We start from the raw sequence: 60948 nt of genomic DNA on the forward strand, positions 1-60948 counted from the left end.
TATTGTATTTTGATAAAAAAAAATGTTAATGTATCCAACATTTTTTTTTTTGTTTGGTAGGGCATGTAGTGTAGTATATAAGCAGCTGACACATGGTATTGAGGGCAGTAATAAATTTATCTTCAAACCTTAAACATCTACTTTATTTACCTAGTCCCGTCCTTACACGTTATTACTTTTCGCTGCCGCTCTCTGTTCCCTTGTATGTGAGGAGCGTGTACTACAATATTCTTCGTTACTGTATGTTAAATAACATCAAAAAACATATTTGCAAATTATAATTCTTATGATTTTGATGACACATGTATTTGAAGAAAAAATAGTGTAAATATATATTTGTTAATTTAAAAGACAAAATAAAACCATGTATATAAAGATATAATCTCTGCAAATAAAAAAAAAATTATTATTGGTACACATTTAAGAGAAAAAGTAATATAATAATATAGATTTAAGAGTTAGTATAGTATTTTTTTATTAAATTACTATTGAAAGAGTTAATGCACGAATTTATAATGTAATAAGATTAATTTATTTCTTATTACCACATGTTCATTACGTATTATATACATATTTATATGAAGGCATCTAATTTTCTTGTTCTGGGCCGTATCACACAAGTTGAGCGAGGATACCACTTCACGCCACTACGGTTTTACACGGTTTTACGGTACGACCGTTTTTTCAAGCACCGGGTGCCGGGACTGTGGTAGGATCGTGATGACACTTTCATCGTTTCTGCCAATCAGGATCGGCTCTCTTTAGGACCCTCTGACGCTTTTTAATGGACCATACGGTGTTATAGAAAAATATATATTTTTGCCCTCCACACCTATTTCCTGCGAGCAATCGAGTTGTTGATTTATCGACTTCCTTTCCGGCTTCGCAAACCATGATTTTTCTTACCACCTTTATCGATAGACATCTCCATCGTCTGCTGGTGTCCCAGACCGCTTCACAAATGTATCTTAATATACCTATATTATCATGCATATTTATAAACCAAATTCTGTATTATACTAATTATTATTATTAAAATAACACAAAGCAATTCTTTATTAAATTAAGTTATAAGAGAAATCAAAAGTTCTTATATAGAACAATTATAAAAAATATAAAGTTATAATTAACTATCTTCGCGAATCATGAGATTTCAGATTTTTCATTTTTCAGAATTCAGAATTTTTGCAATATACTAATACTCGTACAAGCAGTTTCGTAAAACATACGCCGCACATGTATAGATCTATAAAGCAATATCTATATTAATGTGAAATTATGAATTAGGTATACACGGTAGCATATAAGTACGATAACATATTTTAGGAATAGGTCATAGTAAGCACTAAAGCATACTAAGCCTTTTTAAGTAATAAAAATGACAACAAAATATAGCAGATGAGAAAATACCCAATGTATTTATAGTCTCTGTCGTAAATCGTAACTCGTAAACGCATCTATATAATTATAATAATATCGATTGTTTAATATCAATAATGTACTCTGACATCGATTTATGTTTGATTTGACAGCTGTCTAAAGTTTTGAACTAATTAACCTGTCTCAACATAAACTGGGTTATAGTTGTTTTTCGTCTTGGAAAATTCAAAATTAATAATAATTGTCCTAATTTCTAAGTATTAGTAATAAATACGGTAATTGATGATGAAGTTAACTTTCGAATTTCCTAACGTCTGTGTGCGTACACATACGTTAGTCGTCGTTTCGGTTTCAGTAGTCGGAGTTTGTTTTATAATGTCAAAGTATATAACAAAAAGTTTATTTAAAAAAATCATGGCCTGCGTTTAAGTATTTTTAAATTGTAATATATTGTTTTTTTATTTTGCTATGGATGTGTTAAATTCAAAAAGTGTAGTTCTTTAGTGCATTGTCCGATTTATTATATCTTGCATATAACGAAAGTTTGTATTAAGGATATTGTTACATTTATTTTTAAATGTAGTTTTTTAATAATTACTATATTAAGTATAACTCTAAAAACTATATAATGCGAAACTTCTTATCACAAAGAATCTTCTGCTTCTGGAGTATGAGTAAACTTTGAAGGTAAAATAAAACAAATTCTAAAATTAAAAATGTTTATTAGTGAGTATAAGCGTGTACGCGGCACAGCTGACTAGCGGTTCCCAAATTACATATCACATGATTCCATTCTTCATAAACACTTTCAATATAAAGCCAATTAATTTTTTATAATATAAAAACATAAATAAACAATGTTCTCTGTTACGTACAATACTAATTGTGTTTTAATACTTTATACATAAAATGGACTAAAATTTAAATAAAACATGAATATCTTTGAGGAGCAACTTTCTTGGTATTCAAAAAGTATTGTGCGAACATAAGTCTACTTATTCTATGTCTATATACTTTTTAAATACCTACAATAAGACAATTATTTACAATATATTTGTATATAAGAATCATTGACTAGAAACCGTGTCTGGAAATAAATATATAATAAATCCAATAATAATTTTTAATAAGTAGAGGAACATGAAACTCGCAACAATGCTTGGAATGGACAGTTTCCATCTTTGGTAACACATTTGAACATAATTGTGAATCATGATTTTAACTCTATTTCAATTGAATCATTGGTTTTCCTGAAGTAAATTTATTTTCACTTTGGATACCAACAATATTTTAAAAGTTTTATGTTTAAATAGTTTATCATAGTAAATCAAAGACAAGGGAGCGACCGGCGCCGGTCCCGGCTCTGGACTGCGGCTACAACTACGAGCTATCTAATATCACTTGCTTCAATCGTACTCGCCGAATGAAGCCAAAAAATAAAATTTACTAAAAACAACAATGGTAAAATATACTCATACAAAACAAATGACAACCTAAATTGACTAAACAGACCGAAATTTCGGATAGAAAACTTGTCGGACAAAAAATACATAATAGTCGGGTGTCCTAGAGATATTTCAACGGTAACACGTGTCTACGGAATCAATAAATTCGTTTAAAGGCGAGTCTGCCGGAAATTAACATAATTGAGATCATTGTCATGTTCTGTCGCGCACTGGAATTTGTGACGATCTGATGACCCTAAGGTAAGTTTAATTACAATGGAGCTATTTACACGTGCGTGTTCTGGTAGGACTATTTATATTAGATACAATATAACACAAGTGAGCGAAGCATGGTAACGAGCCCCGTGGGCGCTCTCGGACTGTATCTAGTACTGCAGTACTGTAGTAGCACACAGTGTGTCGCGTCGCTGACTGACCTGCAGTGTATCGAAGCGTAATAAGCGATTTCACACTCTTTATAAATGTTGCCGTACAAAAGTATCGAAACAACATAATTCAGACTCGTCGTCTTCGACTGCAACACTAACAATCGCCGAAGTTAATCTGGGGTAGGACGTTCCCGTAGGTTCGGACGCCGCCTTGTGAATTATTTATTGGCAAGATACTTGATTTTTGGTTCCTTCCGCCACGGGCGGAGACTCACACGATTAGCTCGCGTTAAAAATCGTTAACTTATAACAATGCAACGTTTCATTATATTTAGTGGACAAAGACCGGACCGGGCGGGCGTCTACCGCACGCCGGCCGTGCCGAGACGCTGATGCGCGGAGGGAGCGCGCGTGCGCCCGGACAGGCGCCGGCCCTCCGCCGCCGATTCCTTCTTAGAGACCACGTCCATGCCCTGCAAGTTATCCGAGAAACGAGACGTTAGACAGAACACGCCGAACCGCTCAGTTTGATTCAGGAAAATATCGAACTCCTGTACCTTGAGTGCGGCGACGGGCGCGCGCGCGGCGGGCGCGGCGGGCGGCGCGGGTGGCGGCGCGGGCGGCACGTAGCGCCGCGCGGTGGGGGGCAGCGGCAGGGGGCGCAGGTCCAGCAGGTTGTGCGCGCGCCGCCGCGGCTCGCTGCTGGCCAGCGCCAGCGCGCACGTGGGGCGTCGCGACCCGCTCGCCACGGGCCGCTCGGTCAGGGGCTCGGCGCCGCTGCAAACCGAACGAGCGCAGTGAGTACTCAAGCGGGGGGAGGGCCGCGCCGGCGCGGGCGGGGAGGCGGTACCTGTGCTCGGGCAGCTCCCAGGCGTCGGCGTCGTCGTTGTAGCGCAGGCGCAGCACGGTGGAGCGGCCGGCCTCGGGCACGAAGCTGTCGGCCACGAGCAGGCGGCGGCGCAGCTCGGCGATGAGCGCGGCCTGCAGCGCCTCGTGCTCGCGGCGCTCGGCGTCGTGCGCCTCGCGCTGCTCCACGGCCTCCTCGCGCAGGCACGCGTACTTCGACAGGCACTTCTTTAATCTGTAACCGGACGCGCGTTCAGGGTCGTCGGAGACGTCATTAAATTGACCGCGCGATAGATAACAGGGAGTATGTGTAGGATATAAATAGAGATAATGAGAAGGACAATAAATGCGTTGCGCGGATCTGAATTAAGTCGGATAAAGGCGAATTTGAGGCAATTAAGTTCAACGTAAAATTAATTTTAACCTTTGCGTTTTATGATCCACCTCCTGCTGGAGTGTGGTGAACGTATTAGTAACTATGGCCGTCGTCTCCTCCTCGAGGTCTATCTTCTGCTGCATCTCGACCTCCCGCTTCTTCCTCTCCGCTATCTCCATGTTCCTCTGCTCCAGTATAATCTGCGTCTCATTGAGGTCGTTGATCAGATCCTTGCCTCCGCCGCCTTGAACCAATCTCTCTTCGAGGGCTTTTATTTGATGTTCAATTTCCTCGGTTTTCGTTTTCTCCTGCTCTATTGTCGATTCCGCCAAGATGTGTTCGTTTTCGATACTCGCCGTCTCTTCTTCCGCTGCAGAACAAAAACTCGTTAGAAGAAACGGTCCGGTAAGTAACGCGGGGCGCGGTGGTGGTGTCGGGCGGTACTCACGCTCGTGCGGCTTCGTGCGCGCTCGGGGCGCCCGCTTGCGGCGCTCCAGCGCGCGTCGCCGCTCGATGAGGGCGCGCAGTCGCTCGATCTCCGCCTGGTACTCGCGCAGCTTGGCGTCCTTCGGGTCCTCGTTGCGCACCGGCTTGTTCTTTATCGCTGTGATTGAGTTACATACTTTGACTCGCGTGCTATCAATGGTACTTAGGATCTGGATTCTAATTTTTCGATTAAAATAAACAAGGGGAAGTGAAGAAGGTAAAAGTCTAGTAGGTTCTGGTTCATACCCTTCGCTCGATGGGCATACCGCAGGGTCGTAATCGTTTCGTCGTAGTTGTAGGAGGCGGGGCCGATGTTCGCAATCATGATCGTCTTGCTGTTACCGCCCAGCGAGTCTTGCAATATTCGAGTTAACTTCGAATCTCTGGAAATATATATATTTTTCATTGGAATTGTATTTCGGACTCAAAAAGTCTGGAAATAATATTATTCGTCTATTTAGTGTTTTGTAGAGCGTCACCTGTAGGGCACGTGCGGGCTGTTCTCTGCGAGCGCGGAGATGACGTTGCCGAGCGAGGAGAGCGCCTGGTTGATGCGCGCCGCCTCCCGCAGGCGCTCGCCGCCCGCGCCCGTCTTGCGCTGGCGCTCGCTGCCGGCCAGGTCCACCAGGTTCAGCTTGCCTACTCTGACAACAGATACATGACGCAAGTTAAATATACATATCATTTAAATATAACAATAAAACGACATGAGCATTGAACGAAATTTATTACAAGAATAAATTTATTTTCGTTTCATTTTATTAGCAATAATAGGAATGCACTTGTGGACATATTTAGAAGACGTCTGAAAATATGTATATGTTAGTGTATGTAATTAAAAAAGGAAAATTGTACACACGTTTTAAACAGTTTCAGTTTTTTTTCTCTGCTACGTAAGAATCCAATTATTGCATATCGAAAAAAGGTACATTTTTATGTTTTTGAGTTAAAACATATTGTCGTCGTGCTATTCCAGCAAAAAGTAACAACGCCGAGGGACAACATTTATTGTGAACCTTGAGCTAAGAAATATAAAAACTAATCTTCAGGAAGTGCGATAAAATATGTAAAAATATTGCCGAAAAACAGTAGTTTGTTAAGTATTACCACCCGCTCACATCGAAACTGGAATGCATGCAGAACACTATTCTACGCTGATGAATTATTCTGCTTTTGTCTTCATCATGGAAGACGAAACGACAAAGTATGAAGACGTGTTTAGTGAAGAGTGAAGAAAGATGTGTTTAGTGTATTACTGTAGAAAAGAGTCCTAAGGTGGCGCGTTAGAGGAGGCAAATAGAGGCAGCAGGAGCTACAATATTTAGAGATATTAAAATTAATGTGGTGTTTACGAAACGCCTTCTATTTGCAAATGTATATGTCAGAATCAATCTTGAATTTATTATATTTTCAACCATCGATGAGCTACTCAGCCATTTACCGGCATATAGAGTCGGTTGGCGTGGTTGGTAGATACTTGCCTTCCACGCCGAAGGTTGTGGGTTCGATTCCCACCTAGGACAGACATTTTTGTGCATGAACATATCTGTTTGTCCTTGCTCTAGGTGTAATTATCTATATAAGTATGTATTTATAAAAGAAAAGTAGTATATGTAGTATATCAGTTGTCTGGTTTCCATAGCACAAGCTTTGTACAAGCTTAATTTGGGATCAGATGGCCGTGTTTGAAAAATGTCCCAGGATATTATATTATTATTATTTACATTTCTCAGCAATCATCTCTCTCTACAGTCTACACATCCTTCAGTACCCGGAAGTGAAAATCGAGGTTGAGACATGATAGCCCCGCGAACTATTTATTATACGTACTTCCTACATATAATATGTAAATAAAATTTAATTTATGCATATAAAAAACTAGCATTTTATCATTGTCATTTTAACATTTTATTTCAAATACAGATATTGAGTTATTTGAACTTCAGATAAAAATACTATAATAAATGCGCAAGTCATTTTTTTAAATAGAATATAGTATTTCTTACACCATCGCCGGTTCACCAGGCGCCAACAATGGGAGCTGAGACGGTATATCCCCTTCTTTTTTTGTGGCTGTAATTACCCACCCTAGCTCATTCACCGCTTAAATTCAGGAGTGGGTGGTATCGAACTAGACACACCTACACAAAGTTCAACACCAAGAACTAATACTAATGTTCTAACATTTACAGATACTTTATTTATCTATAGATAGATTTTTCAGTAAATTAAAAGGACGATTTGTGAAGTTATTTTACGTTAAATTAAAAATGATACCCACATACGCAATTTTATAATAACATGTGAGTGCATTCGCACCTGGTACTCGCGCCATTCGGAGCAGAACGCTATATATTTGTTAACAACATATTAACAAAAACATACCTCTCATTAGAGTGGAACAATTGTTCCATACACAAACTGTGTTCCGGAATTCGTATTTTGTTTTAAATATAGGAACAATATTCGTTGATATAGTATATATGGTTTCCTATTGCACAATAATGACAAAATCACTACGCGAAATTGGTTGTGCAGCTCCGAAAAGTAAATTCTGTAAAGAATTAAATTTTCAAAAGTATTTAAATTTAGATCTAGATTTTAACAATATAATACGTACCCACATAGTTTGATTTTTATACAAAAAATAAAATTATATCCTACAAATCGTTAAGCATTAAAGATATGTCATGCGCATAGTGATACAGTAAATAAATAAAAAATCGACTAGAAACATTTGTAACTAACTCGAAACGAAAACAATATCCCACCAACAATATAAATGTGAAATGAGAGCCAAGTTCAATATATATGCTTGGTTGTTGACTGCAAAGACAAAAGAAGTGATATCTAAATGGGTGCCAAGTTCAATGATCAGTCCTAAAATTTATTTATAACAACATAAAATATCATTTCTTCTTATAACTTAGGATAATATATTGAAGCCTAAGGTCTGACTAGGCGAGTTATTACATTACAAGCACTATAAATAAGTGTTTCTAACAGATTCAATTAATTGAAAAATTATAATAAAATGATAAAAATTTACAAGTTCCTGATTAATTCCTTTTGTATTTACCCCACTACTTATCTGGATGCCAATTTGAACTTTCTACGTCATCTGGAACTGGGTTAGAGTTTTGATCTATACATCAGTCAGTGATAAAAATGGCGATTTTTGTACGTTAATATCTAAATAACCATTTGAGATGTGTTCATGAAATTTGGAGCACATATCTCGCAAGTCTCAATATATGAGCCAAATTTGACATATGTATGTGAAATAGTTTTTGAGTTATGAGGGGGTCAAAAATGCTCGCCAGTTCTGTTAGCTTGTACTTGACTTGACACGCTACTGCGTGTCTAGATTTTAATTACTTTAAAGAAAAGTTTATGTACCATAGATATGCCCTGCTCAACGCGTTGCTTAAAATATAAATAGTTATTTAGATAAATCGCTTGGTTTCCTTTACATTTTGTTTATTTTACACTAGCTGACCCGTGCCCACTTCGTTGGGCGGTAAATATTTTTTCTTGTGATCGATTGGCCGAACATTAATAAAATTGTCGCGCGTATTTAATATTTTAAATTATCTCTTAAACTATGCAACAAAAAACATGCTGAAAAAAAACCGAATTATATCTACAAAAATTTCCTTGGTGATAAAACAATGTATTTTTAAATAAATTGACGTGTTGTATATGAATCAGTCGGATAATAAGATATTTTTTAATACCAGAGCTGACACAAGGGACCGGCTAAAAATCTACAGAATCCTTGTACCAAGCTGTGGCCAGTGTATAATACTATGGGCTAAGGCTTACGCTCGTCTAGAAGATGGTTATGAACTATTGGCTTAACCTGTATTCTAATGTTCCTGTAATGGTATTCACATTATGGTATCCATATTCAAATGTAAAATACCGCCCGTGCCTGTATTTCCTACGGATCGATGACGTTTGTTTTATTGTGTCGTAGGTATAATTTATTAATGGCGACTTCGTCATTGTATTGATCGAACGCCTATTATTTCATAATCCAGGGCCATCACAGCTCTTGTATATGGTCGATGTTAAAACAAAACAACGGTCGACGTTGTCAAAATGTTGTCCTTGTTCTTATTTTTGTAAGCTATGAATATTTAAATTGAATTTATTAACTAATAAATCCAAATATAAGTTAAATATAAAGCTACCTCCGGTAAGGATGTTACCAGGATTCTATAGAGAAGAATCGAAAAAACACTTTGTAATTACTGCTACAGGGTTATTCACAAATGACATTAAATCAACTATGTACTTATATACAATAATAATAAATTTATATATCTTGTATAGAAATCCACTATTTATTATAGATAAAGGTAAATGCTATTCAGCACCTTCGCGAATTGACTATACCAATGTTTTCCGGAATACCTTCAAACAGATTCCAATACGTGGCTTTCGACTTTTAATTCTACGACTATTTAAACTTGGTAGTAAAATGTCTTAGGTAAAATAACAATATGTTCGGTGTTTTCAACTCGGACTAGTTAACTCTAGAAGCCACTAAGTTAGACAATCAAAGCGATGTTCTTTTATACGTGCTGAATCACATCACTGTTTATCCACAAATCAGAATATCCCTTTTTATCTAACAAAATGTGACGATTTAGACATAACATCCATTCTCAACAGTGACTACTCAATACGAAGTATATATCCCGTGTATGTGTAGAGATATAGTACCTAAAGCACAAGTATACGCGCAACTGCACAGGTGCATTCTCAATTTCCTCACTCTTATCATTCGGCGGAGCAGCAATCCCACACGATTTGAAATATTTCAGGTGCAAGACCAACGGCTCCACGTCCGAGCCACACATTACAACACTGCCAACTTCCAAACTCCGTGTAGCTAAGAAGAATGTCCTTTGATTGGCGCGATCCGGGATTGGAACCCAGTATTCATTCATTTTATTCGATGGGTGTTCAAGAAAACATATAACTCTGTATTTTTTCGCTTCGCTTTCTTCATTGAACGAGTTTTGATAGCATATGTAATGTATGCATATGCATAAATAAATACAATTGCATTATTTTTTTATATGCAATCTAATATTTCTTTAATTATATTTAATTATTAATAAGGAATCATTTCTCACTTTCGCATTTATAATATTAGTTATGATTTAAAATACCTAATTAACCTTAAAGTGCATGAAGTTTTATTTTACTAGCTTAAGCACTGATTGTAACATATTATTAGTTAGTAACATTTATATTAAGTTTATTAAATTAACGTACGTTATAAGACGTAGTTTAAACATCTTTACGACGTAGTATTACGTTATGTTATAAGGAAATGTATTAATTTCTTCTTTTTCTAAACTAGGTATAATAATAACAAGTACCTACTTATTAACATGCCATACGGATACTCTCAGTTCCATTAGAAGAATGCTATGAATAATTTTATTTATTTGAGATAGTTATATTATTCTATTTACTACAAATACATTACTTAAGATATAATACAAATGTCGATTCAACCCGGAAACTTCCGCAAATTATTTATTAGAGCCGTGTTAAAAAAAAATTCCTATATCATATACGTATGTTTATTTATTTATCAGTGTGGCAAACTTAACACCTTCATTCAAAGTGGCCTTAAGGCGCGTGTAAGCCAAGTTTAAAATGTGTAATTTGTATATATCATTAAATAAAACAGTGAAGGCTAAAATGTATATTCAACAACAAAAGCGTTGTGGTACATGTACTTTAACTGTTTTATAACTAAAAGCGAATACGCTACAAAATATTTATTCGTATGATTTGAAGCACTAAGATATCATCAATGTGCACGATGATAATGATAATTAATTATGGTCTCGTAGCGCCTACTTTGTATGGCCCCCAATCCCTGGGATCGAATCCTAGCTTGTGGTGTTTCTATCCAGAATTTCTCAGTATCAGTTCAGAGATAAAAAGTCAGTAAGGTTTTCATCGCGTGCCTCAGAATGGAGGACGACCCATTAGTTCTGCGCCTTGTCTCATCCGGTCATGTCGAATTGACGTTCCATCAAGCTGTAAGTGTGCAACCTAAGCCTGCGAATATATTCCTGCACTATAATATCTACTGCGCTGTTGCTTTTCGAGATTGGCGACTCCCTGTCACGAAATTATTGACTTCTAATTGCTTGACATTATCACTTTAGAAGTTCATGATGACGTTGCAAGCTGCAAGGATTAAATTTATTGTCTTTGTTAATATTTATGAAAATATGCATACATTTAAACCTGTTATTGTTTACGCCACGCGTTTATTTTACGCCTCAGCTACCTTTTAACAAACAGTATTTATGAACTTTCGATTATAATTTAACAAGGCTTATTAAAATTCAGCGTTACCGCGTACTAGAAGAATAACTTTACTAATATTTACTAATATATTTTCTGTTGTTTTGGTTTGGTTTCAAACACTAACAAGAATTGGCGGTAGAACATGTTATTATTATCGTTTATTCTTTTACGATTTGGAGGATGAGTGAGCCAGTGGAGCTAGACGTACATTGGATATAATATCAAGTTTGGTGGCGCATTCACGTTGTAAGGGATGGTTGACATTTCTTATAGTGATAATGTCCGGTGGGCGGTGGTGTCATCTGGAGACCTTTTTACAATTCTTCCTATATATTTTAAATAAATAATATTTTAATCTATATCTCACTAGTATATGATGAAATTTAATTCTAGTTGACATTTCTAATATTCGTAAGACTATAATTTTTTTTTTTTCGATATAACTAAAGTTTTATAATATATCAATTAATATTTATTTATGAGGCTACTGAATTGTCAGACATAATATCCTTTATATTTTACGGACCATTAGTATAATATAACAATAAATTTAACGAAACGTGAGTCAGTACGGATCAGGTGCAGCGAAGCCGGGAAGTGTTAGTTATGTCACAGCACGGGTAACGTAGTGGGTGCGAACTCGCACGCGCGCGCTGACGGTCATTGAAGCTTCAAGTCCCACGCAATTTATATACAAGCCCATGAAACTCATCGCTTTCGTTCACGTGGTGCGGTGTGCGGACTCGCCCTTGTCTATTGCAAAGGTCGCTTGAGTACATACGCAGTATCTGTAAGACGAAGAGACGTTCGAAATTCTGATTCTGATACCTACTGCGTTAATTATTTTTTTGAAGTACATATTTAGAAGTTTACATCATCGCCAGTACTTCGCTTTATTAGTACGGCGATATTTTGTTATATGTGCATAAGGGATCTTATTTCCATTTAAATCACAGAAAAAAATTAACTATCTAAGACACTGAAAAATAATAATGGTTTAATTTAATTACCGCAAAGAAAGCGTTATGTAGGTATATCATTATTATTATGAATACATTGAAATTTTAACTTACATTAATAATAATTAAGCAATTCCGATCCTACAAATTATTTTATAAAATCAATTCTATCTATGTTATAATAGGTAAGATTTTTATATCTTTCGTATCGAATATATAATAAAAACTGAATAAGGAGGCATTACGTAATTGTATATAATTAGGTGAAACCTACATCATAAATCTCATCTATATCGGTATTTGTTAACAAGCTTCCTGACTTTGACTGCCTCGTTGGTCTAGTTGCTAGATGTAAGAGTTGCTGTCCGCAGACCCGGAGGTCCTGGGTTCAAATCCCTGGTAGGGCCAATAAAAAGTTATTTTTTCTAGCAAAAATTTCCAATAACAGCCCGGAGTCTGGAAGTGTGTACACTCCCGTGCCTTGGAAAGCACGTAAAGCCGTTGGTCCTACGCCTGAACTCTTTCCCCTCGTGTCAGATTGCCGTCCTAGAGAGTGCACTGTGTTTGCGCACACACTTGTGCACTATAATATGTCCTGCGCAGTTGGCCAATCTCTCTTGAGATTGGCCGCAGTGGCCGAAATCGGTCTGAAGAACTATTATTATTATTTGTTAAAAAAAACTTTATATACATTTATGTATTAAATAACAATTCATTACATCATTCGTAAATAAAGAACAAAAATATCGCGAAACAAATAAATAATCACACCTTTCTATCGATTCAATAATTGTTCTTATCTGACGACCTTAAGATAACTACGCCGTATAAGTAGGGACCCTGCGATAGTACGAATAGTATCGCAAATAATAATTGTTATCAAAGGCTTACGGTAGTAAATGTTAATAATATCGATGGATGGTACAATATCACAGGATTAGTGCGCATAACAAGTCGATAAAAATATGACATTGAAAATTCTAAAATTGATTCAAATTCTTTGACAAAGAGACGAGAATTTAAAGCAATAGTAGTAATAAAATGTTCATAATGAATCAAGAATAATACAAACTTTCTTCGTTCGTATTTATTTTGTTTGTGCGACGTGAATCCGGCGCTCTGCCGCGCGTTGCGCACCGCTCGGCAATGCATACAAATATGCGAATACATATATAGCTTTTTAATTTATTTTATTGCTGTTCGAAAATATCAAGACTATTTAAATAATATAAATGAGATTTAAATCTTATCAAAGTTCGATTGAAAATATTCTAGAAATATGTTCCTTTGAAGCACTGCGGCTGAATAGTAAAAGGCTTCATGAAAAACGTCAGCCTTCACGCTCGACCGACCTTCCTGATTGCACCTGAAAAACCGCGCCAAAGACTTTCCAAGCCACGGATCATTGGCCCTCGCCCAGTGCCAACACAACAACCCATACTGACACACTGACACAGATATTGCACACACACGCGACCTTAAAATACCGTATAAAACTGCACTAACAAAATACCTTAAAGCTGCGCGACCTCGAACCCTTTTGACAAAATAAATAAAAAATTCTAAAGCGAGCGCAAAATGTTTGACGTTGTAAGAGCAAATAATGTTCTTATGGGTTATTTGCATCTTTGCTTAAGCAATGCTTATTCGATATTTGTTCTAAAGTAAAGGCAATAATTAACAACAAAGTACCTACAAGTTCTGTTTAATGAACGTTTATTTACTTTATTTAGTTTATTTTTTATTACGATTCGCTATAGCCATCTAATGTGTACATCACGTTATAATATTACTTGCTTATATATTAATAATCTTGATTTCGTACCGTAGATCTCGACGTAGATGCGGTACACTTAATGCCATAAGCAAACGAAATGTACAGGTAATTACATAATTGTTGTCTTTTAAGAGAGTAGAAAGAATCCAATATTGAAACCGTAACAAACGAGTCGCAGCGTCGTCGTCGGCAGCGTCTGATTGTCAGTTGGAAGGTCGACCGAACGATTGACCGAGCTCTATTTACCTGTTCAACCTGCAAAAAGTTTCGGAAGGTTTTGTCCTCTCGATCAAACTAGGGTGTATTTTTCAACATATTTATAACATATTTTTTCATTTAGATTGATGTTGGATTTATTATAAGATTTATATCAGAATACTAAGTTTCCTGCTAATATATTATCATATAAGCTCTTCATTGTAATAACAAACATTGCCAACACAGTACACAAGTGTATATATTTACTAAATAGGGATCCGCTAAGTAAGGGTAAATAATAATTAATAATATATAAATGAACATTCTTCGATAATGAAAGAAGAATTATACAACAAGCAAAACACAAGGAACCTTAATTATATCTATGAATGCATCTCAGATATAATATCTCAAGCCGACAGAGCGACGAGAGCCGTGCGCAGGGAATTACTACCAGTGAGTTACGAGTATGTTATTTCAGACGTAGGCTGAAGTAGACGTCCACGAACAGGTTATAGGGTTAAAGGGGTCAAGGGCAAGATAAGTTATAATATTTCTTATTATATTCTTTACTCAGGTCAAGTACCCACGTACTTTAACTTGACTTTACAGCAGACTCAGTATAGTGTTACATCAATCTGAAAAACATCGTTCAGCACCTGGCGAACGTTCGAATCCATACATCCCATAGAGTGAGACCGGCTATAAATTTATTAATTCATTAAATCAGAGCAGTCGTGTTTTTGAAGGAATTCATTAAATTTTTTAGCAACTTCCACTACGTTAGAGCATAAAATATTTTTTACTAAAAGTAAACATTACTTTGTTGTTTTACGACAAATACATTTTAATTTTGACGATATTTGATCTGCGTCGCACATAAAAAAAATAAAAAAAAAAACAATTTATGTTCAATACGTTGAACTATTAATAATCTTGTCACTTCTTAATGTTCAATGACTAACGCAAAGAGCGCGGGATGATTTAATTTAAAGTACAAGCTTCGCAAAGATTACTAAAACAAAAACGCCCCACGCCCAACTATGCACATGCGAATAACATTTACTCGTAGATACTTGAAATGTTTCAAATCAAAACGACAGCTAGAACTAGATTAAAACTGATTTCCTATATTTGTTTACGTACATACGTCATCGTCATAAAATATGTGTTATTGACAATATGTGTTATTCACAAACTAAATGGACAGCCATTGTTTATTTTCACTCGACATTGATTTATATCAACAATTATAGTACTTATTATGGTGGTGCCTGTACTTTACCCGGTCCAGAAGTCATCATCATCGAACCAGCTGTCCGTCCAAGGATTCATTTCAATGTTCGAATAGCAACAAATACACGTGAAACATAACACAACTAACACAACTGTCACAATGTAGATACGTTCCTCAAGAGCGAAGGTCGCTGCAGTATTGGCGAGTCCCGAAGGCGCCGAGGCTGCGTCACCACTCGAGGGAGTACGCCCACCGCCTCTTAGCTCAACTAGCATCGCAGACGATGACTCTACCTTATTATAAATTTAATGAACGAATTCAATTACATGGAATCGTTGAATTCATGCAGATAAAACAATATGCTGCGGAGTCTTTTTGCGGAGTCAAATCTACGAAGAGGATACATATTAGGTGGACCGATGAGTGCGAGAGCGAGACACGTAATCAATTGCGCAAGCCATCTAGGGTACATGGTTTCTGAGTAAAGATCGTGGATTCGTGAAACTACTAATCTTGAAAGTGATGCATTTTAGACGCGTTACACTCTGTCTTCTCCCTCTTAAAAAATATCATTATATACAAAACTACGAGAATTATGTAAACTGTTGCTAATAGTAAATATTTATAGAAAATTATTGTTCTTTACCTCAAAATGTTGCAATAATTGCGATTATTGTTAAAAACGAAATGAAGAGAGTATGAAAAAATATCAGTTAAAAATATAACTAATATATAACATTATAAATAAGAAAGTTTGTGTGGGTTGATAATATTGTTACTATCACGCTCGAACGACTGCCCGGCTTCTAATCAAAATGCTTTAACAAAATGGAAACAAGACAAATTAAAGAAAAAAACAAATATAATCAATTCATCTAAATAACTTTAAAAAAAGAAACTTCAAATTGTATTAATACTTAAAATTACTTAATACAAATAATCTTTCCTAAATTATAAAACTACAACCTACGACTGGAAGAGGCTAAAAAGTGCGTTATCTAAGAGAGTCCTGCGATATCGACGTTTTTTTTTTTAATTTATTAATAACCTAAAATTACCTTAACCCTAGTTATATAGTTGAAAAATTAACTCTCTTTGCTTTAATTTAATTATTGAAATCGAGTATCCTCGTTCGGTACCGAAACAAAAATGTAGCGTCTCCACGACTCGCTGCATATTATAAAACAAAGTCTCACCGCCGCGACTGTTATGTGTTTCTGTACGCAATAAACTCAAAAAACACTGAACAGATTTTCGTACGGTTTCCACCAATTGATAGTAATTTATAAGGAAGTTTTAGGTGTATACTTAGTAAAAGATTTTGTGTTAATTGGCCGAAATATGGCGATGATTGTTAAAGATTGTCCTTATAACTGTCATTATAAACGTTCCATGTAGACCCTTATCGTCCCGTGCGAGCACGGATATATCTGTGCATGTGACTTCACACTCAGAACATTTGACATATATTTTTTAATTGGTTGGCGTTTATTGGCCTCGTTCGATCTAATAAGTATGTCGTCACATAGCTATGACGCGGGTTCTAAGTCGAAGAATACCTTATTTGTCCAAACATGATACGTACTTTAGGAGCCTCAAGGGAACGGGTGATATCGGCTGCTGAAGTCATAACATAAATAATAGTACTTCAAATAATTTTATTCCGCCATTTAATTTAATTTAAGTTATATTTTCTTATATATGCAGTCTGGCATTTGGGATACCCTATGGTTGATGGTCACCGCCATCCATAGATATTGGTGCTGTAAGAAACATTAACCATCCCTTACATCGTCAAGCAACCTTGGGAATTAAGATGTTATATACTTTGTAACTCCAGGCAGTTACACTGGCTCACTCGCCTTTTAAACTGGAACACAAGACTAAGTCTTGGTTTTTGATTGTAGAATATGTGATGAGGGGGTGGAATCCACGTATATCTATAAGTTACTACTGCTTCTAGAGGAATAAGGCAGTTTTTTCGGTCTGTTAAATAAGACGGCTCCGAGTTTTAAGCGAAAGATACTTTTTACACCATATAAGATACTTCCTTGCGTCTCACGTGATAAAATAACACACGCACACATACGTATATATATAATGAGTTAAATTAACTTTTACTTATTTTATTTAAACATTATGTTGCATAATGCAAAGCACATACAACTAAGCCTGTTGCTGCAAGCTGAAAAGCATCCTATTGAAAAGATATTATTGCAAGAGGCTCTCCTTTAGAAGACGCATGAGCTAATTTAAATGATAAAAGACAAGGGACATTGAACTCTTCGCGCACGCAGCACCAGTGATACGTTAAACATCATAACAATCTGATTGGTATGAACCGATATTTTATGAGAATGAAAATCCTTTTATCTACTGCTTTTAGGCGTAGTGCTTGAGTTTACATAATAGTGATATTAATGGTAGAATATGAGCTCGCCCAATATATTATAATTTCTATAGAAAAGGTTTTTCTGAGATGGATAGAAAGAGTTACGATTATAAAGTCTACAGTTATTTCATAACAATACCAAAGGATCAATTATTTATTGATTGATTTTCTGACCAATTAAAGGTATAATATTAGATATCGCCCGAACACGAGGTCATGCTGCCTTTGTGTTGTGAAAAAACGTATTAGGTTTAAAAATTTAAACCAAAAAAAGCCACGATAATAGTCGGTCATAATGATTGTTTCCGTTGCGTTGAGTGTTAGTTCTATTTATATGATATTTTAGTAAAAAGGACAAAGATACTTTCATTATTCAACATGAGTAACGAGTAAAACAAAGAGTCAGTGGCGGCAACGGTCGAGTGAGTAACATCGACGCGACGCGCGTCGCGGCGGCAATTACTTAGCCGGTAACGCACACGGGCTCGGCGGCCTGCGCTCTGCATTCAGCCATTTCATCGAAATTAGTAGAACCTTCTCGCTTGAACAATAGACAAAACGATCTTCTATGTAAATATGCGACTTTGCAACCGCCTCCTATACTTATTGACTGGGAAGCGGTAAAACTAATAATAATAATTAAATAATTATATCATTCACGGAGACATCAAATTTATTAGCGAGTTGAACGATTCCATGAATACATTGCTTACAACGGACCTTACGGCGCTAATGTTATATTTAATTTTGAATCGTTATATAGTTTAATAAGTTTGTAGCCATTGAAATTGATCATAAAATCGGTTTTAAAGACGACAGAGCCGGTAGAGGCGACTCACCGAATACGGTTGGTGGTGCGATGCGCCGTCTCGACGGTGACGAGGAAGACGGCGTGGCTGCGCGAGGAGTGCTCGTTCATGTCGGTGCGTCCGGAGGCGCGGTTGCGGTTGCCGGCGCGCATCGTCCGCACCATCTCCGCCGCGGACTTGCACACCACCGACGTCATCTCGGGGATGTAGAAACCATTCAACTCCTGCGTGTCAATATTTACAGCGTTACTATTGTATTTCTTCGTATCGCTAACGTATCGCTGACGTCTAACGAAGCGTTATCGATACTTTTCAATTAATGTGGCAGGAGGTTAAATATTATCTCCGTCATATTAATCTAGACAAAGTGCTTTAAGATATTATATAATATTGATTTTAATGCTTAACGACAAATACATAGTAATATAATAGTATTGTTTGTAACGATTCTAATGCATCATATTTATGGCCAATATAATCAGCAATGATTATTCGCAGGCTCGTTCGAGACGTTGCATCCGACTAGTTAATTATAACATCACGTTGCAGTCTTACATTTGTTTACCTACTTGTCGACCTATTATTAGAATAAATGTTTATTTATAAACGAACTACACGGAAAGTTTTTCTTTAGACAACCAACCAAGAAAATGTTGCTTTATATAATTTCTTTTTATTTCCTACGTTTAAAGGACCTTCAAGGACCCACAAAACTACCAGTAGATTGAGGCCTCGGTCGTGTCCACCTACGTCTTTATTATGTCAACATACAGCGACTTGTAACTTTACTACATAGTACTTACTTCAAATAATAAAACGACCGGACGTGTAATGATTTGTGCTACAACGTGTTACCTTGATCTTAAGCATTGCTTTGTCTTCATTCGTACACAGGTATAAAACTAAGCAATGTCCGACCTCATAAAATAGTTATTCTAGATAAAATTGCGTAAACAACCGCAACTGTAAAATTGATGTAACGTGTTGTATTAATTTTTACACAATCGCTCGGCCTGCGCGCATCCGCGACAACACACGCGTTCACAAGGCTACCTGCGTTGGCCCAAACATTACTTCATTGTACTCCGTCATTATCAGCAGTACGAACCACTTGATATAAATAATATCTCAGTACATAAATCAGTTCAATGTACGAGTGACGCATTACCGCGGGCGCGGGTGATTGTATCTCATGTATAATGCAGTAAATGAAAAGCGAAGATTGGCGTCTAATTAATTTTAGCTGAATTACGCTTTCGTTAGCACCACACGCGTCGTTTCGCTCGTACGAGATAATTGCGACATTACAGACATATGCTACTGTTCGCTGTAATGTTCTACTAGAGATACGGTATTCATCAATTATATATATAGGTAATTCACCTTTATAACTATTACTAGGCGAGACGGTGTCTGACGTGACCAAAAACGAGTCAAAAGTTCCATAGAGATATAGACCATTATGTCTTGCACATTTATAATGCGTTAAAGGCAACCAGCTAGCAAAAGGCACGTGATGAAGTTGATAGAAGAGCCGAAGTTAACACTAGTATTTATCGCGTAAAAATAAAAACAGCAATCTAAATAACAGTACCTGCGAATGAGGCTTCACCTTGATTTCTCGTTTTATTTAATTTTACTTTTTAAATCATTCAATTAGCACTTTTAATTTAATTACCGTCAGAAACGGATTTCAGCGTCGAAAGATCGTTGAAGGTCATTATCACTTCTACCGGTTGCGAACATTACCAAACTATAATTAAAGCAAAGCTTCTAGCAAATTATCTAAATCGACCTTAACAATGGACAATACCAAAATGATCAATTTACGATATTTCCATTTATTGGTTTCAAGAAAAAATGCTTTTATTAAATTTCTTGTTATCATCAACTCATCTCGTAACCAAAATAAACGGTTTATATTTACGAAGCGAGAATCGGATAGTTTTCATCATAAAAAATTATCTGTAATCCGTCTCATTGAAACGTATTAGTAGTCAGTTAATGCGGTTTTACGTCGAACGCAACACAAATGAGATAAAAATAAAGTACAATGTCGTTCACGCGCGGAAATTATCGGAAGGACTGAAAGCGCTGTAGGACAAAACGTTATGTCTTATATTTATCGTAAACTTTACACAAACTAAGTTCGCTTATGAATGAATCGAAGCATATTGTTTGTAAATTAATTCATAATTCGTATCCAAATTTGAATCACAATCGAGTTTCGTCTTGGATCGAGGCCAGAGCCGAGCATTCCAATTAGCGAATTCAATCGGAATACACTAGGAAAACTCGCGAACGGAGAACGTATCTCTTGAAACTATTATCATCGATATCGACTCGTTATCAATGCATTATGGGCAGATAAGGCGCCGCGTCTAATGAATAATTGACGACATTTCATGCAATCGCTCCATAACATTAACAAATCATTATAATAACTATTCTCACATTGCCATCTCTTAAGTGGTAACGTCTTTAGTTAACGATAGCAACTAATTAAATGTTAATTAACGAAAATATACAAATCCCATGTATTGATAAATTCTTTTAGAATAGACCCTGGGTAGATTTTTGCGCCCCAGTCACCAAGATACTTAGATACTTCTTCCAGGCTCTAGACACCATGGCATAAATTATTTTAAAATTTCCTGACACCTTATACTGGTACCAGTAACGTAAAAATATTTTAATAATAGAAAAATTAATCGTTAATATTAAAAAATATAAATACATTTTAGACCTAAGTGATATAGTCACAAAGTAAAAGATGGTGAATTACTACAACAACTATTGTGAGCTCTTTAGTGAAAAAAAACGAAAGTAAAAGAATTTTGACGATATTCCCGACTATTACATTTTTGAACAATCTTATTTCTTGGCAAAGTACCAAACTTTGCTTCGTTGCTATTTCAAAATAAACAATTACTCAACTACACTTGAAAATATAAATATCAAATATTACGTGTTTGGAAGACAAGAAGTCAACAATTTGCAAATAATGTTCTCACAAAAATATTATGTCACACTTCGCAAGGCACTTGTAGTTGCTGTAAGGTTTCCGCAAATATAAATCCCGCTTCGGCGTGCGGAGGGCAGGTTGCGTCACTGTTGACTGTTGACAGTCACTAGGAACTGGTTATCAACAGTGTTGTATGTTTAGTGTTTATTTAGTCAAGTTTACGGTCCCACTTAGCGCTGATATAACAAGCAATTAGATCTTCAGTCAGTCATGAACTTCCGTCTTGCTCTACATAATGTTCCATATTATTTTACGTTAAGTGGCGAATTTGTTAAGTGTGTTTGTGGTAACCAAGTGAGATTCTACATGGACTAACAAAAAAAGGTCACAGTATTAATGAAAATATATGCTTTAGATTCTTCAAAACTGTACTAATACCTGACAAAAATGAATTTAAAAAAAGAAAACAACCTTTCTTATCTAAATGATAGTTTCGCTATTTCTGGGTAGTAATGGCATAAGGTAGTGGACTTAGTTAGTAGGACTTAAGAAAAGTGCTCATGTTGTATGTAAAAGTAATTCATTGTATTGTATACATTACCCGAACCACAACTATTCATAATTTTCGACACGACGCTCAACACACATCTGGACTCCGCGATAATACTCTCATTGCCACATCACCGTGTTACAACATTGTTTTCTGATTCCAAATGTTTATTATCTATTCGCAGTTAAATGCCATAACAAACGGAAACACAATAATAATTTCTTGAAAGCAATTGAAACAAGGCAAATTGAAGAGCTATGGCGCCATTAATTTAAATATATTCAAAATCTCGTTGATTACAATACCACTAATGTTGCGTCTTCAAACCAAATCAAATTATTAAAATAGACTGTTACGTAATCGTATTTTTGATCGAGCCGTACCGCTGTAACTGGTTCGGATAGTGCAAATAGTTATTAGATACATATTTTTTTTATAAAAATATATACATATGCAAATTGCATACAACTAGTTATAGGTATTATAAAAGCGTTTTGGTTGTGGTTTAATATTAGCTTGACTTTTCGATATTACTTGTAATTTCGTATCCCATCAAAAACTTAAATGTGAAATTAGAGCTATGTTCAATATAATGATATATATGCCTTGGTTGTTGATTTCAACGACAAAAGAAGTGAGATCTAAATGGGTGTCAAATTCAATGGTCAGTCCTGAAAATTATTTATAACATCATAATATTTTTATAACAACTTAAAATATCATTTCTTCTTATAACTTAGGATAATATATTAAGTACCTACTAAAACAGTCATGGAAGAGCCCTATGTTCGATGGCTAGTTTCTACCAGCAAACCAAATTTTCAGAAGAATAAAATAAGAACTTACAGCTTTAAAACTTGCGACGGCTATAATATAATTCGTATATGAAAACTAGCCAAGTCTATGGCTTACCTTAGGCTTAGGTACCACTGTCTACGTCATAAGTGGTTGAAAGAAACACTACTTAATCTATATATATACTGACCTGCCCTCTTATAGTAAGCTTCTTGCAATCTTTTGCCAAGAGATCTCTGACATCCTCAAGATATAACTCCACGTAGGAGCAGGAGACTAGGTGCGTGATGTCGGGTGAAGCGTTGTTCTCGATGTGCGCCCAGATGTGTCTGAAGGCTCTTGGGATAATCCCCTCGTGGTCGGCCGTGCCCTCCATTGTGTGTGTCTTGCCTGTGCCTGTCTGCCCGTAAGCGAACACGCACCCGTTGAAACCATCCAGGACGGACGCCACCAGCGGTCGAACCTGAGCAGAGATTTTTTTTTCTTTTTATTATAATTACTATCACCATTTTCAAACTAAACAAATTAGCTAATCCGACTTTGACTATACTCACATACATAATATTATTAGAGTTTAAATTGAACCTGATACGGAATGTGCTGTAATAAAGTAATCGAGTACAATGTTTAACATTCAGGCCGACAACTGATCTCAGTTGTCTGAATAAATATTATAGTTGATCCGAGAGTATTCAGCACATTCATTTCTTAGCGAATGCATTCCATAGCTTAACACCTATACTCATTTATTAAATAGCTCTGCATTATAAATATTTTTATTTCACATTTATTTAATTTATAATTAAATAATCATACTAGACTATACTTACTTATTGTAAATAATAAATAATATGAAACGCGTTTTTTCTTAAATTATTTCATAAATATACTCCATATTATATTTACAACTAAACATCTTGCAACATTTATAAGCAATGGCTCTTGCTTTTATGAGATAAAAGCGGAGGCTCGCAAAAATAGACATCGATCAAATTTTATAATGTCAGAGTTTCGAATAAATCAAGAGCGGAATGTGAACATTATTGGTACGAAGTTAAGATAATAATAACAAGTTATTTATTCCACCCCTAAATTTTTATAAGGAATGCTGTACGAACTGCTAACATTCCGTAATAATTAGAAGAGGTTTCTCTCTTCAAGCGGACAGATCTCCGATTCAATTGCGAATTTTTAACCTTCAACAACAGTTTGGATTTTAAATATAAATCTAGATCAAATGTACTGAAGCGTGGTGAGGTATTGTTGGAACAGTATGAATTCGGGTGATTGTGTAAACTGACGTAAGTATAAGCTTTGTATGTTCGCGTATTTCGGTAGCCTTGACTGGTATCGGATATACGACGCGTGCTCGACTCGAATCTGCTTGTAGCGGCGCAGGCGCATGCGTAATTCGCAACAATGAATCGTTTATGAACAAAAGGTAATTTTATGTAATAAACATATTTTTCCTTAAGTTCACTTTTTAGTAGAAACATGCACAACAGCCGGTCATGAGTCATAGATACGAGTATGTACCCGCAGGTACAACGGTAGCGAAGCAAGAGCGTCGGTTCCGATAGTGAAGCAAAACATATGTACCGCGATTATCCTGAAACTGTAATACGAGTAAGCCGCTATGATTCATTTGTACCATGTGCTGACTTACTTCAAGTGAAATTGTACGTAATGAAATTACACGCATACAAAAATAATAATAATATATTTCATACTATAAAGTTTACTTTTTAATACCAATGTTAAAACACTCATGAAACATTCTGTTTACAGATTTCATAGAGGAGATAAATCGTTCTTAATAGCGAGCCATGGCTGTCTGACCTCTTCAACTTTATGGTGATGCACCATTAAAATTAAAAAGTTATAAATTTAGTTTTTATTTCTAGTAATATTATTCTAATATCTATATTTATATAAAAAAGCTGAACTGTTATAACTGAGCTGTTATATAGTTAGTATATATTGCTGAACGCACTTTACCTAAGTGAAACCTTGAAAAATAACATAGATTCCGATTTGAATATAATTTTTGTATTAGTTTGTTTTTTAACTTGATGTTCACGCTAACGCTAACACTTAGCTTCAAACAATTCAGCAATTTTTATTTGTATTTAGTGAATGAACTCATCGCGTGTACTCAACACAAATGTCTAAATCCAACAGCGTCAATAAATAAACTTATTACAGAACTTATTTCGATAACCATTTATTGTCATTCCGTTTTGAAGGTGTTTGCCATATGGCTTTATCGCCCACCCTCGTGATTCAGAAGTACGAAAAACTACAGGCCTTCAACATTGTCAATGTTCGCTATTGAACATTAAGGCGGACATGTTTTTTTATGTTAACTCGCGTAGGACGCAATTTAGTGCTGCTGCGTCATTATCTCACAAAACTGCAGCCATCTTGCTCTTTATTCGAAAATTATATTTAAAATTAAATGTTACATTCATAATAAAATAATACGTTGCATCTAAATATGGATACTGATGAGCTGTGCAGAGAGCATTTTAGGAATATGCATATTTTATATATCGATGAAATTTTGATAAATTTTATAAAGGCACAAATAGACAGGAAGTTAAATATGTAATATATGAAATGGTTTTGTTTAGTTAAATACATAATTTATATTCAAATCGGACTCTATGTTATTTCTCAAGGTACCTAAGTGCGTTCAACGGTATATACTAACTGTTCAGCTTTTTTATACAAATATAGATGAATATATATATTAGAATAATATTACTAGAAATAAAAACTAAATCGATAACTTTTTAATTTTAATTGTGCATCGCCATAAAGTTGAAGAGGTCAGACAGCCATGGCTCTCTATTAAGAACGATTTAATATTAAATGGCTTTGTTTAGTTAATTGCAGTTCGGGCAAGATAATCTCAAATGACGTCATAATTGTGACTGACCTTTCCACAAAAATAAAGCAGCAATTTTCATAATTAATACAACAGGTGTGACCTCGCGTGCATATCAATGTGTACGTTATAGTTGGTACTATATTACAGAAATCATGATCATTACATAGGATTTGATTTAAATTTACATTATTAACTTAGTCAAATTATTATTTAGTCAAATTTTAAAATAGTCCCTCCCGATTCCCACCCGACGCAAAGCTGCCCATAATGCAGGCCGCATTTCCGCGTTGTATGGCAATGTACAACCTTTGTGCCAAGTGTGACCCGGAGCGACTGTCAAATCCCCTCTCTCTAAGGCGACAGTCAATTTCCCTTATTAAACTGAGGGCATCCGACCCCAACATCCCGACGTCTCAACCGCTAGTGGCACAAATAAAACCGCTAATGGTAACCGCTAGCGGTACTTAGTTAATGTTACATTTAAAACTACGCAGTTCAGATGCCTCGAATAAAACTTTTCAGGTAAAAAAGCGACGCGGAACTAAACGCAGAATGGGAGATAGTATAGTGATGCCGCGCGCCAAATATCACTTGAAAATGAATGTGTCGCGCACGTGAACGTATAATGTTATCTAAAATAGAATCCCGGACTGACCAGATCACGCCAATCAAACTTGCTTTTTACGTTTCTTTATATATTGTGTTCTTCTTTTTTATAAGAATTTATTTTATTTTTATAAGCATAATCATATGTGCTTAAATTTCAAACAACAATATAATTTTACCTGTTACATTTTATCCACTGAAATATTGTACTGACTACAGACATAGCTTATATATTGTACATATACTTTTATGACATTAAGGACTTAAACGAATTGACACGCGAAGGGCGTTATTAAATAAACGAACCGGGTCTACACCAGCTAACTTCCTAACCTTTCTGTCAATAGTAAGTAGTATTTGGTTAAAAAGATATTTTTATAACGTAACTTTCAAGTACTCCATTTCGATAATAAAGATTGTTATAAGCTTTATTAAAATCTAAGTGGTGGAATCTATATTCGGAACATTTAAAATAAATATTTCCAAATGTAAAATGACGAATTAAAGGTGCTTGCTTGTAAAAGCTTACTTGACAACAGTATGTTTTGAGCAAAGTATTAGTATTTACATTGCAACTTTTTGAAATGTGAATATTTAAAAATATTTTTTATTAGATCTTGAATGCTAAATATGTACATAATATATTATAATGCATCCATCGACCTTGATCTTCGAAGGTTAACATTTATTTTAATTTGTAAATTAAGCTTTTGTCGCGAACGCTTGTTGACAACGGACGACAGAATTGTGTATTTATTCATTTAATCAGCGGCCTGTCACTAAATTGCCTGTACTTTACTACTACTACTACTACTATTATTAATTACTTGAGAAACTAAAGAAAAAAATTATTTTCGGAATTTGAAAACCAAACAAACAACTCGGCTCAGTGAAATAGAAAAACTCGGAGTAGTTTACACTGTAATAAATTAATTTTACAATGTGATGATGCAATGAATAAATAACACTATTACCCGCATGTGACGTCATTGACACGTACAAAACGATAGGGGATACAGATTGTAGTCAATTATATTTCAGTCACACTATGCGATTAAACGTGAGAAGCTTCATCCAGCATAAATTGTAACATTGAAAAGTACATCATCCTGTTTTCGAGATATATTCGTGGATTATTATTTTCTCTTACACTAAATTATTATTTTTTTATTTACTTATCCATTTAAATTACAATAAAAAACTAAACATAATGATTGTAGCTAAAAAAAACACTAAGGTTAATACGTGTGGTATATGGTTTATACTTATGGTATAAATATACTTATGGTATAAACCTATATGGTTTTTACCATAAGGTCGGTCCCAGAGAAGAGCCACCGAAAGGACTTACGCGTCGGCGCTTTATCGTATAATTTGGCTAACTTTCTTATAATAAAGCAACCGTTATAACTTATAACGTCATAAGGAAAACACATAAAATTAGTAGCTGTTCCCGTTTCAGTCCTTTGCGAGGTCCGAGGCTACCACATAACGATCGTAGAATTTTTTTGTCGTTATTTGACGAGCCGGTTGGCGTGGTTGGTAGATACTTGCCTTTTCACGCCGAAGGTTGTGGGTTCGATTCCCCCCCAGGACAGACATTTGTGTGCATGAACATGTCTTTTTGTCCTGAGTCTGGGTGTAATTATCTATATAAGTATGTATTTACAAAAGAAAAGTAGTATATGTAGTATATCAGTTGTCTGATTTCCATAGCACAAGCTTTGTACAAGCTTAATTGCTGATCAGATGGCCGTGTGTGAAAAATGTCCCAGGATATTATATTATGTTATAAGGTAACAAGCAAATAAACAGAGGTACTTTCGCATTTATAATATTAGTCTGATTTATATTAAAAAATCCACATTTTCGTGTTTTGAGTCTCGAAAAAATATTAGTAAACTTCATAATAACGTAGTTGTTGTTTGTTCTTCGTAACGATACCATACGTGTACCTCACACGAAGATTGTTACTTCCAATAAGGACTTTTCAATAAATATATATATATTTGATGGCATTGTTCTACTCACCATCTCATCGTAAATGGTCTGCGTATCCGCCGTGCAGTCGTAGGCGGCGTCGTATGTGAACAACTTGTCCTGGCCCTTTGGGTTGTAGACCTGCACCGCCCCGCGCTCCGCCCACACCTTCACCACCTGAGATTATTTCCACTTATGAGAATATGCTCTGCGTACAGTGTCCAAGCATTTCGATTTAACGTTTTATTTGATGTATTAAAAACGAAGATCATCGAAAACTCTATTCAATACAATGATCGTGATAAAATTCACATGATATGCCAAACTTACAATAGATATAATTAAAGATAATTTCTTATAAAAACTCGTAGATTGGCCGTTTCGTTCAGTCGTACTTATGTTTTTAACAAAAATCAAAACGGATCGATCGTTGTGATTGCTATAGATTAAAACATAAGCTCATACGACTCTATCTTGAATTTTAAAATTTGAGTATCATTTTTTCTTAAGCAAATTTGACCATTTTATTTTCAATACTTTGTAAGAATGGCACATACAGCACAAATCACGTTTCGCTTATCACGAGTCGTGCTCCGCCGTACACATCGTTAACTTGATAGCGACTTCAACGCACCTGCCTTTAAGTTTACCTTATCCTGAATAATAACAATATACCTTATATTGTTATTATTCAGGGACAAAGTTTTATAATAAAAACATTGCTTTAATCACATTTTTATTATTACTTTGACCTTAACTCTGCTTGGGTTAAGTAGTAATAATACATCTTGAAAACTGCGCGCTTACTTAGTCACGGAAGTCGAAATTATTTATGTAAGCCTTTTCCCAGCATCAGGCTTTTCAACACTATAAGTTTTGATTAGTTATATATAAATTATTTTTTATGTGTTTCATAAATATATATTACATTATAGTTCAGGTTAGTAATACGTAGATAAAGTAGTTAACATTAATGTATACTTCCTAGTAGCACAACTACTTCGACTGAGATTATGATAATTAAAACATAATGATCGTTCGTTCGCGTTATATCGTTATACATTATAGACCACTGACCAGTGCGTTTCCCGCTGTGCGTGTAATGTGAATCGCAATAATCGATTTGTCGCATGATCGATATTTTCCGTCAACCATGAATAAGCATCGATGAGGCAAGTGCTCGCTAGTGTAATTAGTTATTTACTTACAAAATAATGTTTTACTTATAGCATTAAAAATTGCATTGTTTTGAAAAGCGGTATTATTTTAATTAGATTAGGAAATAAGTTATGTTAATATTTATTTGCTACGACAAATATTATTGTTAATTAATTTTAAATACAAATACGATTTCGTAATTTGAGATTTCTGCTGCAATGTTGTATTAGAACCACCACCAATAAAGTCTGCGCCGTAGGTTTGTTTCGCCAAGCTGTGACCACTCCAGTGTCGTTAGTCTTAGTGATTTCCAACGTAACCCTCAGACCCCACGGTTAATGTATACAAGGACTTTGTCACACCTGCAATGGACTATTAAAAGTTTTACTGTCCGGCGCTGGCTTCGTCGACAGACGCTCGTACCACTTCTGTTCCGGCCGGACCTTCCTCACCTAGAGATGTCATTATTATAAAAAGTAGGTTGGGCTTGTATATGTGACCCTGTTTTAACAGATACCACGTATGATTAAGGAATACAAAGACGATAAAATAACTCGGAACTGAACTTTAATAACGTAGAACTAAACTATTACCATTTCATACGTATGTCAAGTGTAACTTAATTTATTTAAACCGGTAATTAGCAGATTGTTTGGATCGATGAGTAAATATCGTTGGCTTTATTAATTATATTACAAAAACACCCTGATCATAGTTTCAAATTATAGCTGTTAGCAACGCCAGCGCGTCTCCGAACCAATACCGCCAAATATTTCACAAAACGAACGTTTATTATACATAAACAATGTCAGTAAGTCATCTGATATCGGAATAAATAAATTCGTGTTACATAAGATCAAAATAAACATGGGAATGTTTATTGAGTAGAATAAAACTTATTCTTAATCAGTACAGACCTCATCTACCTACAGCAGCCGCTGTGTACATTACTTAATAATTATGATATACGGAATATTTTTGTTTAACATTATAATTAAATAAACATTTATTTTTATATATCTCAAGCACACCACGCACGGCACTGCAACCATTCGAACAATTCCAGTGATACTGGTTCGTAATAATAATAAAGTAATAGGAAATAAAATATTTTTTACAATAAAAAACAGTAGTTTATACACGTAAAGAAAACAAGTAATTGAATAACCGTACCGTAACAGCCTGTGAATGTCCCACTGCTGGGCTAAAGGCCTCCTCTCCTCTTTTTGAGGAGAAGGTTTGGAGCTTATTCCACCACGCTGCTCCAATGCGGGTTGGTAGAACTCACATGTGGCAGAACTTTAGTGAAATTAGACACATGCAGGTTTCCTCACGATGTTTTCCTTCACCGTAAAGCACGAGATGAATTATAATCACAAATTAAGCACATGAAAATTCAGTGGTGCTTGCCCGGGTTTGAACCCACGATCATCGGTTAAGATTCACGCGTTCTTACCACAGGGCCATCTCGGCTTTTTTTGAATTGAAAAACATAATCATTTTATTTGGTACATAGAAAAATATCATCTTTCAAGATGAGCGACTAATGAGTGAGTGAGCCGCATGATTTCATCTCGGACGCATATCTTCAAAGCCTCTCCTTTTACACTTCAGCTTGATAATCGCGAGATAAAAATAAAAATGCATTACTCACTCTATTGTGCTGATATGGAAACCGTTAACGCATTTTATCAGTTCATTTATTCACTACTTAGGTATTATCAAAAGTATAGTGTTCGCTGTGTACGATGATATAACCAGACATGTTTACATAGCAGAGAAATGTTTGAATAGATTTGTTGATTGATTTATAAAAACAGTAACTGTATACCATCGACTGCCTGTGATTGACGCAGTACAAGATCGCCCCCTCAAACGTATTACAATGAGAGCAGGTTAAGCTGATTGAGGGTCATTCACCCCGGCTTTCAGGCAAATAAGTGGCATGTCCCATTTGATGATTTGGTACCTACTGCATTTTTGTACGGCTGCTCACTCAATCCAAATGATATTGAAACTAGATTGTGTACGACGTTGATGTTTGAATAAACAAACTTTTTGAACTTGAAATCGAAGTTTGTTTTTTAAGCAAATATGTGATTTTTAACGTAAAAATGTACATAAAACGTTTTTATAAAGTAATATTTCTGATGTTATTTAATTGGTCGAGTTTTACTAATGTGAAATAGAATAACAAATGAATCCTTATTTGGTCGTCTCCGATATCGGCCCATCTCAATAAAAGGAAAAAAAATAGTTTAATGAAGCTGTCGCACTGAGTCATTTGGGAGGTCGGTGAAGTTCCAGATTACGAAACAAACGTAATGTAATGCTACATTGCGAGATACCAAAGCCGCCTCCGAGCAAGTTTCACGCAAAAACAGATAAGATTCCACAAGGTTACAGTTGACACCGAACCGCGCATTCAGTCCAACTGTCATCTGCTTAAAAAACGGTGCTTTAGTACTTGTGATTAGGTCACTATATTTGTGTACGCACAAAGTAGTTTAGCTTGCAAGTGAGGCAGAAGGCGTATCGAGTGACTGACTACATAATATCGTATCGACCCCTAAACGTAAACTTTAAAGTTTCCACAGACTATTATGTGACATTTCATGTTCCATTAGAATTTGTTACAAACAAAGCAAATTGAAAAGATGCAATTACGAAAATTGTTTATTTTAAAACAACTCCGAAATATTACGTAAAGCTACGAACGAGAGAATGCATGATCAACGTCAACGTGCTTTCGTTACGCCAGATGGTTTATGGTGGATTTGCCAATTGACATAACACATGTCCAGTAAATAATTTACCGAAACTAGTACCTAGCTAGGTACAATAGTCGTCCGGAGGCCAGTCGTGCGTCCAGATGATCTGTGCCAAATACGGGGCAGCCGCGTATGGACAATACCGCTCACCTACTTACGGCGGGTCAAGATCCATTGCGCGTGCCGTCCGCTTATTTATTTTGAGAATGTGAGCCGCCTGCGCGAGCTGCGGTCACTCTCCCCTCGACAGATCTATGTCCCTGAACAATAATGAACGCAACTGACCGTGGCTTTGACACGTAGCCCATTTAATCAAAATATCAAGTTCGTTTATTGTATTATATTTTTTTGGAAAATGAGGGTACGTGTATATTGGCGCTTTTCATGATATATATCGTTAACAAATATTCCTAAAACTAAGAAATAATCTTATGCTAGCTGTTTTTGTATCTACAGTCTACACCAAAATGTCGTGAATCTTGTTATGATTTATAATTGAACTTAAACTAATGACATTTCCTAGACATATTTTTCTGGACGATATATTAAAAAGCACCATACATTGACTAACTGAAGGAAAATATTATATATGTATGTACTTCAAACTGAACCATTAACATGTATGTCTGCATGTTTGTTAATTAACTAGAATTTATTTGCAATCTTGTACTTGATTGATTATTCTAGGCATGTTTTTTACAGGAAACTGCGGGGCTTGAGTAAAAAACGTAACTAGTCAACTGTTTACATTAATATCTAATCGTATCTTTCTATATAGAAAGTTATGATCTATCTAAAAAAAATCTAATAACTTTTATGTAGTATTCTTTTTAGAATTACTAATGAAAATAAATGTAATAAAAGCTAGTTAGTGAGTATTATGAATGACTACATAAATACCAATATGAAATTTTCCATTCCTACATTAAGAATTCCTACGTTATACATTATTTTGTAAACATTGTCACTGTATGAACAGCACTGAATATTTGGGCTTAGTAACTGATTACTCACAACATGCTTTATTAGAAAATAGTAAAGATTCAGACGATTCAGAGTTTTCACAGTTTAAACAATTGTATGTTAGAATAAAAATCATCATTAGAAACGGAATTTTCAAACTATTGAACAATACTTCCCACTTACGTGAATCACGTCTTAATAATCTGATCTTGTAAAGTAAAGTTATACTTAATTTAAAAAAATATATTATAATGAAACAAATTAAAATACCAACAGGGAAATATGCCAAGTAGTTAAGTATATAACTCCAAATCATCATTCGCAATTGACGCACCAAGTCTGCGCAGCCCTGGCACCCGATATCAACAAAGCAACCAAGACTCACCTCCTCGTGACCCTCGTTCTTCTCCTTTTCCGAGAGCGGTCTACATCGCACCACCACCTTAACACACTCATTGAGAGCCGTCCGTGGTCGTGCTGATTTCTCCATCTTCTAGCACCCCCTACGGTGACGCAAATAATAATAAGCTCGAAGTCACCGATATCGATCCATTCGGGGTGAACCTATTGTCGGCAACACCTGCTTAAATCGATACTATTTAATTTACGCCACTGACACACACTTGGAGAAATAAAAGAGACTGGAAAATGTAGTTTTGCACGATTAAAATATTTATAGGTGTTACAAAATAAATAAAAATCGTAAAAAATGTAATCACGCGTATTCACATACACCCGCCATTAGCGGATTTTACTAAACAACTGTCATTTTATGAATTTTTCTCAGATGTTTAACATAACACTTGCTCGAATACTTGTACCGAAAAAAATATATTTTGATTAAGGCTGACCGGTGCTAATAATTTTTATTATAGACTTTCGTAGCTTAAATGAGGTTAACTGATTAAAATTGATGATATTTTAAGTTTTTAATGTAAATTATTTATTATTATTATGTAATATATTTATTGGTATAACTATTTCATTAAGTATCTTTTGATTTGAAAGCAGATATTTAATCATATAATTTTTTAAATTAAATGCTATAATCTTAATCATTTGAAATTCAAATCAAGTATAAAAAATTACGAATAAATTAGGATGTAATAATTTTTTTTCTGAATAGTTATTTAAGCAAAACAAATCGAATATAATATGAAAGTGGATCGGTTAACTGTCTGTTTTCTTGCTACTTGTAAAAATCTAAGTACATAACTAAAAAAATTAAATTAATAAAAACGTCCACCCATTTCAAAAATGAGTTTGAGTTATCTACTTGACAGTGACAGACGACAGTTTACGCTTACGTCAGTAAGAAACTGAATCTGACATCTCATTATTTAATTGTTGATTGACATACCTAGTCGATGTTGATGTTCATTCGTAATTCTAAATATCATAGTATTTGAACAACAAAAACAAATTAAATATTAAATGTAATATAAAATATTATAATTTAAAATAATTGTAATTGCTAAACTTGATTCAAAGAGGAACACCATCTGAAAAATATGATCAAAGCGACGTGGAACAAACTAACTTTTTAAATAAGTTTTTTTATGATTGGATGATGGAGATTTTTAAGTGTAATCAGACTATTTTTTAAATCAAATTTCTTCTTATTAAAATATTCTAAAAGTAAATATCAAATAGAACATAACTAGCCCCTAAAATGACAGCCAGTCTGACTATCAGCCTTAAAAAAGTAAACAAAATTTATCATGAAGGTGTAAGTTCTTTTGATATACTTTAATCGATCATATTTAAAACATATTGTGATTTTTACTCTATTAAAATATTATTTTATTGTAATCATAACTTGTGTGTAGGAGATAATAGCGGGGGTAGTGATTGTGGACACTGCAGCTGACTTAAGGCATGAAGGTCTAACACTGACAATGGAGGGTTCCGTAAATCTGCAAATTAGCTCCAAAAATGCAGGGATTTTTGATGCATTTTCTAATAATATCAGGGTATAAAGTTCTTCAATGAATATATACTGATATATGTTTGTTTAAAACTTGAATAATAAAACATGTTTTGTTACAGCCAATCAATCTAATAAACACATCAATAGAGTTAGCTGCAGCTGGGAAAATGCCTATAGGCGTTACTGAAATTCCTTTTGAAATGCCTCTTGTAAGTCGGCAAAGTTCAATGAGCCTTGGACTACTGGAGACTTATCATGGAGTGTTTGTAAATGTAATGTACACACTCAAGTGTAGTATGAAGCGGTCATTCCTTAATAAGCCATTGAATGCTAGCTGTCAATTTTTTGTGCAATACAAGCATGTAAGTAAGAGTAGTTCTATGTCAATAAATTAAATGATACCCAAGGTTTTAAGTTTTGTATTATTCGTCAACAATTGTCTATCAATGCTTTGCTATTCAAATGTCAAACCAGTGATTAAGTTATTTGTCTATGAAAGATGCATGAAGATGCACAAAAGCTATTTGCTGGTAATAATTATCAGTCTTATTTATTCCAGCAAGAGCGTCCACCAAGCAAACCAGTGCGCTGCGAGGTCACGCCCGCAACTCTGCGTGCGGGCGGTGGGGCGGGAAGCGCAGCTCGTGGAGCGGTGCCGCACTTCCAACTCTATGCAGAGATAGATACCACTGTATGTGCTCTGGATAGGCCCATCACTGGCAAGGCACGAGTTGACCCATTTGTAGAACTAAGGCTATTATATTTTTTCGTTATCATAGTGTAGGTTTATATTTATTGTATGTTCTTATACTCCTTTGTAAAATTATTATAGATTCGTGTAGATGAGTGTTCGGTTCCCATAAAATCGATTGAACTACAGCTGGTCCGCGTCGAGACGTGTGGCAGCGCCGACGGATATTCGAAAGACGGTAATATAATATTTTGCAATTTGACTCCTCATTTTTATACTTCAAGTTGATGAAAACCATTTTAAAAGCAACTTTTACTGAAGTTAGACAGCTCTGGTGGTACTTACATAGACATACTGGTGGTAGGGCTTTGTGCAAGCTCGCCTGAGTAGGTTCCACCCACTCTTAAGATATTCTACCGCAAAACAGCAGTACTTGGTATTGTTGTGTTCCGGTTTGAACGGTGAGTGAGCCAGTGTAATTACAGGCACAAGGGATATAACATCTCTTACAATGCCAATGTCTACGGGCGTCGGTGACCACTTACTCGGGTGGCCCATATGCTCGTCCGTCTACCTATTCAATAGAAAAAATAGTTCTGTCGGTTGAGCGGAACTGATTAAATTCAGTTACTATATTTGGGACAAAAACGAGCTAAGTAACATAACGCCTGCCAGCCACGGAGGTGCAGAACATCCAGGTGTGCGAGGGCGACGTGCAGCGCGCGCGCGCCGTGCCGCTGCACATGGTGCTGCCGCGCCTGTTCACGTGCCCCACCACCACCACGCCCTACTTCAAGATCGGTACTCAGCGACACTCGTACTTATTTTTATTATCACTTTAATTTGTTGTTATGTAAAAAACGCAGCAAGAAATTCTATCAATTCAATTAAGTAATTAGTTTAGACATTGCAACTCGCCTTGCTACACATTCTGTTCACGCAAAGTCAAAAACGTGTGTGACTGTCCATGTAAATAAATAAAATTATAACATAAGTAATAAATAAGCAAAACTTAAATTATAAAATTCCTGCTATTAAAGTAAAGGATAAAATTAACTAGTAGGTGTCAAATTTAAATAATATTTAAACAGAAAATCAATCGTAATCATAAACGATGACATATTATATGATGAGGTCGTTCAACCCTCTAGTTGCCCGTATTGTTTACAGTCGATGCAAACGCATCCTTTTTTACTTTACAGGAAAATAAAAAAAAATATTCACAATATAATGTGACATAAATCTTGACATAAATGTTTAATAATTTTTAATTATAATTTCACCGATTGATTTTTTATTATAATAATGACACTATTTATTATTTAATTTTGACATTTTTTTAAAAAATTACTGATGATTTTCTGTTACTTTTAATTTGAATTTGATTAGATGAATCTGCAAGTGCTATGTACACTTGTAATTGACATGCATATTAGATATACTATTATTGTTTTATAAATTAATCTTTTCAATGCTTTTATATGTATGTAGCACACCTACGTGCTATTATAAATAAATATATAAATAAATGATTCTTCTTTCCAGAGTTTGAACTGAATATCGCAGTGATATTCGAGGACGACTATTTAGTGACAGAAAACTTTCCCATATTGTTGCTAAGGAGTAAATAATAAACATGATCAATAAACATTTATTTATAAACTCATGTTTTTTATTAATAGGTACTATTTAATCTTAATATTTTGTTTGCAATTTAGTTGAAATTATATATCAATAAAAAACAACATATTGCTTAGGAATTTATTTTTTCTACATTGTTATTAAATATTCTTCAACACTTGCTAGTTTTGCCGTCGCTATACAACTATATATAACATAAAAATATTGATTTTATACGATTTCGTCAGTTCCTCTGCAGCGTTGAGGAGAGTTCGTTACGATAGCTCTCCAAATTGAAACATTACTATTCCAATTATTACCCTTTAATCATTGAATCATTGCTCAAACATTTCCATTAGAAAACATTATTAAAATTGTAAAAAACCATTAATATTTTATGTCTATAATGTAGAACCTCTCTTCTACCAAGCAAATATTTTAGTAGGCTTACAATTTAAGATATTTTAAAAAATGAGATAAATTATTGCACTATACATATATATATACTTGGCGATTTTTTTCAGTGTCTCGAAAAAAAAATGTGTTTGGTGGCTAAATGGAATAGAAGTCTGTGACACCTTTATATATTTTTTTACATAGTACTCTAATGATTCATTCAATAAATACAGCTTATTACTAGTATTATAAAACACAAACACAGTACAATTACTATAAAGACGCGAGGCTCTGTCGGATTCCTTTGACTGCGCACGGCCCTCGCCTCGGCCGCCGCACTCGCGCCAACACTAGTGCAGTTAGCGCGTCCCGGACTCTGGTGTCTAGGACGCGAGTCCCTCGTCATAAGTTACGGTGGTGTGACGTCGTGTTGTTTTAATTTTTGCCATGCGAATTTGTAAACATTCCGTCCGAATATTGTAATTTGGGAGTACATATCGATGGTGCGGCGGTGGTGCTCTATATCATATCTGGTGACATTGTGGATAACGCGCAGCGAGTGTCCATCCAGACATGTGATCCAGACCACCTTCAATAATGCAGGCAGGAATGGTGTTCCAAGACAATTTTGATTGGCCGCGGCGCTAGGAGGGGGGGCGGCCGCGCCGCTAGGAGGGGGGGCGGCCGCGGCACTAGGAGGGGGGGCGGCCGCGCCACTAGGAGGGGGGGCGGCCGCGGCGCTAGGAGGGGGGGCGGCCGCGGCGCTAGGAGGGGGGGCGGCCGCGGCGCTAGGAGGGGGGGCGGCCGCGGCGCTAGGGGGGGGGGCGGCCGCGGCGCTAGGAGGGGGGGCGGCCGCGCCGCTAGGAGGGGGGGCGGCCGCGGCGCTAGGAGGGGGGGCGGCCGCGGCGCTAGGAGGGGGTGCGGCCGCGGCGCTAGGAGGGGGGGCGGCCGCGGCGCTAGGAGGGGGGGCGGCCGCGGCGCTAAGAGGGGGGGCGGTCGCGGCGCTCGCGGTGGTCGAGCTCGGACAGCGCGCGGCGCGCGGCGCGCAGCTCGGCCGACAGCGAGCGGCCGGGCCGCGCGGGCGGCGAGTGCTCGTCGCTGCGCGGCTGCACGTAGTTGCGGCACAGCCCGTAGAACTGCTGCGGGCGCAGGCCGCGCCGCTGCGCGTCGAACCTGCGGCACGCGCGATATAGTACTCGACTGTCGAGGAGTAGCTTTAATGGTATACGTGGAAACTCCACTAATAGTTAAATTCATCCGAATGGAACCGAACATGCAGTGTTTCCTATTTCATTGTCGAACGTAGTAAATACCGAAAGTCGACTATACGCTAAGTTATAAGTACTACATATATCATAATATTGAACTTGGCTCTCATTTCACATTTATATTTTTGATGGGATTAGTTTAGTACTAGATCTACGCCACCAACCTCCAGCCCACGTGCGCCAGGCACGCCGCACACAGCGCGATGGTCCACGTGTAGCCCGGGAACCACGAGAACTCCGCCGACGGAGCCCCGCTCAGCTCCGTGTTGGAGGCGCACGACACCGTCACTATGTCGTGCATGTAGCCGCCTGCGGGCGACGGGCTCTGTACTAATCGACTGACGACGACGACGCTCTCACGCGACTAGTTCGATATTACCCATCGTACCTATATTGGTGTAATTAGAATGCACGCCCTCGCTGGACATGGCGAATATGTGCTCCCGGCGGGCGATCTCGACCGCGCACGAGGAACAGCACAGCACACTTTTCTGAAAAGAGAAATGCCGTTTAGCGGCGGCCGGCGGACCCGCGTGGCGGCGCCGCCGAGTGCTCACCCGCGCGATGAGCCGCACCTCCATGTGCAGGCGCAGCAGCGTGTCGTCCACCGCGAACAGCGCCAGGCGGTCGCGCGCCGACAGCGCCAGGTTGGACGCCGTCCAGAACGACAGCGACACGGCCTCCTCGGGCAGGTTCTCTGAGGACAGGCGGGGGTCGCTTACGGCCTGTCGGTCTCGATTCGCTGCGGCTCGGGCGGCACCTACCTAGCGACAGGCTCCGGAAGTAGTCCTCGATGATCTGGCGCATGCGGCGGTAGTCGAAGATGTCGTACACGAACAGCGGCCAGGGCGTGACGGCGGCGTCCATGCTGCGCAGGCGCGCGTCGAGCGGCGTGCGCGCGCGGCGCAGCGCGTCCAGGCTGGCCAGGCGCGCGGGCGCCAGCGGGTCGCCCAGCCGCACCTCGGGCAGCACGCACACCTCCACCACGCGCATCCTGCACAGCCGCCTCTGTGAGCGCGCTGCCCCACTGAGCGGAGCTCGCCGGCCGCGCCGCGTCTCACCTGCTGAACACGTGTATCGGCGCCGGCTGCTTGGGCACGCAGCGGAAGCGATGCGTGGCGCGCGCTTTGAAAGACAGCGAGCGAGGCCCCTCGCCCTCCCTCTCCCCCACCCCCGCGTCCGCCTCGAACACCTCGCACAGCACGCCGTAGCCACATACCAGCGTGCCAGTCTCGCTACGGACAAAAACTAACATTTAAGGATTGTAATCCTTTATGATAAATCTTGATGTCAACCCTGTAAAGGTTAATTAAACATTTACAACCTGGGTAAATAAAAGGAGATATACCAAAATCTGATTTCTCAACAACAAGGCTAATTATCGATTTTCCAATATATTTTTTAATACAGTTAAATGTTAATTAAAAATAGCTACTGTATAAATGGTGATCGCTCGGAAAGTTAGCAGCATTTCATCTATGAATCGCAGTTCCGATCTTCTGGGCAAAAAGGCGATAAAAGGCAATAAGGTGAACTGTTATATTTTTTATAAAGGTTTTTGCACTATTACTCTAAAGTAAAAACATTTCAACTGCAAACGAAACAAAAATATAATTTGGAATAAGAGACAATTATTTGAAACATTGTTCGCTTCATCTTTTTCCGGGGCGGTTCCTAAGACAGGACCAATTTGTGAACACATGTTGTGTCCCACACTAGTGCCGTCTTCATTCTCAGAAAACCAGTTTCAGTTCATCATGTCTCTTGTCATCATCAGGGTTAATTCCACGGGGCTCAAGAAGAGCAGGAACGTCAATAGTGGCAAGAGCCCTTTGATGATATAATAGTATCGTTAAGAAAGCCTACCAGTGCAGGTATGCCATAATCTGACTGTAGTCTGTTTGCAGTCAGGTGTAAGTCACTGCAATACCTACGCAAAAAGTGCTTATAAACAATTGCTTACTCTGGACACAGTAGACCAAACAATTTGTCATGTTGAATGGCCCGGCTGATGACAGCTGCATCGCGTTCGTTGGTCAGCAGCATGGGTACTGTTTCGCCCGGGAAAACGGCGCCGTGGTGCGCGATCACGGGCACGCGCCCCGTCCAGCCGGCCTCCAGAACTGATCGCCCGCTTACTTGGACAAGTCCATTGCCCATATACTGAAAATTTATTGTTATAGTTCATTATTTACTCTAATGTAAAGTATTATTATTAAAATAAGACAAATGACTTAGCAAGCCTTTTGAGGTACTAATGAAAACTTGCTAGTTCTTATGTTCTAAATAATTGACATTAATTAATTATACAGGGTTACAGGGTAATATGTCACGATCCTTTTAAAGGGTTATAGTTCAGGACAATAGCTATCAAATGACCCCCAAAATGCTTATACAAAAGTGTATCGTTTTCGAGTTATTAATTTTTTAATATTTTTTTTATTTAAAGGATGTTTAAGATTCTAAAATTCAATAAAAAAAAAATCAACGTATTTTCCCTATTTTTTTTTTGTATTTCTTGCTAGGGTACATCCTAGTTAATAATAACCAGTTATAAAACAAAAACAATCTTCAAGCATTTTTAAATTACAGATCCAAAACTGTACAACTTTTCGATTTTTAATTTTGATTCTTTATTTTATTTTTATTTTTTTATAGAATAGGAAGGCGGACGAGCATATGGGCCACCTGATGGTAAGTGGTCACCAACGCTCTTAGACATTAGCATTGTAAGAAATGTCAACCATCGCTTACATATCCAATGCGCCACCAACCTTGGGAACTAAGATTTTATGTCCCTTGTGCCTGTAATTACACTGGCTCACTCACCCTTCAAACCGGAACACAACAATATCAAGTATTGCTGTTTTGCGGTAGAATATCTGATGAGTGGGTGGTACCTACCCAGACGAGCTTGCACAAAGCCCTACCACCAGTAAGTTACTCGCAATTTTTTTGTAAAAATCACTATGGCTCTTATCGTGCGGATCATTTTAAAAACATCTGCGTTTCCTTAGCTATCCATCGGTACATAAAAAGTACAGTAACAATCATAAACTCAGGAGAAAATTAGATAACAAAGAGACCAGGTAGGAAATTCTAAGAAATGCTATTGTTAAGAAATTAAATCTGGATCAAAGACAAAAGGACCTCAATGCAAAGTAGTTAAAGATTATTTTTAATAGGGGTAATAGGTAAAAAAGGAGAGATAAACCAGAGCTGTCATTGCAATTTTGAATTTAAATCAAAAACAAAATACTTAATCTTTTTAGTTACTCCATACTTTCGAAATTACACTGTTTATTATTCATAATTCGTGTTCAAAATAAGATCCCCTATTTCGTATACAAATACGCATTCTTTTTCTTAATTCACTTTTTACTACAACACTACTCAAGCTATGTCGAATAGAATTTGCAGCATTCATTATTCTTGTTTTGAGTTCTTCAATTGTTTGTACTGGTGAAACATCATAAACCAGGCTTTTCATATGCCCCCAGACATAATAGTCCATCGGAGTCAAATCTGGACTTCTCGCTGGCCATGGGATTGGTCCTCCTCTGCCAATCCATCTATTACGATAATTGCTGTCTAGCCACTGTCTTACGGACATTCGAAAGTGTGCGGGGCAACCATCATGCTGGAATATCATTCTCTGCCTAAGTTTCAGCGAAACATTTTCGAGTAACTCATGCAGGATTTCATTAGAGTACGGACGACGAGAAGAATTTTGTTCTGCAGCCATAATAGTCCTTTTTACGCGCCAAGTTATCATAAACATAAATCACAAATTCCTTTTAGCTAGCCGAGTCACGAAGTTGTAAGAAACAGAGTCCAGTAAACGAAGCGGTTTTTTTCAAAAATTTAAGAGATCAATATTCACTAAAGCGCGTCCACACTATACGAGCAGTGCAAGTACAGTGAGTATTATGTACCCCGACAAGGTTTTATTACTCTTATTCCTAAAAGAAATGAGATAAAAGGAAATTAGAAAAAATGACGGTAAATTCAAAGGAATTGATAATAGTATTCCACAAACAGCTCTGGTTTATCTCTCCTTTTTTACCTATTACCCCTATTAAAAATAATCTTTGACTACTTTGCATTGAGGTCCTTTTGTCTTTGATCCAGATTTAATTTCTTAACAATAGCATTTCTTAGAATTTCCTACCTGGTCTCTTTGTTATCTAATTTTCTCCTGAGTTTATGATTGTTACTGTACTTTTTATGTACCGATGGATAGCTAAGGAAACGCAGATGTTTTTAAAATGATCCGCACGATAAGAGCCATAGTGATTTTTACAAAAAAATTGCGAGTAACTTAAAGAATCAAAATTAAAAATCGAAAAGTTGTACAGCTTTGGATCTGTAATTTAAAAATGCTTGAAGATTGTTTTTGTTTTATAACTGGTTATTATTAACTAGGATGTACCCTAGCAAGAAATACAAAAAAAAATAGGGAAAATACGTTGATTTTTTTTTTATTGAATTTTAAAATCTTAAACATCCTTTAAATAAAAAAAATATTAAAAAATTAATAACTCGAAAACGATACACTTTTGCATAAGCATTTTGGGGGTCATTTGATAGCTATTGTCCTGAACTATAACCCTTTAAAAGGATCGTGACATATTACCCTGTAACCCTGTATGTATCTATTTGAATATTTGTCTAATATAATAACAATTCTATGAGATAACGTGACTTAAGAAATTTCATAATTTAAAAATAACAAACTGTCAATTATAGTTAACATTGAATCTATAATTTTACTGTAAAATTGTTTTGGACTGACTTTAAACACAGCTGGTTAAAACACGGTTTGTATACATACAGAATGTGAGGCGGCGAGAGAAATATCAAACTGTTGCTCCTCTTCATCTGAATCTTCATCGTTCTCAGAACTACCACCACCCCTCCTTTCGGACCCACTAACTCTCTCATTAGACCCTTCCTCTCGAACACTCAACCCTATAAGAAAACTTGATTTAATGTTGTTAATTAATGGGCTATTATTTGGAAATAAAGTCTATCGCTGTTTTAAATATTATATTACATTGCAAATAAATATTTAGATCAAAACACTACACAGGTAAATAGATCAAATGGTTTGATCGATAGTTTATTATATTCTTTACCATTATTTTCCATTACACGTCTTAACAGTTATCAGAAGAGTGAAATATTCAAATCTTTTGTTGCTTTTATCCTTATCAAGAGTAAGTAAACCTCGTTCAAAGAAATATAACAATGTATTTAGTAAATAACTAAATAAAACTTAACATTGATTTGACAATAATTTGACATTGACATTCGACGAAAACAAGCGATGTGACAAATTGCAATCTTATCAATAGAATATAAATAAAAATAAAACTAATATACATATTATGTATATCAAAATAATCAATAAATAGATTAAACTGTTATAAGTCTTAATTATTGTAATTGATTATAATATTTCTAGATGCAAATTAAAGATATCCCTATCTAGTTGGAAACTGTATAGGTGATTTTTTCAAGTATGTATTAGGTATTATAAATAAAAAGTAAATCTATTTTATATTTATAAAATTTGAATAAAAAGCAAAGTTTGAAATAATAAAATTCATATGAACAAAAGTATAACAATCTGTTTAAATGCATTGCACAAGATTTTTGTGCGTAGAAAATATATTCTTTATCTGTGCTTATCTCATTGAATTGAAAATTCGACTTGTCTTGTGAACGCAACGCACATCTCCTAAATGGAAAGAAAGTCAGACAGTGGTTTTACAAAAATACAGAATATCTCTTAATTAGAAAATGTTGTAAGACTGTGTATGGTCATAAAAATAAATAAAAATGTGTCGAAATATTTTGTGGTGTTATATATTAGTATTGACTTTGCTGGATATATCGCTAAATACGAAGTCGACAGCCCAGGGAGAGAGCCATGGTAAAATCGATTTCTATAAGAATAATAATAACTTCACTTATTTATGTATTGACGTTCTTTTGGTAGAATATTTATGTTACAAATATTTGGTGCAGAATTAGAAGGAATAGAAATATTTGGCATGTTGCTCTGCAAGGCGTAGAGAATAGCGCAATGTTATTTTTGATCGGGGCCGAGCTTATTTTTCGTTTTTCTTTAGTGTATAGTGGATATTTTAGTCGAAGGAAAGATGAAATAAAACTATGCGTTGGCGGTAAGGGTGTACCGCTCGGGCGTGTGCTGTGTGTTGCATGGGCGATCTGCGTGCAGCAGTGCGCACTGCGCGACCGCCGCCTCTGCCGATTGCCGATGCACCGCGCAATTGTAACGATTGAATCACATATTGTTATATGCTGTTATGTCATAGTCGCACAACGTTAAGGCGCAATCTCAAAATTATTTCATCTTGAAAATATTCTTGGAAAATCAATAATTTTAACAATGTGGGTAAACTTCAAAATCGTGCTCATTCAAGTGACTATTATAATTTTGTTATTGAGAACTGTTAATATAATTTTACAATCATTTGAATTAAATAAATAGTTTTTACACAAGCTATTTTTTACATATTAAAAATGATAAAATATACTTATTATTTTAAAATTGATTCTCTTTACAGGTGTTTCAATACATGATTCCCTAGTTGAAGGAATCACATTTCAGGTAAGGTAGTTTTTCTGTTGTTTTACTTCTATATAGATGTGTGATGTATAGATATGTTTAATAAATTCAAGTTAACAGTATGAAGTTTAGTCTAATAATGAAATGGATATAATTATATATCATGGCACACATCTATCACAGAAGTATAAATGAATTAGCATTCATTTTCATTCATGGTATTGTATAAAAACTCACTACTTGAAACTGTATTTAAAACTTAAAAATAAAAGTAATATAAGATTCTAGCCAGGGCTTATACAATTATATGTTTCATTTTTATATCACCCTTTTATTCATAGTCAATTTTACTAATGGCGAATTATGACATTAACTGAATTGAATATTGTTTTGGTTATTACACTCGTTATTACTATCATTTACTATTTGATTTGTTGTTAAGTATAGATTTGTCATTTACTAAATTTAAATTACATAGAATAAATGCACAAGTAAGGTATATTATTCAATACAAGATTATAATAATATATAAATTATAAAAAAGGCTGGTCACCATTTGTTTATTTTCAAGTTTGTTTGCTTATTTATTTTTAAATGTTTATTTGTTTTTATATTTATTGATTAAGTATCAATGGAAAAGAATAATTTTTGAGATTATTGCCATTATTGAAAGTAATGTCAATAATGTTCACAGCGGGCAACTTTACATTTAAATATATACTGTAAAATAAGTTTTAAAGATTGTTTGCTACAATTGCTACTGGACTAAACTTGTCAATAAAGATAGAGCTGAATGTTAATTTTAAGCCACACTTAAATAGGAATGGGGGAAGGAAAGTGGTGTAGAAGGCATCGGCCTGGACGGCGAGGGCGACGTGGTGGAGGGCGTGTCGCTGGAGCCGCGCGCGCTGCAGTTCGGTCGCGCCGCGCTGGCCGCGCCGCACTCGCGCACCGTCACGCTCACCAACACGGCCAACACCACGCTGCACCTCGCCTCCGTCGCCGGCACCACGCCCGACTTCCACGCCTCGTTCTTCGAGTCTAAGGTGAGCGCCGCCTGCTATCCCCACGCGCTGACGGAAGGACTACACTGTTATAAGTCTAAACGTGATTTCGAGTGTTTAAAAAAGACGAAACAATCTTTTTTTCCAGATATCTTATCGTATAGATTAGGTAAGTGCATCCATTCATGACCATGATAGTTGATTATTGTATTTTACGATTGTCGTGTGCGTCCCATTGTACGCCATACGGTATACAACGTGTGTCTTGTACATACAGCCTAGATGTTGTTGTTACATTCACCGGCTCCTCCTTTCAATCTAACAGCCGAAGGAGCGGAGCGGGCAGTCGTCATAATGACCAGCAAAGTCCTGAAGTATATAAAAATATATTTCAATTACTGGTTGTTTGACCACCTGAGGCATGGTGTTAAATATGAAATATTGTTACGTCTGTTACCTTACAGGGTCCAACGTGTTTAAGCCAACCCTGCTTGTACACATAAGTGCTGCTTTAAGTATAAATTAAAAATAATATCTAAAGCATTGCTAATTATACTTGTATAAAGCTTTTTATTCTAGATTTGTTAAACGTATATTTAAAACAACCTTCAACATTGGTCTTATTACCAATCTTAGTTTGTTTTCACAATAAGTTAGTTTACCTTTATAAGACATCTCAAGAGTATTGAGAGCTCGAGTTATGTTGTATGTTACAGTATCATTATCGAAAGTAGTCGACGCGTTCTTGTTTAATATTTAATGAATAGTTTATTGCAGCCATCGAGAATTATTTATTACAACTGAAATAATCGTAAACAAGATTTTTGTCTCGAAACTAATAATTATTGTTATTGATATCTGACGTTGTTCAGCTCAAGCTATCGGCGCCTTATCGCGGGACGTGTGACGTCACAGGAAACGATAACATATTAAATACTTTATTAGCTGCTTTGCACGATTTGCGAGACTTCTCCACGACCCCGCGGTACCACGATGGGAAATACAAAAAAAAATACATATGTCTTACTTCCAATAATATATAATTTTCAGTACCATTTGTAAAAAGTTATAGTTATTGATTTAGTGTTTTAACTTCGCAATATCTCAAATAACATTAACTCAAAAGACAAGTATTGTATTGAACAATGTATGTACACACCTCGTTATAGTATTCTCATACCAATAAGAAGCAGTTAGCTTCTCGCTTCACTTTCATTTCTTATTTTGCACAAATCAAAATAAATTTGCCGCGTCATAAAACAGGTTTTCGGATCAGATTTATGTATGTTCACTCGAGTTTCCAGCTAACCGCTTGCGTAATTGCGAAGGTTCAATTTTTTATATGAACTGTCTCGTTGTTCGCAAACCTGTTCCCGGCACCGACGCTTTAACTGGGTCACGAGGATATTCGTTACTCGATAGTGGTAAACATGTAACCGGTATTGTAACCGTTTAAACCGTTGTCACACGAGAGCCTGAAGTTCTTTATATTATACAAGATCCTAACTTCGCATTCGTATTATAGAGTTTACCCCCAAGCAATTTTTTAAAATAATGAGTTACTAGTCACACGCCTCAGTTTTGCGTGACTTCATGAAAATGGCTTCTAAAAAACCTAATCCCTAGATTTTTAATAGATCAAAAAAATTTAACGTGCATGTACCTTAGAACATAGAAACATGTTATATAGGACATTTTTCGGTAGGCCTTTTTGTGAACTATAATTTTCTAGTACCAACTTTGTTTCGATATATCTTCTAGGGTGCAGCCAGCGCTAGTCATGTAATCGTAATCGAAAAGTTTTTTGACCAAAACATAAGTCCGCCATTTTGCACAAAATATGTACAGATTATATACATAATCTTAACCTTCATCGTTTATCGTTCTGTCTTTTAATAAAAACTGTTTCAAAATCTGTTCGTGGTTCAGAAGAAGTATCAGAGTTATTTTTTCGGCTTGTTTTTCGGCTCTTACGAGCGTAAAATAAAATCTGCCTACAATTCTGTTATTAAAAATATAGTACAAAAAAATATTCATGAACGATGTCAGAAAGTTATAAGATAAACAAAGTGACAAGAAGCATACATAAATTAAATTAAAAGGAAAAAAGGGAAACGAAAGTCAAAATTCTTATCTAATATACAATGAACAGTTATTGATTGGAAAGTTCTAAAAGGAATTTCTCATTTCTGATAACTCAGGTTATATTAAAAAATTTACTTTATTAAAGTTTATACAACTAACTATACATAGCTATTTTCATACAAAAAATATTTTAATGTTTATATATATTATAAAATATATAATGTCCTCAACCTTAGGGCCCAGGTTAAAAAAACCACGAATAGCCTTTCTGCAAGACAATGATTGTACATACGATTAAAGTCTGCATAAGTACACACCACCCGTATCTATATAGAGCTAAGTCTACTCGATAACTTATAAGACTTTTAAGTTTATCGTCCAAAATAATACCAAAGTATTCTGTTTTTTTTACGTACGAGGGGAAGTCCAAAAGTCCGTTGAATTGAAGGTATTTTTGGAAGTGTAACCGGGCCGTCTAGCTATGTAAAAGTCTTGAAACGGGCATTGCTATTATATTATACTTAAAAATTACATTTAGCAGATAGAACAAGAAAAATACGTCTGTCATTTTTTTTTACAACACTTCCATTCCGCAGACGTTACCTCACCTCGTATAAGCTCCCCGTCGTGTAACTCTTCCCCATTTTTACGAACATTCGCCTAACATCTTTCGATTTGAATTGTCAATTTGATAAGTTTAACTTTTTCATTATTAGTAGTATTAGTTATTGGTCTATCTATAATTTCAATAAGCATTGTGTCACGTATTTATAATATAGGATTTTTACAAGTTTTTATTTAGCTTCATCTGGTACTGGTAGGTGTGGGTGATCACAGAATTGAATTTTAAATCACTTTTACTCGATCAATTAAGTTGACTGCACACTTCTGGTGTTGGGACAACACTAGCTGGATTAAATAAAAGCTTGTTACAAATTGATATTAATTTTTTTTATATGTATTAACGAAGTATAAATTGTTTTTAAATGTATAATTATACATAATTACTAACAGTGGAGATGTAACATGTGCCCGTGTCGTAGATATTAGATTACGTAATGTTATGTTTAGCACATTAAACAATGCTATCTTAATGGTGTGTGTATTAAGATAGTAATTGATAATATCTATCGCACGATGTATAAAATTAATTCTTCTGTCGTTAACATCACAATAAATATTTAATAATGTAGTAACAACAGATTGAGATTATAATTTAAAGTATATTTATTTGAGTATAAGTTCGATGTCAGTAGTCGACGAAGGTCAAAAGAAAGAAGAGTAGAAGAAGAAAGGGCGGTGCGGGCGCGGGAAAAGTTCGCATTTTGACTTGGTGTGGAGGAAGTCAAGCTCGAACTTTTCCTGCGTCTGTGCGCGCTCGCGAGCGACGCGCTCGGGGATGCTCGGCGGAGTGGCGACGTTGTTTATTCATATTATGTCATATGAGTTGTAATTTATATATTTGTTTCGAGAACTACCATATTGTCCTTCTAAATACAAATTACAGTTATATGTACGCAGACGCTGCCCCCGCAAGGTAACACGACGTTCAGCGTGGTGTATCTCGGGCGACGAGAGGGGCCTGTGTCGGCACATCTCTACATTCATACTTCACTAGGAGTACATAAGTATCCAGTATGTCCTTACGTACTTATATTATGTACTATTGTAACATCACACGTGTCGCGCAATGAACATGTCGAATTTAAATAATTTAGTCTTTACATACTTACTTAACAAAAATGGTAAAATCAAATGAAAACATCGAATAGAAAGAAGGATCTGGCTTCATCCTCTTCGTTTTATACCACATATTATTTCATTGTTTTGTCTGTACCGCGCGGTGGCAGTGCGGCAACGGCGCGGTGCGCGTCGGCGTGACGGCGTACGGCGCCGTATAAAAGAGCCCTTATACTTATTACATTATGCTACCGCTAGACCTCTTCAACCAAAACGCGGTGTCGGAATCACGGGTACCGTCGATATACTGATACGTTGTACATGTGCGAATAAACGGTTCCAACGACAAATATTTAAAGGAACGTTTCCAGTATGCGACGTTACACGTATGCAGTGGTTCCAGTCGCGTGTCACAAGTCGGTCTCGTATCGTCGCACAGGTGTCGGCCGTGGGCGAGGCCAGCGCGTACGGGCTGTGGCCGCTGGTGGGCGTGCGCGTGCCGCTCAACGCCAGCGTGGAGCCCGAGCTGCGCCTGCACAACCCCACGGACGCCACGGTGCAGGTGCGCGAGGTGTACTGCACGGGCGCGTGGCTGCGCCTGCGCCTGCCGGGCGGCGGGCGGCGCGCGGCGCGGGACGCGTGGGCGGTGCCGCCGCGCTCGGCGCGCGCGCTCGTGGCGCTCAGCCTGGCGCCGCGCGCCGCGCCCGCGCCGCAGCGCCCGCTCACCGCCTACGTCCGGTGAGCGCCGCGACCTCTCGGAGTACACTACAGTGCAGTAATGAGCGCACCGTTTCCGACGTGTGTCATTCGGGGAACGTTATTTAAATCGATAAATAAAAATGAATTACTTCAAAAGGGAGTGCCTCGGATATCAGAAGGATTCTGAACATCAGTGTCAGATGTTTTTTTTACAATAGTATGGCAGGCGCGATCCTTAATGTTTCTTCTGGCACTGTCCGTTTTTGCTATTAATGTTTGTCACACGAGCGAAACACAGCTCGCCGGCTCTCTAGCCCCAGCAACGTACCTATTCCTTTTTTAACTTTTGTGTTATTTTTGTTTCAAATTCAGCTTGTGTCGAGTTTGTAGTAATTATTTGATTACTTTATATATATTATATTTATAATATATGTATACTTTAGTCATTTGTAATAATTAAAATATTAGTTATTTTTAATATATATTGATGTGTGCACAGAACAAAATATTCTACATGTAACTATGATGCTGTTGAAACTTGAAGTTCGACTCGAAACTTGAATTTTCTTTTATCGTGCGTGAGGTTGATAGTGTGTGTAGTTGTAGTTTAATATACTTCGATACTCTAATAAAAAGTTTTACTTGTCGTTAGGATTTTTGTGAATATTTTTGTACATATATTTAAAAAAACACGGTGTCGCAGAATAAAGGCAGACATTCCGGGTGGCGGGCTGGTGGTGGCCGTGGAGGCGCGCGCGGTGGCGCCCGGCGAGCACGCGCGCCCGCTGCACGTGCGCCTGCGCGCGCGCGGCACTGCCGACCCGCTGCACACGGTACGTCGCCTGCGCTCGCTCGCCCTTGGCGTGCCGGCCGCCGACTAACGCGCCCCCCGCACAGGTGGAGCTGGAAGTGGCCAACAGCGCGGACGCCGAGGTGTCGCTGGAGGGCGGCGTGCGCGGGGCGGGCTGCTGGCGCGCCGCGCCGCCCACCGCGCCGTGCGACGCGCCGGCCAGCGCGCCCGCGCCGCTGCGGCACAACGGTGAGTGGCGGGGGCCGGGCGAGCCCGCGGGCGAGCGCGGCCCCTGACGACTGTGTGCGCAGGGGGCACGGCGACCGGCGCGCACCTCACGCTGCTGCGAGCGCAGCTAGCGCCGCGCCAGGACTTCACGCCCGTCGCGCGCCTCACGCTAAACTGTGAGTCTCGTGTCTTCGCGTCCACAGATGTCCGCCCCTCGCTCGACTATACTGACGCTGCCCGCGTCCTCTCCTCAGATGCGGAGCTGTGGGCGCAGACGTCGCACGGCAGCCGGTCGGAGGGCGCGGAGGACGGCGAGGCGCAGGAAGCGTGGTGCGGCGGCTGCGTGCGCCTGGGCCGCGCCGCCGTGCCTTTCAGCGTGCGACTGCTGCCCGGCGCGCTGCGCCTGGCGCCCGACCGCCTCGAGTGAGCGCCGAGTTGATATTCAATCGAGCGGTGGTCGCCGCGACATGTTACATGACCGTTTGCCCGCAGTATAGTGACGGCGGCGGAGGATGCGATGCGGGAGCGCGAGGTGCGCGCCCGCAACGAGTTCCGCGACCCGCTGCGCGTTAACGGCCTGCGCCTGCCGCCTGACGTCGCGGAGCACTTCCACGTACGATACCCGCCTGTAGTCATCTATACTAATGTTGTGAACTCACTGGTATTTAAGTTGTAAATAATAACCTGCTACATTAAAAATTTGTGGACGTTTATCGTATGCTAAAATGTTCGCTTCGTCTAATCAAATTACGGCGAAACGTAAGAAAAATGTTATAATTGTTAATATTTTTAAATAAAATACTTAAATACGTTTTGAATCACATTAACGTATGGTTCATCCCAATATTGGGTCACTTACCTTTTAAATAGTTTTAATAGGGACGGTTTGATTTATTGCAAGTGGTAACAAGTGTCAACCAAAGTACTGTCGAGTGATTATTAACCGAGTATCGCTCGGTCGCGTCTGGGGCAGGTGGTGGACCACACCCCGCTGACGCTGCGAGCGGGCTCGTCGGCATCGTTGTTGCATCTGCGCCTACGCTCGCCTCCCCCCGCCGCCTTCGCGCTCAGCTCCGAACTCACCGTTTACACCAACCTGTCCGAGTACACCGTACCCATCCGGATGTACAGCGGGAAACTTATATTCGTAAGTCGAAACGGAACTCGTAGTCGTCGGCCACTACGACGACGACGACACGGTCAGGAACGGCTTCCTCCCGCAGGAGTGGGAGTGGCCGGGCGCGGACGCGTCGGGCGCGTCGCTGGAGCTGGGCGCGCTGGGCGCGTCGTGGACGCGGCGCGTGGGCGCGCGCGTGCGCAACCCCGCGCCCGTCGCGCTCTGCGTGCGCGCGCTGGGCGCCGCGCTGCCGGGCGCCGCCGCCGGCCTGGCGCTGCACCCGCCCGCCGAGCCCGACACGGTGCGTGCCTCCCCGCCGCTCCTCCGTTCGCCCGACGCGCCCGCTAACCCCCCCGTCTCGCTCTCCACAGAAGTGCATTGAGGCGGGCGGCTGGGCGCAGGCGTGGCTGACGGTGGTGGCGCCGGCGCGCGAGGGCGCGCTGCGCGGGCTGGTGTACGTCAACACGACGCTGGCGAGCACGGCTGCGGTGCTGACGCTGCGCGTGCGCGCGGGCCACGTGCGCGCGCTGCCGCTCGAGCTGCCGCCGGCCGCGCCCGTGCGTCTTCTCACCTCGAAATCGATTATATTTCAATAAATAAAATAATGTTCGTTTGTCGACTGAATATGACGTACTAAAACGAGTGCCCGTTGCGCCGGCAGTACGCGGGCTCGAGCGCCGAGTTGGAGGTCGAGAGCACCATGGCGGTGTGGATGCGCGTGACGTCGCTGAGCGCGCGCGTGGCGGACCCCGCGCTGTCATTCATGTGAGTGCAATTCAAGGGCCAGTGCTGTGGCGAGTGTGCCCCGGCGGCTGCGGGCCCGTGCTGTAGCGTGTGTGCCGCAGGTGGCGCGGCGCGGGGCTGGGCGCGCTGGGCGCGGGTGCGCGGCGCGCGGCGCGCGTGCTGTTCGCGCCCGAGCGGCGCTGCGAGCCGCGCTGCTACACCGGCCTGCCGCTGCACTCCGACGGTACCGCCCGCTCCCCTATGAGCAATATACATATATCACTGTACCTAATTAACTTACTGGCGGCCGATTCGATATTTCGTAGTAGTCATTTAGACGGAAAAGTGACAATACCTGGACTCTAAATACGCAATGATAGCATACGCCAGGTGTTTATGGTTGAAATAATTTGGCATCAAATCGACTACAAATCGTTGTTGCACAGAGGGGGCGGCCTGGTTGCGTCGCAGCGAAGCGTACGACGAGACCGCCCTACGCGACGACGTGTCACTGTTGCTCGCGCGGTTCGCGCTATTCCAGCAGCAGGCGCCTCTCGACTCCAACTTCACGCTCTACATCCACACCACCGAGGTAGGGGAACGACGCCCGGGCTCGTGGGTCGGCACGGACGAGTCGGACGCCCGCTGACGACGCGCGTGGTCGGCAGGTGCTGCAGCTGGTGGCGAGCGGCACGGCGGCGCTGCAGTGGCCGCGGCTGGCGGCGCGGCGCGCGGGCGCGGCGCCGCTGGCCGCCGTGCGCCGCGCCGCGCCGCTCCGCCTGGCGCTGCGCAACGTGGCGCACGTGCCGCTGCTGCTGCACGCGCTGCTGCTGCCGCGCCGCGCGCCCGCCGCGCTGCCCGCGCCGTGAGTGCCGCCCCTTCGCCGGCGCCGACGTGGCGGGAGCCCGCCGCTCAGTGTCCGTTTCGATTGCAGCGCGGGCGGCGACTCGGACTTCTGCACCGACGAGAAATGCGAGTGGTCGCACGACGCATTCCACCTGACGGGCTGGCGGGTGACGCGCGGCGCCGCCCGCCTGTGGAACGAGACGCGCGAGGAGCGCGGCGCGGACGAGTCCGGCGCGCACGCGCTGCCGGCGCTGCTGCTGGAGCCGCATGCGGAGATCGAGGTCAGCGTCACGTTCGCACCGCAAGACACCGGTTCTTTCACTACGTACCTGTATTTGAGGTTCCGTTTTATCGTTTCGATCGATACATAGATTTGCACTCGTAGAGAATTTTACGTCGGTAACTTTGGTCGTTCTCTTCTAGGAATAATTTGACAATATTGGAGGGCGTGCACCTGTACGGTCGAGGCGAATACCCGAGCTTCGACATCGCCGGCCGCCAGCCCGGCTCCTCGGCGCCGTTCCTCTTCGAGGTGAGTGTCGGCCGGAGCGGCGGCGCGGCGGGCCGCGCGCGACTCACGCGTGGCGTGCCCGCAGGTGTCGGAGTGCGCGTGGGGCGGCGCGGGCGCGGTGTCGCGGCGCGTGGTGGCGCGCAACGCGGGCCGCGTGGGCGTGTCGCTGTCCCGCTGGGCCGTGGCGCGCGGCGGCTGCGCGGCGCGCGGGTTCCGCGTGTCGCCGTGCGCGCCGCTGACGCTGCCGCCCAACGCGTCGGCGCCGCTGCACCTCGCCTTCTCGCCCGACTACTCGCTGGCGCGCGTCACCGCCACTCTGCAGCTGCACACCGACCTCGGTACGTATCGACATATTCCCCCCGCACGGAGCCGGCCCGGAAGGTAGCTGAGGATGTCGGTCGATGTGTCCGCAGGTCCCGCGGAGTACATGTTGATGGCGACGATACCGGCGAAGGTTCTCGCCCGATGCGCGGCGACCGCCCCGCGACCCCCCTGGGAGGGCGCCCTGCGCTCGGCGGGGGTCTTGCTCGCATTCGCAGCGTTCGCCATGGTTTTGGCGGCCGCCGCGTTAGACGCTGAGCGCCTGCTGCGTCGCGCCCGAGCCGCTCGCGCCACCTCCGAACCGCGAGCGCCCCTCGACTTGCGCGGGCTCGCAGAGCCGCCTGCGCCCACCCCGACGCCGGTCTCGCGGGCCCCTCAGCGTCGTCGGCGTTCCGCTCGACGCCCGCTTCCGCCGCTCGATCCGCGTGCCGAACGTCGTGCATTTGAACGGTGGCGAGCCGAAGTGTTACGCCGAGAAGACGAATCTTCTCGATCGAGCGAGGATGCCGATCTCGAGCTCGATGACGATCCGCCCTGTGCGATGACCGAACGCTCACTCGCTACATCGCTAGAAGAAAATTTCGAAATGGAATCGCAAACGCCGCCGGCCGAAGTCACAGACGAACGGGACGTCGAGCCGTCGCCGGCCGACGAGGACATCGGCTCCACCGGCTCCGACACCTCGACGCCGACAGACGATCGGGACGATGCCGACGAACCTTACAGCGGTGACGTGGAGCCGGATCCCAGAGACGACTCTCCGACCGAGGAAACGGACACCGCGCCTGCGAATAAGCCTATCGTGCGGCCCCTCGTGCGGACGCCGCCCGCCGAGTCCGCCCCGCGCGCCACGAGGACGCGGCGGGACGCGGCGGACGCGCAGCGGAGGCTCGACCGCGCGCGTCACGCCGACGCCGGCGAGCGGCGCGGCACGCCCGCGCGGCACGTCGCGCGCAAGGAGCGCGCGCCGAAGCGCCGCAGCGAGCGGGCGCCGCCCACGCCGCCGCCGCGCTCGCCCGCGGCGCCGGCGGGCGGCGAGGCGGGCGAGGCGCGCGGCGCCGTGCGCTGGGGCGCGTCGTGGAGCTCGGTGGTGGCGGCGCGCGGCGCGGCGGGCGCGGCGGGCGCGGCGCTGGCGCCCATCGGCTCCGACGTGCGGCGCCGCGAGCCCGAGCGCGCGCCGGACAACTCGCTGTTCTACTTCAACGGCACCACCGACGGCGCGGGCCGGCCGGACGCCGAGTTTGCTTGGCGACCGCCGATAACCGCAGAGCGCCCGGCTTTTTCGACGCCCGCTCGAGATTATCTCGGTGAGTACGCTGTGTATTCGTTGTGATCTGTGCAAAGATCGTAAAACAGTAGAGCTAAATTAACTTTTTTCATTTTAAGATATTTACTTTGGCCAATGTCTATATATTTTGCGAAACGTAATACAACGCCAACCGCGTCACACGATAGAGTACGCTCTCCACACTGAAGGAGCGTCGTTGTTGTCCTTCGTACTAAACTGATCTTTAAAAAAGTCGCTCGAAAAGCGATATCGAAAAGTATTTTTTTTTCATACCATTTACAATATTTCTTAATCTGTATCTGATTATAATTATAATTATCCTGAATCACTACATACATTTATTTACATCAAATATTTTCAGACGAGACGCACACTCGAGGAGTAGGAGGAGTGGGAGGCGTAGGTGGAGTGGGAGGCGTAGGTGGAGTGGGAAGCGTAAGTGGAGTGGGAGGGGTAGGTGGAGTTGGAGGCGTAAGTGGAGTGGGAGGAGTAGGAGGAGTTGGTGGAGTGGGCAGTAACTACGGCGGCGTCGGATTAGGATCGGTGTGGGGTGGCGGTTGGGGCGCATGGGGCTCAGGTCCCCTGCGACCTCCGCCGGGATTCGCTCCGCCTTCGCCACCCACCCAACGCTCCTACGACCCTTTCCGTTCGCTCGCCTCCATCTGGGCGCCGGCACCGCACGACTGGGGCCCCGCGACCTCCGGTCCCTCGCCCCCTACACCGCCGCGCGATCGAGACGACCACATCTGATCTACTCGATATGATAACGATGGACTGAAGTGGACAATTCGACGACACAGCATTAATTGGAAAATTGAAACGAAGACGATTACGAGAGACGATTACTGGTCACCGAGCAGTTGCGGCCGACCGAGCCGGCGGCGTGCGGCGGCGCGCTAGTCATCGTCCCGCACCGCCCGCGCCGCACTCTTGGTGATTCGCACGATCGTTGTGTTTGAGTTACATGTTTTGTTACTGGTTACGTTTTAATATGGATCACAGCTGCTGCATACGACATTTGTTGTACAAGATCTGACATTGTGTAATAATGAACAATCAGAAAAAAACTTGTTTTTTATTTTACCACCCTCAGGAATTTAAATTTTACAAATAAGTCATGAAATCCTTTACATGACGATGTATATCTTCTGGAAAATTGTACGCTTGGCGTGCCTATACAGTAAAATACTTTATAAAATATAAAGGGAAACTAAATGACTGTAATGAGAGTAGTACATTTCAAAATGCAATTTTTGCTGATCAGTAATTCCTTAGCTCGAGCTAAATGCAAAAAAAAAAATTAATTTACCCGATATAATCTGAGCATGAAGATTATGGTACAAAATAGGTAATATTGGCGTTATTGGTACTGACTGTTAATTTATAGAAAAATCCAAGCGTGTAAAAATTACAAATTTTGGTTTGTACAAATGGATAAAATTGAGTAAGGTCAGGGAAGAGTAATATGGGTAAAAAGGGAAACTGTTACTGCATTCCCTGTTTGGTGGATTCTTATATTAATTATTTTCAGGATTTAATCATAACAAAACGAGATTTTTTCAAATTTGACTTCAATATTTATTATATATATTTTTTTTATAATTAAAATTGCTGACCTGCAATTGCTGAATTGCTGAATTTTCGCAATTAGAGTTGCTGACCTTGATAAAACGGGTTACACGATAAGGGACATAAAAATTGATAACTGTATCTCTGTCTGAAACATTTGTAACGTAATTTGCGTTCTCTTTCTTGAGTAAGTGTGAAAGGATAAGCCATTTGGTCTATTAGTTTCTCTGTCTACGATTTCGTCACCATAAAAAAAGTTGAAAACAGCCAAATTATTCCGTTGCTCAGAGAGTATAACTAAATTGTAAAAAAAAACATGACATTGAATAAAAAAAAATGTATGTGATTATAATGTATTAAAATAAAATATTGTAATTTTTCAGTATCATATATTTCCGAATTAAACTTATATCGAATAAAAAATATAAACCAATACAAAAAGGAAGAGTCGTCAGATTCGTTCAATTCAAAAATGTTATTAAATAGTTCTGATAAAATTAGAATTTTTTAATTTCTATTGATAATGAAATGCTAGGCTACTAAATCATCATTTACAAAAAAAAACGAGTTATGTTAAAATTAGTTTTAAACGTACTGACACACTTTTTTATTAAAATTTAATTATTTTGAAAATTACTCGCCACTTGATTCTATAATCAAATCAGCTCGAAAAAAACAAAATCATTGTATTTTTTTTAAATCTATGCCAATAAATAAGATTGTCTTTTTTATCAATGCCCAAGATAGAGATGGATGGCATTCTATGGTTCTTTCGTCCAGCAGTGGACGGCAATAAACTGATAAGCCTAAATGATAAAACTGCTATACCAATATTTATAAAATTTATAAGAGAAGATGGAAGGCATTTTGTAGTTTTTAATACATATGATATTATAAGTAGCTGCTTTTAAACTTCTGACGAAACAAAGATGGTTTTCGTAAGCTTGTACATATATTTGCAAAGATCCATGATGAGAAAACAAATACAAGTAGCTTAAAACTGACCTAGATAGTGTGTGAAATTGGGATTGCCTCAAGTTTCTAATCTTCGGAAATCTATCCTTTGTAATAATACACTTATTTCTAGTAAAATAAAACAAAGACAATATCATGTCAACTCCTTCAAGATGCACAGAATGAATGCCTTTAATTGTTAAAAACAAATTTCATTTGTACAATTCTTAAGTATGTACAAATTATTTTCATACATTACAGCTCATCTTTTCTTAGAGCAAGTTAAGAGATCAATAATTCAAAGAGTAGTTCTCCGAGTTCACAAACTAACGTTCAGTATCTATATTTTGTTGAATAATCTTTGGGTGAAACAACTAAACCACGACCTTTTCTTGCACCCCGATAGACTGTCTCAATGATGTCTATCATCTCCTGTTTGTCTTCAAGAGGCCAATTGATTTTGTTATTGTTTCCCGTGCCCAAATCTATCATTATGTGCTTATTGCGGAAGAAGAACATCACTGTGCATGGATCATACAACTCGTACCTGTAACACACAATAAACATGGATAAATATAGTACTACAATGAGAAACTTAACAATACAATTATTTATACTCATGTACATTTTATTAAAATCAGGAACTTCTGTTATATCGACAAGGTAGATGACAGCGAAATTCTTCACTTTTTCAGCAATGCTGTATAACACTTCATCCATCTTCATGCAGGTTGGGTCCCAGTCATGTCCAAATCTAATAACCTGTTTCAAAATAGATTACATAGAGCTCCTCTCTAACATAAATTTGTTTTATTATTACAAAACTTTGTTGCAATAAACATTTTTCATATTTATTATTAGTACAATTGTGAAAATTTTATAGATATATGTGATTCTTACGACAACACGGTCTTCTTCTGACAGTATAGCCTGATCCACTTGCCATCCATTGTGTAAGTGTCCCAACATGTAACTCATTTTCGCTTATATAGATTTCCTAGTTACTTTAAAAACTGAAATAGATTAACTTGTAAAATTATATTTTTCTTTTGAGACACAAACGCGTTAACATTCGCTTGTCGTCACTGTCAGTGTCAACTGTCAAATATCATCGGTGATCGGCGTAGACCGTAGACAGAGAAAGAAATAGACCAAGGGGCCGTGAAACCGCGATTGAGACAGAGATAGTTTGTTAATATGTGCGTATAATGCTGCCATAGTAACTGCATTCCCTGTTGTGGGAGATAAATAATTTTCAGGATTTAATTAAAACAAAATGAGGGTATAAAATTTTACTTTTTAATAATTGT

At 39.2% G+C, this 60948-nt stretch overlaps 5 protein-coding genes across 8 annotated transcripts; 2 read left to right on the plus strand and 3 right to left on the minus strand.

Annotated features, from left to right (window-relative positions):
* Positions 1-2088: 2088 nt before the first annotated feature.
* On the minus strand, positions 2089-34068 carry LOC126776780 (kinesin-like protein Klp68D). Of its 2 annotated transcripts, XM_050499537.1 has the most exons (12): positions 33706-34068; positions 29949-30038; positions 28480-28605; positions 23140-23412; positions 18670-18863; positions 5402-5566; positions 5169-5305; positions 4885-5040; positions 4485-4806; positions 4065-4295; positions 3772-3991; positions 2089-3687 (listed from the first exon to the last, which is right to left on the minus strand). In XM_050499537.1, exons 1-12 carry the CDS (start codon positions 33808-33810, stop codon positions 3577-3579), a joined length of 2130 nt encoding a protein of 709 aa, XP_050355494.1. In that variant the 5' UTR covers positions 33811-34068; the 3' UTR covers positions 2089-3576. The 2 variants fall into 2 exon arrangements, with proteins under 2 accessions (XP_050355494.1, XP_050355495.1); XM_050499538.1 differs by lacking the exon at positions 29949-30038.
* A 612-nt stretch (positions 34069-34680) lies between these two features.
* Positions 34681-37603, plus strand: LOC126776873 (vacuolar protein sorting-associated protein 26C). Of its 2 annotated transcripts, XM_050499722.1 has the most exons (7): positions 34681-35049; positions 35150-35293; positions 35370-35612; positions 35810-35974; positions 36083-36179; positions 36617-36742; positions 37487-37603. In XM_050499722.1, the coding sequence occupies exons 1-7, from the start codon at positions 34993-34995 to the stop codon at positions 37570-37572; spliced, it is 918 nt and encodes a 305-aa protein (XP_050355679.1). In that variant the 5' UTR covers positions 34681-34992; the 3' UTR covers positions 37573-37603. The 2 variants fall into 2 exon arrangements, with proteins under 2 accessions (XP_050355679.1, XP_050355680.1); XM_050499723.1 differs by lacking the exon at positions 35150-35293.
* Positions 37604-37688: 85 nt separating this feature from the next.
* On the minus strand, positions 37689-44524 carry LOC126776822 (protein cereblon-like). Of its 2 annotated transcripts, XM_050499630.1 has the most exons (9): positions 44364-44524; positions 44060-44196; positions 41189-41388; positions 40287-40460; positions 39990-40219; positions 39783-39922; positions 39614-39716; positions 39390-39534; positions 37689-39130 (listed from the first exon to the last, which is right to left on the minus strand). In XM_050499630.1, exons 1-9 carry the CDS (start codon positions 44374-44376, stop codon positions 38938-38940), a joined length of 1335 nt encoding a protein of 444 aa, XP_050355587.1. In that variant the 5' UTR covers positions 44377-44524; the 3' UTR covers positions 37689-38937. The 2 variants fall into 2 exon arrangements, with proteins under 2 accessions (XP_050355587.1, XP_050355586.1); XM_050499629.1 differs by having other exon boundaries at positions 39614-39922.
* Positions 44525-44946: 422 nt separating this feature from the next.
* Positions 44947-58176, plus strand: LOC126776731 (transmembrane protein 131 homolog). Its single transcript, XM_050499438.1, has 23 exons — positions 44947-45163; positions 45822-45865; positions 46645-46869; positions 50434-50547; positions 51032-51330; positions 51995-52124; positions 52189-52330; positions 52393-52485; positions 52564-52732; positions 52802-52922; positions 53283-53456; positions 53533-53727; positions 53798-53983; positions 54088-54191; positions 54272-54393; positions 54596-54741; positions 54818-55014; positions 55084-55335; positions 55419-55527; positions 55592-55844; positions 55920-57134; positions 57477-57536; positions 57573-58176. Exons 1-23 carry the CDS (start codon positions 45070-45072, stop codon positions 57863-57865), a joined length of 4737 nt encoding a protein of 1578 aa, XP_050355395.1. The 5' UTR covers positions 44947-45069; the 3' UTR covers positions 57866-58176.
* Positions 58177-59790: 1614 nt separating this feature from the next.
* LOC126776926 (thioredoxin-like protein 4A) lies at positions 59791-60729 on the minus strand. The gene is made up of 3 exons (XM_050499794.1): positions 60539-60729; positions 60264-60400; positions 59791-60185 (listed from the first exon to the last, which is right to left on the minus strand). Exons 1-3 carry the CDS (start codon positions 60614-60616, stop codon positions 59972-59974), a joined length of 429 nt encoding a protein of 142 aa, XP_050355751.1. The 5' UTR covers positions 60617-60729; the 3' UTR covers positions 59791-59971.
* Positions 60730-60948: the final 219 nt, after the last annotated feature.

The sequence above is a fragment of the Nymphalis io genome, chromosome 21 (genome assembly GCF_905147045.1).
Source record: "Nymphalis io chromosome 21, ilAglIoxx1.1, whole genome shotgun sequence".
NCBI classification, from domain to species: Eukaryota; Metazoa; Arthropoda; class Insecta; order Lepidoptera; family Nymphalidae; genus Nymphalis; species Nymphalis io.

Coding starts and splice junctions, on each gene's coding strand:
- LOC126776780 (XM_050499537.1), bottom strand. CDS start 33,810: ATGGAGAAATCAGCACGACCACGGACGGCTCTCAATGAGTGTGTTAAG. Junction 23,413..28,479: donor AGACCATTTACGATGAGATG/GTGAGTAGAACA, acceptor ATCTCTGCTCAG/GTTCGACCGCTGGTGGCGTC. Junction 5,567..18,669: donor CGCACCACCAACCGTATTCG/GTGAGTCGCCTC, acceptor ATCTGTTGTCAG/AGTAGGCAAGCTGAACCTGG.
- LOC126776873 (XM_050499722.1), top strand. CDS start 34,993: ATGACAGCCAGTCTGACTATCAGCCTTAAAAAAGTAAACAAAATTTAT. Junction 35,050..35,149: donor ACAAAATTTATCATGAAGGT/GTAAGTTCTTTT, acceptor ACTTGTGTGTAG/GAGATAATAGCGGGGGTAGT. Junction 35,294..35,369: donor CATTTTCTAATAATATCAGG/GTATAAAGTTCT, acceptor GTTTTGTTACAG/CCAATCAATCTAATAAACAC.
- LOC126776822 (XM_050499629.1), bottom strand. Junction 41,389..44,059: donor CTCTCGCCGCCTCACATTCT/GTATGTATACAA, acceptor ATAAATTTTCAG/TATATGGGCAATGGACTTGT. Junction 39,923..39,989: donor CTTCCGGAGCCTGTCGCTAG/GTAGGTGCCGCC, acceptor GCCTGTCCTCAG/AGAACCTGCCCGAGGAGGCC.
- LOC126776731 (XM_050499438.1), top strand. CDS start 45,070: ATGTGTCGAAATATTTTGTGGTGTTATATATTAGTATTGACTTTGCTG. Junction 45,164..45,821: donor AGCCCAGGGAGAGAGCCATG/GTAAAATCGATT, acceptor TTCTCTTTACAG/GTGTTTCAATACATGATTCC. Junction 45,866..46,644: donor TTGAAGGAATCACATTTCAG/GTAAGGTAGTTT, acceptor ACACTTAAATAG/GAATGGGGGAAGGAAAGTGG.
- LOC126776926 (XM_050499794.1), bottom strand. CDS start 60,616: ATGAGTTACATGTTGGGACACTTACACAATGGATGGCAAGTGGATCAG. Junction 60,401..60,538: donor CAGAAGAAGACCGTGTTGTC/GTAAGAATCACA, acceptor ATTTTGAAACAG/GTTATTAGATTTGGACATGA. Junction 60,186..60,263: donor GTTCCTGATTTTAATAAAAT/GTACATGAGTAT, acceptor TGTGTGTTACAG/GTACGAGTTGTATGATCCAT.